Here is a 72,089-nt window from a genome sequence, read left to right as displayed (position 1 = left end):
AGTGACCTCTTCCAATGAAATGGTGTTGCTAAGTTTGCTTCATTTAGTTAGCTATAGACTCACAATTGCCTTTTCACCTAGGTACACGCGCTTAGAATCGTTTCTTCCTTGGGTCACCAAACTAGTCTCTCTCTTCTTGATTACCTTGCCACATCAGACTTTATGCTTATGTGGCAAGCTTAAGCACCTGTAGGAGCAAGTAAAAGTAAGTAGAATAGTGCGCTTTACATGGCATTTTTGCATATGTGGTGGAATGAGAGGCAAGGAAAAAGTGGAGAAGTGGGCTCTCATGCAAGAGCCATCCTCTACTACATGGTGGAGCATTGGGAGAGGCACCTGTATGGAGGTGGTCAGGAATCTGGGAGACTCACGCCGGTCGTAGCGCCGCAGTTAAAATGATAATGGCAAGTCAAATCACGGGGCCCCACCTGTCCAGCAGTAACTCGCTATCAAATCACACAGCCCTACGTCTGCAGCAGCCTACTCCCTCGTCTTCTCGTGTCTCTGTCGAACCGACTAGGCGGAACTGCCCCGCCGCCTACTGCGTAGGAAAAGCCCCGCCCTCGACTTTTAAATAGTATACCGTATACTAATTTTGTATCCATGGATTGCGCCCGCGCCATGGAGCAAAGTGTCTAGAAAACGGAGGAGAGACGGTGATCTTGCAATAGAGAAGAGGGAGAGGCGAGACGGTGGTTTTGGAATGGAGATGATGGAGAGGAGAGGAGGTGGTTTTGCAATGGAGAAGAGGGAGAGGAGCGTGCGGCAGCGATTTAGGATTGGACGAGAGGGCCGACGTGCTCTAACTGGATCAAAATCAAAATCAATTTGGTGACATGCATTCACATTTTGCTTGTCAAATACAGTACGTGGTCAAACTTTGACCCAAAATACGCGAAACAACAAAAAATACTTCCAAGACCAGTGCTGCTCTTCCTCTCTTCTCCTCTTAAACCACCGCCGCTCCTCTCCTGTTCCAATCTAAATGCAGCGCCGCTCCTCTCCTCTTCCATTTCAAAACCACCGCCCCTCCTCTCCTGTTCCAGTCCAAAACCAGCGTCGCTCCTCTCCCGTTCTAATCCAAAACCAGCGCTGCTCCTCTCCTCTTCCAGTCAAAAACCACCGCCGGTGAGTGAAGGTGCTGTGGAGAAGTAGATCGATGGAGGAGTACAACCGATACATGAGGATCGCAGACGGCGACCCTGTGAAGCTAGCTAAGATGTTGGAGATATAGTCTTGGTTTGACAACAAGGACCAACTAGTGGCGACAGCGACATCCATGGCCAAATATCTGCAACAGAGCGAAAAGGCAGCGATACTCCTGGAGGGAGTCGCGCCGGAGTACATAGAGCTGCTCCTCTGGGCCATGGAGCAAACAGATTCACCGAATCCGATCGTGAGGGAGCGGTGGTGGGAGTATCGATCCCAGATGGAGCATCCACCAGAGATTGAAAGATCGAGCATCTACAGGGTGCCGTTTGTGAGGGTGTCCTGACAGAGTGAGCCGGTGGAGTCTTCGTCGACCGAACCCAACTGCAAGAGGAGAAAAGCAGTTGGCCCGATGACGCTTCCCCGCCATCGTCTCCCTCGCCGTTCACATCGTCTCACGGGGCGACTGTCTGTCGCTGAGGAATAGGAGGGGGCTGCCCCCCAGCCCAATAGTCAGGCATGTTGTGAATTGTCAGGAGGAGCTTAGGGTTGTCAGTATTTGCAGGTTTTGAATTGTGTTTTGTGTTGTGTATTTTGAGAGTACTTTTAGATATGAATCTATTTTGAATTTCAGATTTGCAGTATTGAGCATATGAAGTATTTTATGAATTCTAGATATCTATTTTTAGCACTTAAAAAAATGTAGTTTCATAGGAGTATAAAAGTGTAGACAATGTGATTCTCAGAGAAGAAACTACAAGTTCAGTTTCAGATAAGAAACTGCAACTTTCAGAGGCAGAGCATTTATATTAACACGGCCTTTTCAAACAGGGTTAACATCATGTTGGAAGTTTTATTCATGGTCGAAAATGGAACTACCAGCCAGTTAACATCATGCCGATCAACATTCATGCATAGCACATCTTCATATGATGCACAGTCAAAATGCCCACACAATGTCGAGTGTGCGAAACACAGAGAAAACGAGGGACAAATTTTTGACAAGTGTTGGACGTGGTTTTGGGCTGCCCTGTCTAGGCTTTCATTTTTAACATGCGCAGCCCACATCCTCGGATGGGAGGTCCATAGGCCTGTTTGTATTTTCTTAGGGCCGTCATGTATCGACCGGCCTATGGACCTCCCATTCGAGGTTTTATTTTTGGTAGCCCAATTTGTGTATTTTTTTGAAGAAAACGCAGAGGTCTGTTCTATTTTTATATAAGAATAGGAACGCCAGGTCCAACTTATGTTTCCCTTCTAACTATATTGTATATATTTAAATTATTTTATATGTTGACTGTTTAGTTCACATAATTGTCAAATAGATGACCGCTCTCGTGATCCCCTTCGCCCCCGCCACCGCCTCCACCCTCGCCGCCGCCCCCACCACTACCTCCACCCTCGCCGCCGCCATAGATCTCGCCGCCACCCCCCGCCTCCTGACTCCGGGTGCGCCTGCCCCCCTCAGCAAGTCCGCTTGCGCGCCCCATGGAGTCACCGGCCATATCCACGGGGGAATGGCTGGAAGACAGGCGGATGTACAAGATGCATCTCCCACATGTCTACAAAGCCTTCCCGTGGATGCTCCAGCTGCTCGACTCCATCGCGCCGGCGGTGCTGCGGGAGACTCGAGGGAGGAGATGGAGGGAGCGGGCGATGCGGATCTGCGACGACGCTCTCTCCTGGACCCAGTGCACGTGCGAATGGAGGGAAGCAGAGGAGGAAGCTGCGAGGGAGGAAGCCAAGGAGGGACCAAATCCGTTCTCTCACTCGCGCAGGTATGCTCGGATGTGCAAGGATCATGTGGATTGGGAGCTGCTGAATCTAGCCCTGCAGATCTACTTCGAAGGAGATTTCTCGGAGAAGCACAAGATGCCCCACCCCAGTGAGCCACCGATTGCATTCGTTCGATGGGCGAAAGGAGAAGTGAATTCAGGAGATCCACGCCGTGCTGTGAGATGGGAATGCTTGACTGGGCTCCTGCCCACCAGCACGCCACCGGAGCCGGAGCAGGTGGATCCCCTACCTTACCTCTCCCCCAAACCTGCAGAAGATTGAAATTAGGCTTGCAATCTGCTTCAATTGAGCTGTCTGGTGGTTATTTCTGCTTCCTGAGAGACAACATCTGGCTGGAGGATGAGAAGGAACCAGGAACTCCGATGAATTTCCCCTATCACAATGGGGGGGAGCGCCGGTTGGGCAGTGGTACGGCCCACCTCCGCCCCAAATGGGGGTACAATCTGGGCAGGCTCCTGTAATTGCCCAAGATCAATCTGCTGGTGGTTCTGACTCTCAGATCAGTGGGAAATCTCAAGGCAAGAATCAGCAAAAGAAGAGACAGGACATCCAGAAAACTGTTCCTGCCCCTGCTTCGGGCCTTATGGCATACTCTGAGGTGATTTGCTACAACTGTGGGGAACCAGGGAATCATTTGGATAAATGTGTCAAGCCCAAGAGTTGTTTTATCTGCAAAATGGTTACCCATAAAGTTGAGAATTGGCCTGTCAGAAGGAAAACCCACAGTTCTGCTAGATATGTTGGAAGTGCTGCTCCAGTATTATGTCCACCATTGACAGAATTTTCTGTGACACAGAATTAGATAGTTTTTTCCCCTTTCTAGTTGTAGAGCTCTGCCCAGATGTGGTAGTGACCACACTCCTTTGCTCTGGGACTCTGGTCTTAACCAAACTCCAAAGAGAAATAGTTTTAAATTTGAAAAGTGGTGGTTGCTTAGAGAAGATTTTACTAAGCTAGTCAGGAAAATCTGGAATGAGCCTACTGGGAGCAGCTGCCCCCTAGAAAATTGGCAGATCAAAATCAAAAGATTTAGAAGAACTACCAAAGGGTGGAACTCCAATGAGGAAGCTAATCTTAGAAGATACAAAAGGTTTCTCCTCCTTGAGTTTGATTCTCTAGAAATTAAGGCAGAAACCACTGACCTCTCTGAGGCTGAGACTAATAGATTAAACTTTGTCCATGGAGAGCTCAAGAAAATTTGGCTTCAAGAAGAAATCAAAGACAAACGAAGGTCTAGAGATAGGAACATTAAGGAGAGTGATAGAAATACTGCTTACTTCCATGCAGTAGCTAACCAGAGGAGGAGGAAAACCCTCATTCACTCCCTTGATGGCCCTAATGGCCTGTTACTGAGGTAGATGAGATGCTGAAAGTGGCTAGTGACTTGTACAAAGACCTTCTTAAGAAAGAAAACCCTTCTGGGTTCTCTCTACAAAACAATTTTTTCTCTGCTTCTGAAAAAGTCTCTCCTGCTGAAAATGAGCTGCTAGAAGCCCCTTTTTCAGAGACAGAGGTGAAGGAAGACATTTTTAGCTCTTATCCTGATGGGGCTCCTGGTCCTGATGGGATTCCCTTCTTGTTTTACCAGCATTTTTGGGACTTGGTGAAAAATGATCTCTTAGATCTTTTCCAAGCCTTTCATAGAGGAGAGTTGGATCCAACAACTTACTCATGGGGGGTCTGTTGGGGCCAAGTTAAATAACTGTGAAAGCGATTTTTTTCCTTGCTGGTAAAGGTCTTAGGCAAAGTGACCCCATCTCCCCGCTTTTGTTTAATTTAGTAGTCAACGTTCTTACTAAAATGTTGAGCAAAGCTGCTGATCATAGTCTGATTGCAGGGCTCTATCCTGAGGTCTGCCCTGGTGGCATCATCTGCCTTCAATATGCAGATGATACCATCCTTTTCTTAGATAATGACTCCACACATGCTAGCAATCTGAAAACTGTTCTAACCTGGTTTGAACAAGTCTCGGGCATGAGAATCAACTACTCTAAAAGTGAACTCATCCCTATCAACATGGATGATCAAGAGTTAGCTGACTTCCTCTCTATTCTAGTCTGTAATAAAGGTAACTTCCGCATTAAGTACCTAGGTATCCCTCTCCACTATGATAAACTGAGGAGAGAGGATATCCAACCCCTTCTGGATAAAATCATTAAAAGTATTGCTGGGTGGAGGGGCAAACTTCTCTCTTACAGAGGTAGATTGATCCTCATACAAGCTTGTTTGGCTAGCATTCCAGTGTATCTCCTCTCCTTCTTCAAGTTCCCTAAATGGGCAGTGAACCTCATCAATTCTCAGATGTCTCATTGCTTGTGGAATGATTTTGAGGGAAATAGGAAGCTACACCTTGCTAATTGGTCCCTAGTCTCTATGAAAAACGATTTTGGAGGCCTAGGCATACCTAACCTCCAAGAAATTAACATCTGTCTTCTAGGGTCTTGGATTAAAAGATTCTATGAGGAAGACCTGAAACCCTGGAAGCTTCTTATTGCCCATAAATACCTAGGAAATAAACCTAATATTTTTGTCCCTTCCTCCAACCCTAAAACCTCTAGATTCTGGAAAGGATTAAAATCTATTATGCATGCTGTGAAATTTGGCTACAGATGGAACATAGGGAATGGGAGCAAAACCAGGTTCTGGGAAGATACTTGGTTTGGCACATCCCCCCTAGCAGTCCAATTTTGGCCTATTTACTCTGTCCGCAATGAGCTTAACAAAAGTGTCAATGAAGTTTGGGATGGTCAATGCCTAAAACTCTCTTTTAGAAGGAACTTTAGTGATAGTCCCATGGAACAATGGTTCCAGTTGGAGGAAATTGCCAAAAGCATTACCTTTACTGCCGAGCCGAATGCCCTGATTTGGCAGCTGGACAATAAGGGGAAGTATTCCTCCAGCTCCCTCTATCATGTTATCAACTTTAGAGGGGTTCAACCCGTGTTTATCCCCGTTGTCTGGAAATTGAGAGTTCCCCCCTAAAATTCATGTATTTCTCTGGCTTCTCTCCAAAAACAAATTGATGACTAGGGATAACCTTAGGAAGAGACACATCATCAAACCCCTGGATTGTGTTTACTGCTTGGAACAAGAGTCTTGTTCTCACCTATTTTTTGAATGTATAGTTGCTAAACATCTCTGGGCCCACATTGAGGAATATTTCTCTAGTCAGATTGGCTCATCCTTCGAATCTGTCGCCAGATTCTGGATTGCTACCAAAAAGTGCTCAGTTTTGAACACTGTCAGCCCAGCTGTCCTTTGGTGCCTCTGGAAATATAGAAATGCTATGATTTTCAGTAACACCTCCTGGATTTCCATTCCGCAGGTCTTGAGGTTGATCAAGAACATGGTGAGGAACTGGGCGATTCTCTCCTCCGGATCGGACAAGGACAAGTTGATGAGCTTCATGGAAACCCTAACAAGATCCCTCCAGAAACCGTTGGCGACCACTTGTGGCTGAACAAGGCTCGACCTGCTCTGGGGCTGGACCCGTGGGCTCGTCTCAAGATCTCTGATGAAGATGATGGGCACCTGGCGCCGAAAAAGAGGGACATCCACCATGCTACGCCTTCCAGCCCGGTGTCTCCGCTTGCTTACTGGTCGCCGCAGGCTGACACAGCCCCTCGGCTGAAGACCATGAAGGCTTCGCTGGACCCTCGTTGTGTCATTTGAGTGCTCTATCTGCTTTGCCTTTGGCACCGCTCGGGTGATTTGTGTTATTCAGAGAACTTGTTCATCCACCCCCTAGTTTGTAGCTTTTCTACCTGTGCTTTCGAACTGCTCTTTGAGCTGCTGTATCAGAATATGTTGTGGTTTTGTTCTCAGCAATGGAACCGGGGAGATGCTCCCTGTTTTTATATAAAGCTTGGTAAGACTATAAATTTAAGGACGAATGTAATAATATCACTTATTATTTAAATATATTTATAACAAAATGCTCAGCCCCTTTTTATTTTTTGATAACATTGCTGGACCAACCCAACATTATAACTAGAATCAGCCTAGCAAAATCGTGTATTTCGAGAAAGTGCAAATGGGCTGTAATTTTTTAGGAAATAAAATAGACGGGCCGCATGGACGCTACATTATTTGTTCACCCAGCCCAGCTAATGGTTGTAATTCAAAAAAAGAAGATCAAATTGACTGTAAATTCTACCGCGCAAAAAAAGACTATAAATTCTGAAAAAAATGGGTTGAATACATGCCACATTTTTGGAGGCTGAAATGTGGGCCAATAGGTCGAAGCCAATGCAAGTCGTTGTCAATTTAGTCAACAAATGATTCTGACATGTTAGCCGTTGGATTTACATCCAACGACCGGCATCCATCTTCAATCTCTCGTCTTCTTCCTCCAGCGCCGCCGGGACCACCTCCCGCCTCCTGCTGCTAGCAGCTCTGCTTAGCATGCTTCTCTATGAAGCGCTACTCCACCGTTGGCCAGGCCATCCCTCCACCCCTCCACACCTCCTGTTCTTCTCCACCGACTGCCGAACCACACCGCACTAGAACCAGTTAACCCTCGTACACCTCTTTGTCTGCGACTCTACTCCCGCGTCTTCGCATCTCCGGCTCATTGCTGTCTGGGGCCTCGCCGTCGTCCACCACCTTGGATGCGCTCGGCGCGGCGTGGTCAACGTGGTCAACGAACGACACCATCGAAAGTAGACTGTGCGTGGAGAGGCTGACATCTGGGTCCACGGCCGCACATAAGGAAATGCCTCCTTATTACGTGCAAAATAATGATTCCTCCACCTGACATCTGGGACCCACCGGAAGGGCCTTTGTATTTCGCGAAATAAAGTGCCCCCCGCTGACATGTCGGACCCACCAACTATCTTCGCACGCAAGGAAGTGGCTCCTTATTACGCACAAAAAATGAATATTCCCCTGCCAGCTGGAACCCAGCATAGTGGGAGGCTGACTTGTGGGCCTACCAAGTTGACAGGGACGGAGGGCTTTGTCAACTTAGTCAATATGAACGATTCTAGCTCCTGTTACCATACAATATTCATCCAACGGCTGTAGTGCTTCTTCAACCTATGGTCTTCTTGCTCTAGCCGCCCAAACCAACACCGGTCGTGCCGCGTGCTCCTGCCTCCCATGGCCGGCTGTGATGCCGCGGAGGCCTCACCACCCCCTACTACTCCCACCGCTGGCCAGGCCATCCCTCTACTCACCCACACCCCGTATTATTCTGCGGCGACAGTAGCCTCACACCGCAGCCGAACCAATGAACCCTCGTACTCCTCTTCGCGTGGGCATCCACTGCTGCGTCTTCCCCAGCTCCGAGTCGTCCCCTTCCTAGTCCTCGCCGTTGTCCACCGCCCTGGTGCTCTCGGCGTGGCGTGGTCAACATGGTCAATGACTGACTTCCATCGGAAGAGTACTGTACGTGGAGAGGCTGACAGCTGGGTCCACGGCAGCTGCAAGGAAGTGCCTCCTTATTACGCAGAAAATAATTATTCCTCCACCTGACAGCGGGGACCCACCAGATGGGCCACCAGTATTTTGCGAAAAAATCGTTTCCCCCTGACTGCTGGGACCCACCGGACGGGCCATCGTATTTCACAAAAAAACGTTCACCCCGCTGTCAGCTCGGACCCACCGGAAGTGCCTCCTTATTACGCACAAAAAAATGAATACTCCCCCGGCTAGCTGGGACCCACCTTGCTGGGAGACTGACTTGTGGGCCTACTAAGTTGACGGGGACGAAGGGCTTTGTCAACTTAGTCAATATGAATGATTCTAGCTCCAGTGACAGTACGATGTCCATCCAACGACCGTAGTGCTTCTTCAACCTCTGGTCTTCTTGCTCCAGCCGCCCAAAGCAGCGCCGGTCGTGCCGCATGCTCCTGCCTCCCGTGGTCGGCTGTGCTGCCGCAGAGGCCTCACCGCCCCTACTATTCCCACCGCTGGCCAGGCCCTGCGGCGACGGCAGCCTCACACCGCAGCCGAACCAGTGAACCCTCGTAGTCCTCTCCGCGCGGGCTTCCACTACCGCGTCGTCCCCTTCCTTGGCCTCGCCATCGTCCACCGCCATGGTGCTCTCCGCGTGGCGTGGTCAACGTGGTCAAGGAACGACTTCCGTCGAAAGAGTACTGGACATGGAGAGGCTGACAGCTGGGTCCACGGCCACAGCCCAGTTTTTTTGTGATTTACCAAGTAAGTCGCTTTGTCAGGCCTGTTGGGCTGCAAATCTTTCAAGACGAGGAGAGCTTTCGTTCGGCTGGCCGAGAGAATGGCCCATCAGTAATGAGCGATGGGTTGTACATTTTTAAAACACATCAAACCGGCAATTAGTTTCAAATATATTTTTTTTCATTTCAAGATTTTAAATTACATTAATTCTTATGCGTGGAGAATTTGTTGGATTTTATATTGATATACATTTATTTTTAAAATCAGTTTGAATGTGAGTCGAAATTTTGGGATTAAAAACGGTTCGGACCGCACCGAAATATGCAAAATTTCGTATAATTTTTTAACCGTTGCCACAATATGGGCTGTAATGCTAACAAAAAGAATATGGGATCCAAAAAAAACCTTAAGAATTAGCAAATGGGCTGTAAATTATTAGAAATAATGGCAGATGGGTTGTATGCTGTTTTCCACAGATTTGAGGCTTTCCTAAAATAAGGTTGATGCACAAGCACTGACTGTTGGATGTCCATCCAACGGCCGGCGTGCTTCTTCAATCTCTGCTCTTCCTGCTCCAGCCGCTCAAACAAGCGTCGGCGGGACTGCCTGCTCCCTCCTCCTCGCGGCCGGCTGTGCTGCCGCGCTGGCCTCACCGCCCGACCGTACTCCCATCGCTAGCCTAGCCATCCCTCTACTCACCCACACCTACTGTTATTCTCCGGCGACGGCAGACGAACCAGTAAACACTCGTACAGTCGTACTCCCCTCCGCGTGGGCATCCACTTCCGAGTCTCCCCTGCCTCCGTGTCGTCCCCTTCCTAGGCCTCGCCGTTGTCCACCGCCCTGGTGCTCTCGGCGCGGCGTGGCCAACATGGTCAAGGAACGACTTCCATCGGACGTGGACTATACGTGGAGAGGCTGACAGTTGGGTCAACGGCCGCAGCAAAGAAGTGCCTCCTTATTACGTGCAAAATAATTATTCCTCCACCTGACAGCGGGACCCACCGGACGGGCCACCGTATTTCACAAAAAAACGTTTCTCCCTGACTGCTGGGACCCACCAGCTACATCTTCGCACGCAAGGAAGTGCGTCCCGGCAAAAAAAAACAATTCGCCCCTTGACTGCTGGGACCCACCAGCTACATCTTCGCAGGCAAGGAAGTGCCTGACAGTCGGGACCCACCTGGTCGAAGCGTACGTAGCATTGTCATTCTGGTCGCGAACGTGTACGTACATACTGGTCAATGTAGAGGCGCGCACGTGTCGTAGTAGAGGTGCGCACGTAGCATTTACACATCGTACAGCGGCCAGGGTGCAAGAAAGAAAATACAGCCACGTATGTGTACATACGGGCGGGGTCTCGAACGCCTACTCGCGCATACGTACGGCCAGGGCTCGTGTACATGGCTGGGTTGGAACGAAGAAACAGTGTCGTCGTCGTGTTCATGGGGAGGCAACAAAATGCGCTGTGTTCATGGGGAGGCAACAGAATGCGTCGTGTTCATCGGGAGGGCTTGGACAGAACATGCGATGGAAACGAGGCCTGGCGTACCGCAGAATGGAGGAAACGGCCTTGTGTTCGACCGGCCACGTTTGAAACGGGATCCTGTTCATCGGGAGGGGTCTGGTGTACCGTAAAACGGAGGAAACGGACCTCCTATGGTCGAAACGGGGGTCCTGTTGATCGGGAGGGGTGTGGCGTACCACAAAACGGAGGAAACGGACTTGTGTTGGAGGGCTACGATCGAAACGGGGGTCCTGTTCATCGGGAGGGGTGTGGCGTACCGCAAAACGGGACTCCACGGGATACTGTTCATCTCCACCGTCGACCCCCTCCAACCTCCACGAGCTACTGTTCATCCACCGTCGACCTCCTCCAGCCTCCACCTGCGACTGTTCATCCACGGGCTCCTGTTCATCCAGCCTCCACCGCGCGCTACTCCACCGGCTACTGTTCAACCACCCCTCCACTGTCTACTGTTCATCCAGCCCTCCACACCACGGGGTCCTGTTCAACCACCCCTCCACCGTCTACTGTTCATCCAGCCCTCCACACCACGGGGTCCTGTTCATCCACCCCTCCACGGGCACCCCTCCACCATCTACTGTTCATCCAGCCCTCCACCACACCACGGGGTCCTGTTCATCCAGAGGCAACGCCACCGCTCACTGCTCATCCAGAGGCAACGCCACCGCTCACTGTTCATCCAAACCCCCCCGCAACGCTCACTGTTCATCCCATCGATTGGCTTCAGTTAGCGGCAGTAGCAAAGGAATTGCTCGATTGGGTTCAGTTAACAGCCATCGATCGATCGCTCGGGTTCAGTAACGCGTAGCCTGCAGTGCAATCGCTCGGGTTCAGTTAGAGACCAACGCCTCGCTTGGGTTCAGTTAGAGCCAACGCCTCGCACACACGCGCGTACGTGTATGAGAGAAACGCACATCGCTCGGCCCCCGACCTCCCACCGTAACCGGGAACTCCCCCAAATTTTCCTCCCCCTTGCTTCTACCATCGTTTTTTCCGTCATGGACGGCCCAAAGAATGTCATGCAACTGCGTCTCCGGCCCGCCCAGGACGAAAAGCCCATTTTCTATCATGATTTTTTGTCATAGAAGTAGGAGCCCACCACATCTATGATGATACCGGGTTTTGTCACAATTATCGTCATAGAAGTGCCATATGTATGACAGAATTTTTTTTCATTCGGCCCAAAATGTCACGGATGTGTCTTTTTTTTGTAGTGAATCCAGTGGCTAGTGCAACAATAGAGTAGTTATTTTATTATAGGGTACAATACAATGGTTTTACTGAACAGATTTCCATAAGCTCTAGCACTGGAAGATTTCTATAAGAATTAACAATACAAAATGTAAAGGTAACAAGTTTCAGCATTGGTATACTAACTGTGCAAGAGCATTAAACCAAATACAAAAGTCTGAAGGTAACTAGCATTATTAACTACTGACGGTATAAAAAAATTACAAACCATGTACCTTCAAGGTAAATATCATTTCGAACTCGAGGGGACCTAAAAATTGCTATCCCAATCTTGATAATCGATCAAATATAAAAACTTGATCGAACGAATCAAGAGAACAGCCGGAGGAGGAGGTTCCCACTCTTGACCTTTCCTCTTAACACTGTAAAAAATGAGTTATCTCATGAAAGTGAGGTATGTAATCTATAAGAACTAACAGTGCAAAAATCTGAAGGTAGTAACAAGATTCATCGTTGGTATACTGGCTGTGCAACAACATTAGAATGACTTAGCTGAAAAATCTTTAATACATCCACAATCAATAGCTAACCTTGAAATAATCCAGTGACATTAAATGGCATTGCTTAAATTTATCGGTGGCATTACACTGAGTGCGGCATTAGTTAAATGTGGCATCACTTTAGCAGTAGCATTGCTTGACTTGACCGATGGCGTTATACTAACAGCAAAAAAGTGGCAATAAGAGCATGGGAGGCCCATTCAGACAGTGGGCGCACCAGTACGATGTACCTCCACAGATGCATAGAGTGGTGAGGGAGATGTGGTTTCCCAAAGCAACAAATATCCAGGCATCATATGTGGATTACATCCCATTTTTGTTCTCTTTAGCTACTGATTTCCCCCTTTTCAACCTAGATGCAGGTTCGATGCCTAGTATCTTGGACAGTACAGTCTCCCTTCCTTTTCTTATTCAACCCAGACATGGATTAGTCTGCATGAAGTAGGGTTTCCTTTAATAGTGCAAGTTAAGGTTTTCGTCTGCGTGACTAGCAGAGCAGAGGATAGCAAATTGGGAAGATGGTGGAGTGGAAAAAGATCCACATGCAGCAATGTGGCAGATGGGGCAATAGAACAAGGGTATGTTTGAAAAGAGGTAGCATACCTGAGGGTCGGCAGGAAGTGGCTTCGCTCGTGGTCATGGTCCTCCGCACACACTACGGCAGCGATCTTGGGGACGGAGGCCATCCCGCGCGGGCGCTAGGTCTGAGAGGACGGCCTTGTCATCAGTGCGTGACCTCGCTCGCCGATGACGAGTGCGTCAATGCTGCACGTCCTTTTCTTCCCCGGCGGATCTGTGACCACCGGTGAGGAGGGAGAGAGAGGCCGTCTTTTTAGATCTAGAGAGAGGGTGATAGTGTGAGAAGCAAGTGGGCAGCCCTTAGCAAGAAAGCGCTGAAGCTCCAGCCTATATATCTTTTTTATACTACTAGTACTAGAGGTGGAGTAGTGGTAGAGTAGTTTATATTTTCTCTGCATACAGTACCAGTTAGTCGTGCTTCAAAACTGAATGGCATGCCATTAAAAAATAAAGGTCGATAACTAATGCGGCACCGCGGGGCAACACGGCCAGATCGCATTTTGCATGAGAAATTAAACACCATATTTCATTGACATGTGGTCCCATTCCCACATGTCTGTGAGACTACGGCGAGTCCTTTTGTACAATTTCCAAATGGACGTCTATGTAGGCCGGGGCGCCTCTTCGTGTACCGTGGCAACCGTCCACCGACTCTTTGCCTTTCCCTCTCGATTTGGAACTGATGTCGCACGCTCTTCCTCCCTCCTCCATTTGCCTTCACCCTTCCTTCTGCCATTGTTCGATCGTCTTCTCCATGGAGGGAACATGCCAGAAACAACCCCGTTATTCTTGCCCCGGTCTGAATGATGACGCGGTGGAGGAACTCATTGATCGGTGCGACATCATCACCTCAGCTAGCATGGCAGGTTCGTTCAAGACCATTCTCGACTCAACTAATAACATCACTACAAGCAACCCAAGGGTCCAAGAGCGGGTTGATCTCCACTATCTTGTTCGCCGTGACACTGCTGACTGGCGCGGGGACGATGGAAGCCTCGCCTTGTGCAAGTTGATGCCGCTTGATAATGATACGTGTGATTTTAAGATGCCATCACTTGAGGGCAAGGCTTGGGAAGGCACAAATGAAGATTGGGTTGTTTATATTGGGTACAACTGCGAGTGGGAACTTGTGAATGTGTACACTCATCACCAGGTTCCACTTCCAAAAATCTCAGACTGCCCAGAGATTGCACACACAGATGATCTACATGAGTTCCAATATGATCATGGTAACCGTCGTCTACGGAAGATAGCAATTTGTTGAGTTCCCAACCGCTCCTGGGATTACATGAACTATGAAGTTGTTGCTATCTTTGACAAGCTTGTTGCCTTCCTTACTTCCATGCCTCGATGGATATTGCTCAAAAATCAATTTCTATACACGGACAAGTACTATGATGCAATTCAATACGAGGGTCTTGTGTTTGCTGCCACTACTCGTGGCACTGTTTTTGCATGGAATCATCATGCTTTTGGTACGTTTGTCTTCCACCATAATTATAATTGTTTCATCCACATTCATGCGGGTTAGCTAGTTTCCCTTTACTAATTAATTAACCTTCTTGTGTTTCCAAGGTCCTGTGAACATTCCACCACCTATACTTGAAATTTTTTATAACCAAGGGGGAGATGACGATGCTAATGATCACGAGCATGAGGACCAGCAGGACCCATATACTCAGTGGCGCCTGGCAACTTATTCCAATGGATCACCTCTTCTTGTCTGTATACATGGCACTACTGATGTTACTAAGGAAGCAGGTGTTGTCTCTCATGGTCGCACTCTCCGGACCTATTCCAACATCCGTTGCAGGGTATTCGGGATGGATACTAGTGTACTAGCGCCAACACCTTCTCCCTGGTTTAGTATTGAAAGTCTTGGAGGAAACTCGCTCTTCCTTGGACAAAACTATCCAATGATGGTGAAAGGTGATCTAGCTGCTATTGATACAACGTTTCTACCATTTATGAGAAGCAACTACATCTATACCTTGGTCATTGCTATGCTTCCCTACCATCGCACTATGGGTCCTGACATAGCCCGCTTCATCCTGGATGATCAGTCCTGCATTGGTCTCGAGATTGACAGTAGCTGGCCCTTCCCAGAGAATCACTTCTGGTTCAAAGGAAGCATTTCCAACACCAAGGATTGGTTGAGCTGAAGTTCATTTCATTGCTTGTTATTTGTTGTGTGATGAAAACTTTAGTATTTACTAGAATGTATCGTCGTTGACGTTGTGGGTTCATGACCTGTTGTATGTAATAAAATGATATGCATGTGATAAACTTACTAAATTTATGAATGGCTTTCGAGTGGCTTCTCTGAGTGGGTGCTGCGATGAGGCAAAAAAATATTTTTCGAATACATAATTGTACGTGCATTGCAACAGGTTATCGGATGAGTCCAATCAACAATAGTACTACTGCTATTTGTACTAGCTTCACATGCTTCGCGTGTCAGGCGGGTGTTTTTACTATAGCTGTGAATCCCATCATCCTAGGTCCTTGGATGAGTCTAGTAGAAATTGCATTCTGATGTTTGGGTTCAAACTTTCAAAACCGATGCACTATCTCTACGTCTACGTATACGTAATACAACAAGTTTTAAACTTGAGACCAGCCACCCACCCTCACAAAGAACACTTTTTAACCTAGCACAGACTCCAGGAAATTTGGCCACAGTGTGAGGTGGGCCATATGTTAATGTGTCCGCTGTACGTAACCAGCACCTTGAATCCTCGATATATAGTAAAGTAGGGTGGCATGGGCCAGAACAAGCATTCATGTCTAGGAGTATGGCACACGCCACCAGCACGACTTCCATCTAACACCATATTTCTTGGGGTCCATGCTACAGCTATCTCTTCAACCTCGTCATTTCTCTAACTCAGCCATCGCGCGGTGGGTGAGGTGGGGGTTTGTCGATACTCAGTTTCCTCAACTGCGGTCCCACTTGTTAGGCCAACTCCAACTCACGACCCCAAACGGACCTCCATTTTGCCCGGATTCTGTTTGTTTGAGTAGGGCAATGGGGTCGTGTTCGGGCCATTTATCGGATGCGGTGGCCGTGCGCCCAATGCGCGGACGCATTCCGGCCATGTACATTTTTCTTTGCAAACACGTATCTTTTTTTCATCATTGGCCCTGTTTGGATCCATGGGTTAGAGTTAGTTTGGGTTAGTTTGGACTTAACTAACCCAAAAATACCCAAACAGGAGGGTTAGTTTGGGTTAGTTGCATCTAACCCACCCCAAAAAACTAACCCACCCAAGATATGCTTATTTGGGTTAGTTCTTCTTGGGACCACTAAAAACATCCTTTTCTCTCGCTCTTCCCACAGCAGATCCCTCCCCACTTCCTCAAAGCTTCTCGTCCTCTCCCTCCCTCCCTCTCGCACCGCCCGTGAAGGCACCTTGCCGTATCCGCGCTCCATCTAACCCTGCCATCCAAACACCTCTTTGGTTAGAGTTAGTTCAGGGTTAGAATCTAACTCTAACTGAGTTAGAGTATCCAAACAGGGCCATAGATTTTTGGTACATGGAAATACATCAGCAAAATTTGACTAGAAAAGCAAGACCAAACAAAACAAGAACCACAATAATACATTTTAGAAGATATCCAACTTCCATAACTGCTCCTGTAAGTTGGAGTAGTGCCTTCTCAATGCATTCATTGTTGATCTGCGGATGCTCGATCTTGCGTGCTTCTTTCTTCTTCGAGTGTAAAGAAGTAGACGTTGCTTCCTCGCATCTAGTCTCATGTCTAGCCCCTATTCTATCAACAAGTGCACTAGTCTCATCTCTAGCCTCTATGCTATCTAAAAGTGCTAGAACATCTACGAAATTGCGCTCTATCAATATATCGATGTACTCTTCTTCCGAATACCAAAACTTGCATCCATTCTACACAATAAAATTTTAAGTTAGCACAACTAGTCTAATTCGAGAGCACAACCGAAGCTAAAGTAGCACATACCCCATTGGTTGAGCACTTGATGAACACCCATCCGGGATGTTCCGGTGTTGTAGACACACGACACAAGACCTTCTTTGGGTAGTCGTCGCACGTAATGAGTGGCAACAGTGCAGCGACGAGTTTTGGGCCAGCACCGAGCCCGACCGACCGCCATTCATGTATCTGTGGGTGGACCACCGACGGTGTAGATCCGAGCAGCTAGAGGAGTCAGTACCTGCATGCAGCCTTGTGGCCTTGCCTGGGCCTTCCGGCCCGGTGCCCGACTAGTCCATGGCGCGGCGCAGCCTCCCACAGCCGGGCGAGCTCAAGCCTGACTGGATCCACTCCAAATCCAGCCACCGGGTGCGCAAAACACGTAGCCATGGTTGGGTAGCTCCGGGGCATGGAGGAAAAGGGGGCTGAGCGAGCACGGGTCTGAGCTGCACGCGCTGGAGTTGGCCTAGCGGCATGGCGGACCAACCGTGTGGGGGTGCGAAGTGGCTTCGCTCATGTGGGGGACGGAAGCCATCCCGCACGGGCGCTAGGTCTGATAGGACGGCCTTGTCGTCAGTGTGTGACCTCTGTGGCAACCGTCCGCTCCCCACTAGCCTCTTCGTTGACATGTGATCCCGTTCCAACATGTTAGTGAAATGATGGTGAGTCCTTTTGTACAATTTCCGAACCAAAACTGCTCCATGGACGATACTGGTGCCCGATGTGTGCATGATATGTAAATCCAGCGTCCTGTGTTGTTTCACTCATATGCATGTACGGCCTGATTTAACCATCGTTTGTGAATCGTCCTGATTTTATCGTGTGCATAGCATAGCTCTTTCCGAATGGACGTCTATGTAGGCCGGGGCGCCTCTTCGTGTACCATGGCAACTGTCCACCGACTCTTAGCCTTTCCCTCTCGATTTGGAACTACTATCGCACGCTCTTCCTCCCTCCTCCATTTTCCTTCACCCTTCCTTCTGCCATTGTTCGATCGTCTTCTCCATGGAGGGAACAGACCAGAAACGACCCCGTTATTTCTTGCCCCACTGAATGATGATGTGGTGGAGGAACTCATTGATCGGTGCAACGTCATCACCTCGGCTAGCATGGCAGGTTCGTTTAAGACCATTCTCGACTCAACTAATAACATCATTACAAGCAACCCAAGGGTCCAGGAGCGGTTTGATCTCCCGTATCTTCTTCGCCGTGACCCTGCTGACTGGCGCGCGGATGACGGAGGCCTCGCATTGTGCAAGTTGATGCCGCTTGATAATGATACGTGTGATGTTAAGATGCCATCGCTTGAGGGTAAGGCTTGGGCAGGCACAAATGGAGATTGGGTTGTTTATATTGGGTACAACTGCGAGTGGGAACTTGTGAATGTGTACACTCATCATTGGGTTCCACTTCCAAAAATCTCAGACTTCCCAGAGGTTGAGCACACCGGTGTTCTATGTACGTTCAACTATGATCATGGTGACTGTCGTCTACAGAAGCTAGCAATTTGCCGAGTTCCCAACCGCTCTTGGGGTTATAGGAATGCTTCTATTGTCGCTACCTTCGACAAGCTTGTTGCCATCCTTCATGGTTCGACTTGATGGATATTGCTCAAAAATCAGTTTCTATACATGGATGAGTACTGTGATGCAATTCAATACGAGGGTCTTGTGTTTGCTGCCACCACTCGTGGCACTATTTTTGCATGGAATCCTTATGCTTTCGGTTCGTTTGTCTTCCACCGTAATTATAATTGTTTCATCCACATGCATGCGGGTTAGCTAGTTTCCCTTTACTAATTAACCTTCTTGTCTTTCCAAGGTCCTATGAACATTCCACCACCTATATTTGAAATTTTTTATAACCAAGGGGGAGATGACAATGATGATGATCACGAGCATGGGGACCCATATACTAAGTGGCGCCTGGCAACTTATTCTGATGGATCACCTCTTGTTGTTTGTATACAGGGCACTGCTGATGTTACTAAGGAAGTAGGTGTTGTCTCCCATGGTCGCACTCTCTGGACCTATTCCAACATCCATTGCAGGGTATTCGGGATGGATACTACTATGCTAGTGCCAACACCTTCTTCCTGATTTAGTATTGATACTCTTGGAGGAAACTCGCTCTTCCTTGGACAAAACTATCCAATGATGGTGAAAGGCAATCCAACTGCTGTTGACACAATGTTACTACCATTTATGAGAAGCAACTGTATCTATACCTCGGACGTTGCTATGGTTCCCTACCGTGGCTATCACAATATGCGTCCTGACAGAGGCCGCTTCAGCCTGGATGATTAGTCCTGCATTGGTCTCGAGATTGATAGTAGATGCCCCTTCCCAGAGAATCACTTCTGGTTCAAAGCAAGCGTTTCCAACGCCGAGGATTGGTTGAGCTGAAGTTCATTTCATTGCTTGTTATTTGTTGTGCGATGAAAACTTTAGTATTTACTAGAATGTTTTGTTGGAACTAAACTATAATCCAACATGTATCCTCATTTTCATTGTGTGTTGATGACTTGTTATATGTAATGAATGGTAGATTTGCATATGCATGTCATAAACTCAATTTATAAATGGTTTTCAACTCACTTCTTGGAGTGTTAGTGCCGTAGTAGTATAGCCAGGATCCGTAGTAGTATGACGTTGCCACATCACATAGAGCCAACCAATAGTTAGTTTTAGTTAGATCAACTAGAGCTAGGTGTCGCACAGAGGCCGAGAAATATGGTGATAGCGTGACTACGTCAGGTGGGCTTGTACGTAGTATGATGTAGGCACAGGGCTTGCCATGTTTCCTACTCCTCCGGTCTAAATATGGAGAATATTTGGTCGAGTTCTTCCTCCTTTTGCCGACACGTGGGACATCCACCATATAGGTCGTGTCATGCAAGAAAATGGAGTGGTAGTTGAAGCCACGTGATGTGCATCTTGGGTTAAACTGTAAATAGAATCTTACTACCCTTAAGTAACTCCAAAAGCGGCCATCGAAGATCTTTATTGGATTTGTTTTTCATCACCAGCACATCAAGGTGAAAGATGTGTAGGTTCAGTGGGTCCTCTTGCATTTTCACTTACATGTGGGACCACATGTGAGCAAACAGACGATGGGCTCCGCGCATCTGCTGGCTGGCTGAGAAGAGAGATAGAGGAGGGCTGAGTACGGACTGCAGAAAATTTGTTCTACGTAACCAACACCTCGATATAGGCTCGATATAGTGGGGTGGCATCGGCCATAAGTAGCATTCACGTCTAGCAGTACGGCACACGCCACCCACACGAGTTCCGTCTGACACCAATTTTCTTGGAGTCCGTGCTACAACCATCTCTTCTCCCTCCTGTTTTCTCAGCCATCGCGCGGTGGGAGGGGTGGGGGTTTGCCGATAGTCAGTTTGCTCAACTGCAGTCCCACTTGGAAGTGAAAATGCAACACAACACACATTCCCCCTTGAGCGGCGTGCCGGACCAACCATGTGGGGGTGCGACGCGAACATGACATGCTTTTGCTTTGGAACTTGTAACTTGTAAAATTTGGTTCTGCTCCATGGCGGGACCGATAGATAGAAATAACGATTTTCCCTAGAGTAATGAGAAGTTTGGTTCTGGCGTTGTTCATGCATGGAGTGCGTATGAAAATTATGAACTTGATGCGAAAGGTAAGGTAATTACTAGTAGTACCATATACTACTACATGGATCTCATGGAAAGATAAAGATACATACAGATCCATCAACGACATCCTCATGCCCTAGTGAGCCGGGTCACCAACCGATGTGTGAGGAGCAGCGGCGTTGGCGGCGAGCTCAACGTGCTTCTGAACAATGCTGTCCAAGGTTGCCCTGCGGGTCAAGAAGGCCAGCAACCTATCGTCCTCCTCTGGCACGTAGTAGTCCTTGTGGACGATTTGCGCGTAGACATGGGTGATTATGTCGACGGTGTCTTGCCGCGCCAGGCGCTGCGCGGCGAGCGCGACCTCGAGGTGGACATTCTCTAGCGTGACGGCGGGCAGTCGCAGGGCCACCAGTGCATCGAAGAGGTTGTCACCATAGAGGCCATTGAGGGTGGCGGGCATGGCAGAACCTGGGCGCGTGGGCTGGAGGCGTACATCAAGGTCGTCCGCGAGCTTCTTGACGACGGTGAACTTGTTGAGGAAGTCGACGGGGACCTTGTCGAACAAGGAGACGAAGCTGTCGTCCAAGAGGCCTCTCACCCTGGCGGCCTCAAGCATGACCTGGAGACGTTCCTTAGTGTCGGGCCGCAGGCCAGCGTCGTGGACCATCTGGCATAGCCGGCTGATGCTCTCGCTCATCGCCTCCATGGGTCTAGCTTCTAGTCAACTGATCTTGCGATTGGAGTGATCACTCTTGCCCTTGGTTAGGGTGTGTCGGTGCGTACGATTTTGTAGATTGGACTGGCAGGGAGTCTTTATATGAGAAGTGCAGACTGCGTTGCATGCATGTGTGTGTTGGCCATCTACTCCTTGGCCCTCTACTGCACCTGCCTTTGGCTGCATGACAGGTGGGCCAGCCACCTATTTTGCCCACGAGTCATTCATCCAAACGCAGGTGCAGTAAGTCAATGAAGCTGCACCCCCTTCATCCCAAAACACTTAGGCACGGTACATTAACTCCCTCCTCGTTTCTTATTTCGTGACATATCAACCAATGAGAGATGTGGGCTGTGCATGCTTTCAATGACTTGAGACTACCAAACATGACATGCAGTGGTTAGTTCATTGCATGTAATCCTATTAATTAGCAAAAAGACATTAAGTTCTCTCGCTTTCCCCTTCGTCTTGGTCGCGGTGCACAAGAGCATGGTTAATAGTATAGCCAGCTGCTGGCTATATGATGTTGCCATGTCATATAGAGCCATCACTTGTAGCCACTCATACAATAAGGTTAGCTATAAGGCTGGCTATAAGAGTACTACTTTTTCTCATCTTCTCTCTCTCTCTCTCTTCATATTTATTGTATATCGGCCTAGGAATCCGCATATAGCAGCTCTTGCATGAGAGCCCACTCCTCTTTTTCACTTGCTCTAAGATGACTTAGACTAGCCACAATGGGAGTAACTTCAGCAGTAACATCGAGTCCAACTCAACAAATTTTCTTATGTGGCAATGAGTTAATGAGGAGAGAGGTAGTTTGAGTAACTTAGCTAGTTACTGTAACATCACATGTCCCAATGCAATATGAGTCTATAACCTAATAAATGAGGCTTTGCATGTTATCACACTTATGTTACTACCCACTATGAAAGGTAGTAACATAGTTTAGGGATATGTGTATGTTACTCTTCATTGTGGCTAGTCATACACCTAGACGGAGGGAGTAGTCTCAAGTCATTGGATGCATACGCACCCCACATCTCGTATTGGGTGATTTCTTTTTTCGTGGCAAAAAACAAGGAACGAGGTTGGTAGTAAATGCACCGTGCCTAAAAGTTTTGGGATTACTATTTGGTTTTCATAAAGTGACTAATGCACCAGTGCGGAGGGAGTACAATAGTAGTCTTTGATTGCAATTTTTTGTTGGTAGCTTACAAAGCTGAGCGCTCGGTGAGTACAATAGTAGTCTAATTGACGAGACTTCATATTTGAGCCATCTACTGGAAGGAATAAAACAATACACATGTATTTATTTACAGAGGGAGTAGTACATTTTTTGTGTAGTTTGTCTAATTCACATCTAGATGTTTTCCAAGGATGTCACATCTAATCTCCCACAAATAACGTAGCAACAAGGAACAAAAAAAATGAGACAAGAAAAAAAAACAGGCCACAAACATAGTGGACATCAGGATGTCACATCTAGATGTGTCCTACACAGACCAATTTTTGTGACATGCATTACTAGATATTGCTAGTCAAATACTAAATCCAGATGGACGTGGTAGTACTACTAAATCCAGACGGTGGTGCTAGTACTAGTAGTAGTACTACCAATGTAGTAGCACTGTACTACCCATTGGTCAAATTATCACGTGCTGCTCCTCGCAGTGAAGTGACAAGACCCTACACCAGAAATGACACCTGAGTATAGGTGTCGTGTTCGGCATAACATAGTCAGCCTCACTATCTGGAGTCACTATCATCATGGCTGTAGAGCTAATCTGCTTACAATTAGCCGTGTTCGACATAATTTCCCGGTGCATAGATGCCCGTGCATTGCACGGAACACCAAGATTGGGGGTGGACGGCACCGGCAGCGGCCATCGTGCCAGATTTTTCCATGGCCTTCTAGATGTGGTGGGGAGAAGATAAGGCTGATTGTGAGAGACAAGGAGTTGTTTGTAAATAGGGAACAAGTGCGGGCATCTTTTTGCAAAACTGGAGAAGTTTGGTTTGTATGCGTTAGATCTAGATCCGACGGCTATTGGTGAAAGATGGCAGGTACAACATCATAACCAACTCAGGACCTCTTTGATTCGCAGGATTTTCAAAACAGAGGAATAGGACATGGCAATATTACAAGTTTCAAACTAATATTACAAATGTTAGGAGTAATGTTGCACCTACGAAGAGGGAATCTAGGAAGTTTACGTAAGAACTTTTGTTACTTTAGGTGGATGCAGCATTATCGTACAAACTAAAATCCAACGCCCTGACAATTCACTAATGGGCAAATCAATTTTCTACTCTCTGGCCACTTGATGTTTCAAAATCAAATTCAGCTTCTGCGAAGACTTTGTCATTTAGGCTTAGACGCTTGCGGTGATCAGCACACCATTCATTATTGTGCCAGAGAACGCCAAACCTCATTACCTTGCGCACACTTGCCTCTAGAACAAAGAACATGGCCAATTTAATCTCAGATGTGCTGCCTCGGTAGTCGATCAAATCAATTTCTGTAAGATGGAGATCAAGGCATTCGACGAGATTGTTATAGTGCAACATATTTTTCACTTTCGGGTCTTTTTTATCTGCAAAAGAAGAGAACATATTAGAGCAGCTGGCTGTATAAGATTGCCATGTCATCAAGAGGTACCAATATGATTCTCTCATACGATAGGGTTGGCTGGCTAGTGATATTTTTTCACTCTCTATCTCTCTCTCTCTCTGTTTCTCTTTCCTCTCATTTACCTAGGAGGACGTGAAGAGGTTGGGCACTTGTTGCCTTCCACTATGTGGCCGATGCCACATTTCTCAAAAGTATGCCACATAATACGCATTGATGTCAAATCAAAAGATTTTGGCACCGCTCTCGCGATGTGAGAGAGTTGGCATCGCTGTGCACACAGACCCACATGTATAAACAAATCAATCAAACCAACTACACCAACCTCTCACTCTCCCAAACAAGTGTTTTTATTGCCTCAGTCCTCTCTCTCTCTCTCTCCCACGCAAGTGTTTTTCATTGCGTGAGTTAATTTGGCACCAGAGCAAAGTAGGTGATCCAGATTGGGGCACCAGGTGAGCAATGGAGAGGCATCGATTCCAAATGCATCACAAGTGAATTTGGCACGTATTTTGGCCTACATAGTGGAGGGCCGTTATAGCCCACTTTTGTACTACATTGTATTTAGTGTAAAATTTTGACCATAGATTCCCCTAAGAAAATGCCAATGCATGTCACCAAAAATTATACCATTTGAAATTATGTTCAAATATGAATCCAATGATATAATTTTTAGTGACATGCATTAACATTTTGTCAGTTAAATCTATGGTCAAATTTTGATACTACAAAATAGGAAGAGTAAACCAGGACAGAGGTAGTACTTGCTCTTAGCGTAACCATAGAGTTACTAGTGTAAGTTACTTTCCACTATGACTAGCCTAGGCTACTATAGTAGTACAACAAAAAATGATGCAGGTGATCACGTGAGAAAAAATACTAAAACATTTCTTTCGTTGCACTGCGTAGATGCAGTTTTGAACACTACACTTTTCATCGTAATTTGGGAAAATTACGAAAAAATTGAGCTATGTTGTGATTACCGTTTACTAATAGCAAAGAAGTTTCACCTCGATGAGTAGCTTCTTGATGCACAGAAAGCATGTAAGGAATCTAACAACTTGATCCAGATTGGGGCCGATAGATTTTATTGCCAAGATCTTCACTGTGTGCTTAGACTGGGTCAAGCTTGTGGGAATCATTTTCTGGAAGATGGTCATAAATACATCAAGAAGAAATTTAAAAATGTGAATTTCAAGAAGATGGAGAAGAAGATGAGTGATGTACCTGAACGATTACAAATCCAATAAAGAGTTCAGAGAATTTGGCAGACGAGTGCACCAACGCTGTCAGTTTTGGCGCGTTAATGACCCTGATTTTTGTTGGACCTTCTAGATCCGATACAAGCAATCTCTCAAGGAAAGGCGCATTCTCAATGACCATAACGTGGAACAGCTGGAGTGATCTCTTCCCAATTGATGTCTTGTTGCGGGGCCAGCAAGACACATAAATCCATCGGAGATTCGTCGAGGAGATGTGGAGGCTAATGAACCTGTGGATCTGCTCAAGACGAAGGTACTCGAGCGCAGTACAGCTGGGGAGCAGGTGCTCCATAGCCTTCTTCGAGATGACAACATCAAAGAGGTCAAGCTGCTTGAGTTGAGGGAGAAGAAGGGCGGGCGCAACATTAATTTGGGGAAGATAGCAGCAGCTGAAGCTGGCGCGGCGCAGCGTTGGCGCGAGGTGGAGCGCGGACGGCGGCAGAGAGTGACATCGTCCAGCTTCAAAGCTGAGCTCCTCGAGCTGATCTAGGGCGGGGGACAAGAACCACTCGTCGAACTTGGCTTGGACCTTGCAGTTGGTACTGAACATGCGGATGTCAAGGCGTCTAACTGGCCCAGGGTGCGATGAAAGGATCTTGGAGACTGCGGCCATGCGTTTGCAATCCCGTTGTAGAGGCATCTGTCGATGGTGAGGTTGAGGGGGACGCGGCACCAGAGGTGGCGCCACCGCTGGGAGAGCAGGGCGGTCCGCACGGCAGCTTTGGTGGGGAGGAGGCCAATGATGACGAGTAGCATGTCGTATGGAGGCTGTTGATGAAGTCCGTGCTCGCCGGATGCGGTTTTGGCTCGAGCCGCCTCCGCTTGTTGGCTGCCTCGCCGTCCATCTCAACCGGCGGCGACGTCGGTGTACACATGTGCTGGTGTGTGTTGTGTGCTGGCCTGCTGGGTGTGCGCGAGTGCGTCCTTCTGTGCGTGCCGCCGCACAGTGGTGAATTGTGCGCGAGTGCGTCCTTCACGCGGAAGAACTGTGTCCTCAATGCGCCCTCAATTTACTAGCGTGCAGGGTGCTACCCCGAGTGGTTTCAACTTTGTTTACTTCACCGCGTGTCAGATGGGCCTCTAGTTTACTTATTTTCACCCACTGCTACATGGGCTAGCACACGAAGATAGAGAACATGAGCTGACAAGGCAGCATGTGGACTGGTTGACCGGTCAACTAAACAATATACGGAGCTATACGCTGACACAGTGAGCGTATAATCCGTCGGTATAGAGAGTTCGAGTGAGAGGGGAGGCCCGTGAGAGATAGCAGAGAGAGAGAGAAAGAGCTACTCCCTCCGTTCGATAATGTAGTGCCAACATTTTTTTAAAGTCAAACTATTGAAACTTTGACCAAGTTTATAAACAAATTACTTATATCTACAATGCCAAAGATAAATGATAGTATGAAGTAAGTACATGTTGTGATGAATCTAATGATCATTTCAGATGTAAATGTTTTTCTCCGCATATACCTGGTCAAACTTTTCTGAGGTTTGACTTTTCAAAACATCCATATGCTTATGGACGTGAGAGAGTCCCTAACTAGAGAGAGAGAGAGTGTGTGTGTGAAATAGAAAGCATGAGTGAAAAAGTGTGTGTGCGTGTGTGAAAGAGACATGGACAACACATGATAAAAGTAGAGAAAAGGCGTGTGTGTGTGTCTTATGCAAAACACACATGCATCTTCGACAACGGAAGCAAGGTGAGGAGATAGTGTGTGGTTGTTTGCAACCGAGAGAGAAAGACCCCTAGTACGTGGCCAAGAGGGGTCTGACAAACAAGGGAGAGAGGTCGAGAGAGACGTATGAAGAAAATGCAGACATGGGGAGGAGAGAGTGTGTGTTTGTCATAGAGAGATCCCCTGGAGATCGTGATGGGACTACATGGGTGGGAGACCGAGTGGCAAGGTGTGTGCGCTATAGAAGATACCCCGAGAGATATCGAGATAGACGTATGGATGGAAGGAGACAATACGCGTGTTCCTGATGGCTAGTGAGAGATAATCATACTTAGGGGGGAGTGTGTGCACCTATGATGGAGTGAGGGATTATGGTACTTAGGGGGGTGCGTGTCACATAGAGAGAGAACAAGGGCGGAGACTGTTGGATGGGTCTATATGTAGCGCGAGTGAGACATGTGTATGTGTGAACCAGGGAGATATAAAGTTTGAGAGAGATAGAGGAGCCCCGATAAGGCTGAGTGGTGCGTCAGATAGCTGAGAGGGGGAAAGAGATATTCCATCCGCTCGATAATGCAGTGCATGTAAATTTTTTAGAAGTCGAACTTTGGAAACTTTTATCAGATTTACGCAAATGTTATTTATATCTACAATACCAAATATACATCATACGAAACTACATCTCATGATGAATCTAATGGTATATGTTTGCCATTATAGATGTAAATGTTTTTCTCCACGTACATGGTCAAACTTTGTGATGTTTGACTTTTCAATAAATCTATATGCTATGGACCGAAGAGAGTGCCTAACTCGAGAGAGATCAAGTGCATGTGAAGGAGAATGAGTGAGTGTGCAAAAAGAGTATGTGTGTGAAAGAGAAAGGGACAACAAACGATAAATTAGAGAGAGTGTGTTTTTTGTTTCTTTATGCAAACATATCACGCATGCATCTCCGAGATAGAAAAGCGAGGTGAGGAGATACACGAAGATAGCTAGTGCGTGATTGTTTGGAAGGGAGAGAGACACCCCTATAGCACATGTCCAATAGAGGTCTGGCCAACAAGGAACAAAGGTCGAGAGGGACACATGGAGAACATGGACGCATGGGGAGGGAGAGAGGATGTGTTTGTGATAGAGAGATCCCCTCGAGATCATGAGGGGACTATATGTGTGGGAGATCGAGGGAGGTGCATGCGTGATAGAAAGATGCCCCGAGAGAAATGGAGATAGACCATGCACATGTTTGTGATGGAGACTAAGATTAGCTAGTCATATACATATAGGGGGGACTGCCTGTGCCTAAATTTGAGTGAGAGACCATCATACTTGGCTAGGCATGAGATTGTGTTTGTGCATGTGAGATGGAGAGAGAACGAGGGAGAGAGATATAGTTTTAGATGGGTCTATCGAGTGCGAGTGAGATATGCATGTGTATGTGTGACCCAGGTAGATGGGGAGTTTGAGAGAGAGAGAGAGAGGGAAGAGCTCCGAGACGACAGAGTGGTGCGTGAGAGAGTTATGGGCAATGAGGTAAGGAATTTGTGTGCGTACGATGAGTGCACCCAAGATATTTAGATTGGACTAGAGAACCATACATAGTGTGCGAGAGAGACCTATAGATGGAGTATATATGCATACGAACTAGAAAGACCCCCCCCCACACACACACAAAGAGAGAGAGAGAGACGACGAGGGAGGGACCAACAAGGTTTGTGTGTTGGATGCGTGCGACAGAATTGAAGATTGTCGGCGAGAGAGAGAGAGCAGGAGTCCGGGAGAGGGGGAGGTCATGTTTTATGCATCAAAGACTAATATAAACCATGTTTCGATATAAACATGCATTCAAATATTAAAATTGGAGAACATGTTGTCTGCAATACACACATGAACGGAGATGTGCGTATATCAAACAAGTTCATTAATTTGACTTTCAACATGTTCATGGAGTGCCATAGTACTGTACAACATGCTACTCGATTGAGGTGTTCAATCTTGGATTTAGTTCACTATTTTAACCTGGTGAACGAGCTATTTCATTGAATCGAGATATTTCATTTTGGGTTTGATTCCTATTTTTGAGTGGGTCAACTATTTGTCATATAGTAAATCACTAGCAACGAGCATGTAAAAACACATTACTCCCGAGCATCATGTCTCCATCTAAGAAAGAAGTGGCAAGCTAATATTTCAAAATTTTATTCGAATGGACTTGTTAAGGTAGACGTGTATGCTCGTTCTCCCAAAATTTGAATGAACTGTTAAACACTCTCTGCTCAGTGGAATTCGCCCGAGCAAATAAATGGGAGATGCAAAATTACCGGCCTATGTGGGACACACATCAATTGACCCGTTGTACATCAAGGGTAGGTCCGTAACTTCATCCAAGCGCACCTTCTCCTCGACCGAAATGACATGTGCCGAATAATTCATAAACCATGGCCGGAAAAACACCCTCTCCTTGCCCGAAATAGCCCGCGCCCACTATTTCAAAACACGCTCTCCTCGCCCGAAATCTCTCGCGCCCACTATATTTCAAAACACGCCCTCCTCGCCCGAAATCCTCGCGCCCACTATATTTCAAAACATGCCATCCTCGCTCGAAATCGCTCGCTCCCACTATTTGGGAGAAGCAAAGTTACTCTACTATCCCTGACCCTCAGTACACAGACCCAAGACGAGAATCCTAAAGGCAGGGGTAGAACTATAACTCCCCCCACATTTTAGACAAATGCGTCCGTAAGACATGGTTCCCCCTCCCAATTCCCCATTCATACCTCGTGGGCGCCAAATCACAAGACGGCCATCAAGCCATCCGACGTAGATCAGACAGTACCAAAATAAAATAAAATCGTGTGACCCCAATTTAGTCTTCAGTCAACAGACATGTGACCACTCTCGTACCTTGCTGTTGATCTCTTAGGGTATTTCTTTAGATCAGAGAGATGTGTCATTCTTAACATTATGCGTTTTCTGCATCTTCAGCCACACCATCTTCCGACTCACCGCAGCTGCTCCAACAAGGGAAGCATACACCAGAAGGGAGCTATAGTCCCCACTCAACAGTTCACTGCATCGAATGTGTGTGCCCGACATGGACAACCACAACAACTGCGGGGCCATCGAAAAGTCAGCACATGATGCTCACTCCTACGGATGGCGTCCAGATAGGTTGTACCCTCATATTACTTGTGTGCAACATTTATGGCTTTGTTATTCATCTAAGCATGGAAAATAGATTATCACATTTCACTATATATCCATGTTGATCTCTTACGGGTCTTGTTCAGGAGTTAACGTTGTTCCATAGTTCAGCTAAGGGACTTGTTCTTTAGGTAACGCTGTTCCATAGTTATCATCCATCAGCCAATGCTATCCCACAGGCTGGTGATTTTAGTATTATACCACTTCTAGTATAACCTATGTTGTTCCTTAATACTTTTGTGTGCCATCTAGTTAATCTCGAGTACAAAAGATACATATTCTGTAGCTTTCATCTGTGTTCTCCCTTTAGTTTTTGAGACCTGTTGCTGCTAGTTAACCCCAGTCCTACTATTTATGCCGTCTCCTACAGACACTCGTTACATAAATCTAACTACTAGTTGTCTTCCATGCATGTTAGATATAATTGCACACACTAATTTATCCACAAGAACCTCACGGAGCAATGTAACGGCCAACAAACTTGACGTCAATGATACCCAATACGATGGAACATGTAAAGGCGGTTCTTCACAAGACATGCAAAAAGATGATGAATCCTATTCACCCCATAAGGTCCTTGCTCTAACTTGGCCCTTGATATGGGTACAACATGCATATAATGTCCTAGAATGCATCTACTCTATTGCAATGCCTTGTGCTTCGCCGGCTGATCATGCATGTAAATATGGCATGCTTTCCTGTTTTTCAGTACCTATTCCATTAATTGTAACATGTTTTCAAATTCAAGTACTATCATTCTGCTCTATCGCAATGCCATCTGCTTAGTTTGGACATCATGCTTCTCAATATCTTATGCATTGTTATTCATCAGTATGTACTTCATCTGTCTACCATACCATGTTCTTTTTTTACATTGAAGTGATGTTCTAGTGGTCTTGCAATGCCATCTTAGTTTCCCAATCATACACGCATATGTTGCCCTAGTGTTTTTCTGTAATGTATTCCGCTAGCATACAGTTTTACATTCAAGTAGTGGTTTTTACACTATTGTCCTGTCGTATCCCTAGCTTTTACATCATACTCCCTCTGTCCGGATTACATGTCGCAGAAATGGATAAAACTGGATGTATCTAGAACTGAAATACGCCTAGACCCATCCATTTATTTCCGGATGGAGGGAATACATGTCAATATGTCATGCCTTTCTAAAATTCAATACCTATTCCATCTCTGCTGTAGCATGTTTTATAATTGAAGCACCATTCTTCTATATAAGGCATTCAAGGGGAAGACGGCTATGTTAGAATCTGAAGGGTTACAAACCAGGTCTTTGCAAAAGATCCAAAGGCCAAGAGATAATAAACCAACTCCAGTTTTCATAGATACTGCTCCAGCACAGAGAAACCCAACTCCCACTGACAATAAGCATATTCCAGTGGCCAAGAACTGGTCCGCTCCAGTCCAGCAAAAATATGTCAACTCCATTCTAAGAAGCGTGTGTGTATCCTCGGATCATGAAATTTTATAGCATTCTGATCATATTATCTACATGTTTCTTACCCATCTCTCTTTTAGAAAATAAGCTTAAAGGATAGAAGACTTTTTGTACTGGGATCGTATTCGATGAAAGTATCTTCCGGGAATTCTCTATGCTCCAATGCTGATGTAAGTACCTGTTGTATATCACTATATTTTTACATCAACATGTATTTTGTTAATCGGTGTGAATCCAACCTTTGTCTGATCTAAATTCAGTTGTAGCAAAATGTTAAAGGCGACAATGCTGATTTTTGTAAGGAAAACTGCCTGGTAGTTTTGCATACTGAGCTGCATGAGTGTACTATTTCATATCATGCACATTACTGAATTGTAGTGCTGCTCTGGTTGCCCATTCATTCATTGTGTCAATGGTACTTTCGTATTACCTTACCTGGCTGATGATAGATGTGCCATATTGTGTTAATTTGGTGTAGGCTGGTGTGGTCTAGTTGCCCAAACGTTCGTTGTGTCAATGTTGCTTTCCTATTATCTGACCTGGCCAATGATAGCAATGCTAGTGTGTTAATTTGGTGCGGGCTGCTGAAGATAAGAAGACAAACTCTGAAAACAGCAACGCAACCCCATTGTTTCTTTCCAATAATTCTAGGCTAGATAATATGGCAATAACTCATGATTAATCTGTTCGATTCCCCTGTAACACCCACGATGCGGCTATATCTCCCATGTGTCGGAGCACGACTTAGAGGCATAACCGCATTGTAGGCATGTCGCAAGAGGAGTAATCTTTACACATCCCATGTACTGAATAAGAAAGAGGTACAGAGTTGGCTTACAATCGCCACTTCACACATACATCATCCAGATACAATCAAGGTCCGACTACGGAACCAAAATAAAGACAACCCCAAATGCATAAGATCCCCGATCGCCCCAACTGGGCTCCACTACTGGTCGTCTGGAAAACAAATGTAGTAACGTCCTGAGTCCTCGTCGAACTCCCACTTGAGTTCAGTCACATCTCCTAGAATGGCATCATCGACACCTGCATCTGGTTTTGGAAGTAATCTGTGAGTCATGGGGACTCAGCAATCTCACACCCTCGCGATCAAGACTATTTAAGCTTATGGGTAGGTAAAAGTTATGTGAGGTGGAGCTGCAGCAAGCACTAGCATATATGGTGGCTACCTTACACAAATGAGAGCGAGAAGAGAAGGCAAAACACGTTCTAGAATCTATGATCAAGAAGTGATCCTAGAAATGCTTAAGTTCAAGCATAACACGAGACCGTGTTCTCTTCCTGGACTCCGCCGAAAAGAGACCATCACGGCTACACACGTTGTTGATCCATTTTAAATAAGTTAAGTGACAAGTTTTCTACAACCGGACATTAATAAATTCCCATATGCCCATAACCGCGGGCACGGCTTTCGAAAGTTCAAATCCCTGCAGGGGTGTCCCAACTTAGCCCATCACAAGCTCTCACGGTCAACAAAGGATATTCCTTCTCCCAGGACGGGCCGATCAGACTCGGAATCCCGGTTACAAGACATCTTGACAATGGTAAAACAAGACCAGCAAAGCCACCCGATGTGCCGACAAATCCCGATAGGAGTCGCACGTATCTCGTTCTCAGGGCAACATCGGATGAGACTAGCTACGAGTAAAACCAACCTTTGAGTTTCCCCGAGGTGGACCCGCAGGCAGCTCGGTTCGGACCACCACTCAGAGGAGCACTGGCCCGGGGGGGGGGGGGGTTAAAATAAAGATGACCCTTGAGTCCGCAGAACCCAAGGGAAAAAAGGCTAGGTGGCAAATGGTAAAAGCAAGGTTGGGCCTTGCTGGAGGAGTTTTATTCAAGGCGAACTGTCAAGGGGTTCCCATTATAACCCAACCATGTAAGGAACGCAAAATCAAGGAACAGAACACCGGTATGACGGAAACTAGGGCGGCAAGAGTGGAACAAAACACCAGGCATAAGGCCGAGCCTTCCACCCTTTACCAAGTATATAGGTGCATTAAAGTAAACAAGATATAATAATGATATCCCAACAATAAACATGTTCCAACAAGGAACGAACTCCAATCTTCACCTGCAACTAGCAACGGTATAAGAGGGGCTGAGCAAAGCGGCAACATAGACAAACAACGGTTCGGTAGGACAAGGTGGGTTAGAGGTTTGACATGGCAATATGGGAGGCATGATGAAGCATGTGGTAGGTATCGCGGCATAGGCATAGCAATAGAGCGAGCAACTAGCAAGCAAAGATAGAAGTGATTTCGAGGGTATGGTCATCTTGCCTGCAAAGTTCTCCGAGTTGACATAAGCTTGATCCTCGTAAGCATACTCAACGGGTTCCTCGATCACGTACTCGTCTCTCGGCTCTACCCAAAGCAAGAACACAAGCAAAGGGAACCACAATCAACCATGGTGCAATGCGCAAGCAACATGATGCAAAACATGGCATGCTATGCGGGATGTAAAATGCAATGCATATGCATGCTCCAGAAGGAAAAGATTGAACCAGGCCTCAACTTGGAAAACCAAGAGTGCCGCTGTAAAGATGATTTGATTTCGGTTGAAATCGATATAAAGATCACCGGAATCAGATGCACGGTTTGCAAATGGCAAGCAAAACAATAAAGGCACTATTTTGCGATTAACAGCACGATGCCATCTAGAATGCAACAAGAAACTAAGCTACTGCACTCCAACATAGCAACAAAGCACATGGCAGTGATCCACTCAAGATGCTTGACAAAAGATGAGCAATGATCTATGGCTAATTCACACAATAGCAGGCTCAAACAAGCATGGCAAAAGTGCAAAAGATATCAGGTTCACAGACTTAGTGAAAATAACATGTCAGGATTTAACATCAGGAAGCAATTAATGTTTAGAGCAAGATAACAACATACTACAGGAACATATTGTGGCAAAGCAAGGCATGGCATGGAACTACTCAAAGCATATAACAAAAGTCCCTTACTGACCATAAGCCAAAAGGGCACATAAAACATGATGCACCCACGTAAACATAGCAAGTTTCGTTAACAGATTCAGACTTAGCAGAAAACTGGACATGGCAAAAACAGAGTTACGCAAGCATGTTTGCGAGCTCGATGCACTCACCACAAGGCATTGCATGACAAACTAAGCATACACCCAGCAAGAAGACATGTTCAAGTAGCTAACCATGGCAAGAACAATCTCATAGCATGCAAGGATCAACTACAACAACCTCGGCAAAATTTATTAACACGTAAACAATCTGCCAAGAACATTTTATAGAAAAATTAGAACAAGATTGAGTCATGCTAGGGTACTCCATAATTTCAAACAAAGACATGGATGGATAGAGCATAACAATATCTCAAAATCATCCTTACTGAACATGCTCAAAAGAGGCATGGATCACTCTGTAGCAACATGAATACATGGCATAAAAATAACATCAGGGAAATGACTTGGAAGAATTCTAAGTCCCTGAAATCAGCAACATCACGAGAGCTACTTTGCATGCTTGTGCTAGTCACCACATTGATCACAAAAATACATGGCATACACCCCTGTAAAGATGGCATGGCATAGCCCAAAACACATGTAGGGCTCAAGTTCATAGGAGGCACACAACAATCATGGCAAAAATGACAAATGCTCATAATCTGTTAAGAAATAGAAACTAACATTTTGTAGCACTCTTGCAACAGCATTTTAGGCATCAAGATGGACTCAAACAAGCATGGTGCAATGGAACAAAATGAAGATCACAACCAAGCGAACAATTTAATATATCACACGCGCAAAACGGAGCTACAGATGATGAGATATGGTATGATGAACATGCCTAGAAAATATTAGGGACTTAGGGGAAAAGAGAGGTCAATCCTAGATATTTTGGATCGGGATCTGGCGCACGGAAACCGAGGCACGTCTGAGCTCTCGCCGGAGCTCGGGGAGAAGGCAGTGGCCGGCGTGGAGCTCGCCGGAGAGGAAGGGACGCGGTGGCCGGAGCGGGCGCGGCCGGGGAACGCGCGGGCGGCGGCGGCCACGGGTGCGGCCGACGTGCTGCGGCAGCGGACGGCCGCGGTCGCCGGCGGCGTGGAGGGGAGCGGCGAGGCGAATCGGCACCGGCAGGAGGTCGGCGGCAGGCGGCGAAAGGCGGACGGCGGCGGGGACGCGAGCCGAGCGGCGGAGGGCGCGGTGCTCGGGCGGCGACGCGGTGCGGGCCGCGGGGGCCGGTGGCGGGCCCGAGCGGGCCGCGGCGGGGCACGGGCGGCTCTGCCACGTGGCGTCAATTTATTGGTCGGGCGGTGGTGAGCGGATGTGTTCGGCCCGATCCGGACGCGTTCGGCGGCGGGAGGAGGAAGAGGCTAGGGTTAGGGGTGGTTTTGGCCGAAATTTCGGGGGAGACGGGGTTTATATAGGTAGAGGGAGCTAGGAGAGTCCAAATGAGGTGCGTATTTTGGCCACGCGATCATGATCGAACGACCGAGAGGATGGAGGGGGTTTAGGTGGGTTTTGGGACACTTTGGAGAGGTGTTGGGCTGCAATACACAAGAGGCCTCTACGGTTCCTCGGTTAACTGTTGGAGTATCAAACGAAGTCCAAATGGCACGAAACTTGACAGGCCGCTTGGCAAGTCTCGGTCCAATCCGAGAACGTTTAACACCCGCACATGAAAAGAGGCAAAAGGGAACACCGGAGGACGTAGGAGCAACGGAATGCAAAACGGACAACGGGGAAAATTCTCGGATGCATGAGACGAACACGTATGCAAATGCGATGCACATGATGACATGATATGAAATGCATGACATGGACAAAAAGCCGAACGGAGGCAAAACTCAACCACGAGGGAAAATCATAACTTATTGCCGAAAATGGCAAGAGTTGGAATACAAATATGGCAAGTTACATACGGGGCATTACATCCCCTCCTAATTTATGTTATGATGCAGTGGTCGAGACACTCTCCACTATCAATAATACAAGCCTGCCAAAATTGTCAACTGAATCTGTTCAGTTTCCTCTATCTCGAATGCAACGAAAAAATGTATGTTTGTGAACCAATTAATGGCTGAAGCAATGATGGAAATGATGGAGGAATTAGAGCTGCTCATTCGTGCGCAACAACAACTGACGGAGTAAATGACCATGGGTAGCCTAACCGGCTCCCCCTGGCACTTCAGAAAAATTGTAGGCCGATCGAGCCTTCAAGCTTCCAAGACGTGGGGCCGCCTTCCTCCAGCCGACTGCCCCTCAGGCCGGCTGTGCAAAGGCGGCCTAGGCCTAAAAATCTCCATGAAGAAAGCCCCAAGAGGGCCGGCTCCACGAAGCCGGCCACAAGAAGGCCGACTCCAAGAAGCTGCGCCCCCCCTCAGCAGGCGGCCCAAATCGTGCCCTCAAAATCTGCACCCACATAACGGCGATGAGACGGGGCGTGGCTACAGCGAAACCTTCCACCCCCGAATCCTGGAGCACGCCTGGCCACAGTACGCCGTACGGGCGGCCATCACCCGTTCGGCACGGCACTGTTGCCATATTGACCATGATGTCACCCACGGCGAGCCATCAGTACGACCCGTGGGCTGCGGGTCCCATCCGTCATGGAGACACCCGAAGGTGGCTGGGCCACCCCCAGTCGGCCTGGGGTACGGCCGATTCCCAGTAGCCGGCCAGTCCACTCCCTCGAAGGAGGCGCCCCATTAAGGAGATAAGACGAGGTAAGGCTATAGTGACAAGCCGCCCGGCGGCGGCACTATAGCCATGCTTGCCAGGACGAATCCCTCACCACTAAGGGCGGGGCCACAGTAACCAGTCATCGACAGAGCCCCCGAGCGGTGGGGCCGGCTTGTCGACCAGCGAACCGGCAGCCGGCGGGGCCCACCAGTCGGCGGGCCCCACCAGTTGGCGAACAAGCCGGTGGGCATAGACACAGACGGCTAGGGCCCATGCCCAGTCAGATTACCATTGTACCCCTGGGGGTAGGCCTATATAAACCCCCCAGGGCTCCCATGCAGAGGGAGATCTCTTTGGATAGTTTTAGACACCACAAGGAGAAGAGGAGCGGGCTGGCCTTGCCCTCCTTCATCCTTTCACCGAACAGCTCAAGGAGCATCCTCTAGCTACCTGTCGGGATAGTGATCATGCGGAGGCCCCGCCGAGCAGCATTAGGGGTGTTATCTCCACGGAGAGCCCTGAAGCTGGGTAAGATTCGCCGACGTGCATGTCTTCGCCTTATCCCGTTTCCAGGCACTGGCGATGTTTTATTAGCTCCCACAATGATAAGCCATCCATTGGCATATGTCGCACCAACCACCCGACATTTGGCGCCCACCGTGGGGCCAGGTGCACCGTCATCCGGAGACCTGCTCTGGACGGGAACCCTCTTCCTCCCCAGCGTGTGTAGCCAGCCCGGCTCGCCCAATGGCGCTTGCCCCGACGCGCTGCAAGACGTCGCTGACGCCTGCGCGGTGAGCTGCCTCGCCGATCTTCTTGGAGAGGCTCGCATCTCCGACGAGCCCGCATCCGACGCGGGCACAGACTGCCCCGAGAGCCACCTCGTCAGCCTCCTCGACCAACTCCACGTCTCCGGCGAGCTTGCAGCGGCCTTGGAGTCGGTTGGCTCCACCGACCCGATGCTTGTCGACTCTGACACGGCATCCCTTGACGCCTTCCCCACGAACGTGGTAATCATCAACGACCCTCTTCCTCAAGCCGACAGCAGTGGCAGTGCCATCACCGAGGTACTGGTCATCAGCCACGGCGCCGCCTCAGGCGAAAACGCCCACAACGCCCTGCAGACAGCGCTGCACGACTTGTCCGCCCCTGTCCCGGCTGACAAGGACGCCAAGACATTGGAGGCGCGCCGCCTCGCCCTAGTTGCGGAGGGCCAGAAGCTAGCCACCATGAGACGCCTCACTGAGGCTCACCAGCGCGAGGTCAACCGTGCCGCCTTCGGCACACCGCCTCCCGACGGGCCGAGCCGCGTCGGCATCGTCAAGAAACACGGCGCGGCTATCGCCGACATGCTGGGAGCAGACCGCCCAGTCTATGCCACGCCTCTCGAGAACTTGCGCGCCGCCCAGGCGGCCGTAGACGAGTTGAATGGGCTGGGGCCTGACGAGCTCTCCTACATGACCAGACGCATCCAGCAACTTATCGACGCGGCCACAGAGCGGCATGAAGCCGACGTCCGCGCTGAGAGCACGACGCGACGTCCCGAACACCGACTGCGGGCAACACCCGCGCGAGAAAAGAAAAGGAGCCGGCTGCCAGCCGCAGCCGGACTCGAATCTCCATCGAGCGTGACGCAGAGGGCCGCCCTCGAGGCGTGGAGTGGCGGGGCAACCCCCCTCCTCCTCCGCCTCGTGGGGAGAGATACCCTACCCCGCCGCCTGTCACGCATCCGACTCTCAGCGGCCGGCTGGGTCGCCGCGAAGGAGTCGGCGAGAATGATGCCCGCCACAGGATCGACCACCTTGCCCGATCCCTGGCCCTGGAAGAAGAAGATGATGTTGGCCCCCCTTGCTTCGGCCCCCGCATCCGCGACGAGCCCTTCCCCGAAGGGTTCTCGCTCCCAAGAGACACGCCCAAGTACAACGGCTCTGTGAAGCCGAAAGATTGGTTGATCGACTACTCCACCGTGGTTAGCATCGCGAACGGCAACAGGCGTGTTGCCGTAAAATATGTGCCCCTCATGATCCAAGGCACGGCGCGCACCTGGCTAAACAGCCGCAAGCCTTACAGCGTCAACAGCTGGCTACACTTCACTAAAGCCTTCATCCGTAACTTCACCAGCACCTACAAGCGGGCTCCCAAGCCCCGACAGCTCTCCTTGTGTGTCCAAGGGCCCAACGAATCGACTCGCGACTACCTCACGCGTTGGACCGAGCTCCGCAATTCCTGCGAGGGAGTGCAGGAGGTTCAAGCTATAGAGTACTTCACCGCCGGGTGCCGAGAAGGCACCCTCCTCAAGCACTGACTCCTCTGCGACGGGCCGACTACACTTGACGAGCTGCTGATCATAGTTGATAAATACGCCACGGCCGATTCCTCAATGAAGACCGAGCTCCGAGTAGACGCCTCCGGGAAGGTGCTCACTCCAAGTCCTAAGACGCCGGCTGGAGAGTCCAGCCGACGCCCGTACCAGAGCGACCACAAGTGCAAGGCTCCCCTGCCGCCTTCCACCAGTCGGCAGGTGGCCACCGTCGAAGACGAACAACCCGAAGGGTGGCCCGCACCCAAGAAGCAGAAGGGCGGCAAGCCGGCTTGGCAGCCGGCTTTCTCCTACGAGCAAGCACTTGATGCCCCCTGCAAGTTTCACAGCGGCGCAAAGCCTTCAAACCACACAACCAGAAAATGCCACTGGCTCACACGGATCTCGAAGGGTGAGGGGATGGCGCCACCTCCGCCTGCTGGTCAGCCGCCTCCGGCTCCTCCGCAGCCGGCTACTCGACCAGCGGTCGGGGCAGTTCAAGACGAGTACCCCGACGAGCATGCCGCCTACGTCGTCTTTACAAGACAGCCAGAAGATCGGCGTAGCCGGCGCCGACAACACCAAGAAGTCAACGCAGTCGCCACCAACAACCCAGAGTTCATGCACTGGTCAGAAAGGCCTATTAGCTGGAGCCGGACAGATCACCCAAAGGTGATGCCGTCTCCCGGCTCTTACGCATTGGTTCTGGATGCCACCCTCGCTACAGAAAGGCGAGCCGCCCGTTTCTCCTGCGTGCTGATAGATGGTGGGAGTAGTATCAACATACTATACCGTGACACCATGGAGAAGCTAAGCATCAAGACGAAGCAGCTCATGCCCAGTTGGACCGTGTTCCATGGCATTGTTCCCGGCCTATCCTACTCCCCAATCGGCAAGATCAAGATAGACGTCCTCTTCGGGGACAAGGATCATTTCCACCGAGAGGCGGTGTGGTTTGAAGTGGTGGATCTAGAGAGCCCTTACCACGCGTTGCTTGGCCGACCTGCCCTGGCCAAGTTCATGGTTGTACCCCATTATGCCTACCTCAAGATGAAGATACCAAGTTCCAAGGGCATCATCACCATAGCCGGAGACTACAAGAAATCCTCCGAGTGTGCGGCTGCCAGCAGCCGGCTGGCCGAGTCCCTTGTAGTTGCTGAGGAGAAGAAGATACTGGACCGAGTCATGGCCATGGCCGGCAAGCAGCCGGCCCTATCCCCCGACCCCAATGAGTGTGATGCCCAAGGTTCTTTTCAGCCGGCCAAAGAAACAAAGAGGGTACCTCTGGACTCGGATCACCCAGAAAGGTTTGCCACCATCGGGGCAAACCTGGATAGCAAATAGGAAGGCGAGCTCGCCGATTTCCTCCATGAGAATCGGGACATTTTCGCATGGTCCCCCAAGGACATGCCGGGTGTGCTGAAGGAATTCGCCGAGCACAAGCTACACGTCCGAGAAGGTGCAAAACCAGTCAAACAACCCCTCCGCCGACTATCGGAAGAGAAGAGAAGGATTGTAGGAGAAGAAATAGCCCGGCTTCTAGCAGCCGGCTTCATTATGGAAGTTTTTTTCCCAGAGTGGCTCACCAACCCGGTCCTTGTGCTGAAGAAAAATAACAAATGGCACATGTGTATAGACTACACCAGTCTCAACAAGGCTTGCCCCAAAGATCCTTTCGCCCTGCCAAGGATTGATCAAGTAATAGACTCCACAGTCGAATGCGAGCTGTTGAGTTTCTTGGATGCCTACTCAGGCTACCACCAGATAAAGTTGGATCCAGCTGATCGCCTAAAAACCGCCTTCATCACACCATTCGAAGCCTTTTGCTACCTGACTATGACATTCGGCTTGAGAAATGCCAGTGCCACTTTTCAGCGTTGCATGCAGAAATGCCTCCTCAAGCAGCTCGGCAGAAATGCCCACGTCTACGTAGACGATATTGTGGTGAAGACGGAGAAGCGCGGCACCTTGCTGGAAGACCTCAGAGAGACATTTGAAAACTTGCGCCGATTTCAAATCAAGCTCAACCCCGAGAAATGCGTGTTCGGAGTACCAACCGGCCAGCTCCTAGGCTTCCTGGTCTCCGAACGCGGCATCGAGTGCAACCCGATGAAGATCAAGGCCATAGAGAGAATGGAGATTCCCACCAAGCTGTGGGATGTCCAGAAGTTCACCGGATGCTTGGCTTCCCTGAACCGCTTCATCAGCCGGCTTGGAGAGAAAGCCCTCCCCCTCTATTGACTCATGAAGAAGTCCACTCATTTCGAGTGGAACGATCAGGCGGACCAAGCCTTCCACGAGCTAAAGAAGATGTTGACCACGCCGCCTGTCTTGGCGGCACCGGCTGAAAAGGAGCCCATGCTCCTTTACATTGCCGCTACTACCCGGGTGGTCAGCACAGTCATCGTAGTCCAGCGCCCAGAAGAAGGCCGGGCTCAACCGGTCCAGAGGCCGGTGTATTATTTAAGCGAAGTCTTATCCACCTTGAAGCAGAACTACCCACACTACCAGAAGATGTGCTACGGTGTGTACTTCGCTGCCAAGAAGCTCAAGCCCTATTTTCAAGAGCACCCCATCACGGTCGTGTGTACTGCCCCGCTCGCCGAGATCATAGGTAGCCGGGATGCATCCGGCCGGGTGGCCAAATGGGCCATTGAGCTGGCCCCCTACGCGATCTTCTACCAGCCCCGCACCGCTATTAAGTCCCAGGCACTGGCCGACTTCCTCGTCGATTGGGCCAAAGCCCAATACCTGCCACCGGCCCCCGACTCCACTCACTGGCGCATGCACTTCGATGGGTCGCACACCGGCTTGGGAACCGGCATCGTCCTCACCTCTCCCAAGGGCGACAAGCTCAAGTATACATTACAAATTCATTTTGCCGCCTCCAACAATGTGGCCGAGTACGAGGCGCTCATACACGGGCTCCGGCTAGCCAAAGAGCTCGGCATCCGTCGGATCCTGTGCTATGGCGACTCGGATTTGGTGGTCCAACAGTCATCTGGCGACTGGGACGCCAAGGACACAAACATGGCGAGCTATCGTTTCCTCGTCCAGCAAATCAGTGGATATTTTGAAGGATGTTAGTTCCTTCATGTACCACGTGCCGACAACATGCAAGCAGATACCCTGGCACGAGTAGGATCCACCCGGCAAGCTATACCAGTCGGCGTTTCTCTCCACCGCCTCCTCAAGCCGTCTATCAAGCCGTCTCCAGAATCTGATTCCATCTTCGTGCCGCCTGACCCCGACGCAGTCGGATCCGACTTGGGAAATCAAGCATGCGGCGCGGGGACTCCAATAGGCGGCCCGGGGACTGCCATAGTCGCACCCGGCCTGGGGAATTCGGAACTCGGCCCGGGGGCCCAGGGACTGCATCAACACAACAGGCGGTGGCCGACTCCGGCTCCAACTCTTCACCACCCAGCCCACCCGCCCTATCACAGTGGCAGTCCTGACAATAGAAGAAGTCATAGCTCCATCATGGGCCCAGCCCATCCTCAACTTCTTAGTAAACAGAGAGCCGCCAACCGACGAGATCTCGGCAAGAAAGGTTCAACGCCGAGCAGGAGCCTACACAATCATCAGCCGAGAGCTTGTTAGGCGCAGCGTCACTGGAGTCTTCCAGCGCTGCATCGAACCAGAGAAGAGCATAGCAATCCTTAGGGACATCCACCAAGGTGAATGCGGCCACCACGCAGCCTCAAGATCACTCGTCGCCAAAGCTTTTCGCCATGGATTCTTCTAGCCGACTACTTTGGAAGACGCCAAGGAACTAGTCAAACACAGCAAAGGGTGCCAAGTTTTCAGCTCCAAGCAACACCTGCCGGCTTCTGCACTCAAGACCACCCCCCTCACCTGGCCCTTCGCCGTCTGGGGGCTGGACATGGTGGGCCTGTTCAAGACGGCACGCGGCGGCATGACACATCTTCTCGTCGTTGTGGACAAATTTACCAAGTGGATTGAGGCAAAGCCGATCAAGAAGCTGAATGGGTCGACTGCCGTTACTTTCATCGCAGATATTACAACCCGGTATGGCGTGCCGCATAGCATCATCACCGACAACGGCACAAATTTTGCAAAGGGAGCACTGGCACGTTTCTGCGCAACACACGGCATCCGGCTGGACCCAGCATCCGTTGCCCACCCGCAGTAAAACGGCCAGGTCGAGCGAGCAAACGGCCTCATCCTCTCCGGCATCAAGCCCCGACTGGTCGTGCCACTGGAGCGTTCGGCCGGCTGTTGGCTTGACGAGCTGCCGGCCCTCCTCTGGAGTTTGCGCACTAGCCCAAACAAGTCAACCGGCTTCACCCCTTTCTTCCTTGTATATGGTGCCGAGGATGTCATCCCAACTGACATCGAGTTCAACTCGCCTCGAGTCACCATGTACATGGAGGCGGAAGCCAAGGAAGCACGAGAAGACGGCTTTGACCTGCTGGAAGAAAGCCGGCTGTTAGCCCTCAGTTGGTCCGCCATCTATCAGCAGGGTCTGCGGCGCTACCACAGCCAGAAGGTCAAGCCAAGATCTTTCCAAGAGGACGATTTCGTGCTCCGGCTGATCCAGCGAACAGCCGGCCAGCACAAACTCTTGGCCCCTTGGGAGGGCCCCTTCATCATCAGCAGAGCTTTAGGCAATGACTCCTACTACCTAATCGATGCGCAGAAGCCGAAGGCACGCAAGAGAGATGATTCCGGCAAGGAGTCGGAACGACCGTGGAACGCCAATCTCCTCCGAAGATTTTACAGTTAAAAAACAGTACGTAGCACGCTACCTTTTGTACTAAGTACGAGACAAGGGGTGCCCCGAGGAGCGCTCGGGGACTACCCTCTTTTATCTATGAATGATGAGTATCATGCATACGATTATGTTACTACACTTGCTTTCTTCGTCCGGCACCGGGTTCGACCAGTCGACCCGGGGACTCGCCGCCTCAAGTTATATCTGAAGTTCCACCTGCAGTCAGACAAGTAGTGTGCCGACATCCAAGCCCCCTCTTGCCAAAAGTCGTAGCTCGAAGAAACGACTGTCCGACTGGCAAGAGCCAAGGGCAGGAAAGGATGCCCACGCGAAAAATGGCTAAGGACCAACGAACTTATATAACGCGAGCCGGCCTCCCACCCCGCCAGCCGGCTACCAAAGCAGTCGGCTGGCCGGCTTCCCGTTCACCTTGCTGCAATCTGAGAAAGCTCGAGTACTTGCCTTCCCAAAACAACCAAGTCCTTCTCCGGCCATAGACTGCAGAGCAGCTGTCCAGCTGGGAAGGCGGCGACCAAGGGAAGGCGGCAAAGGAAAAAGCCAAAGGATAAAAAGCAAACATAAACGGAAGCCAAACACATGCATAATATTTACACAAAAGACCTTCGAAAGGCCAACATTCAACATAGTCTGAATACACCCCCAGTGGGTGGAACTGCACGAATTTAAAGATTGTTCAAAAGAGTAACAAGCAGGAAAGCAAGGACGGCGGATCAAGCCAGGGGAACAACGGGCGAGTTGGGCAGGTTGGCGGAGTCGGCGGTGCTGGCTGGAGGAGTGACCGGCTGGCGAGTCTCGGCATCATTGCTAGAGGCATGATCGGGCTGAGCCGGGCTGGTCGCTTCACCATCCGGCGCAGCGTCTTCATCATCCTCTCCCCTTCCCCTTCGCCGTCATCACTGGAGCCAATCTCCTCCGCCGAGTCCTCACCTTCGGCCGGCTGAGTGACGCCAGCGTCATCCACCTCAGGGGCAAAGGCGCTGGTGTCTCTGTACTCGGTGTTCGCCGAGGCGCGCTAGATGACAGCCGGCCGCACCGCCTCCAGCTCCTCGTCAGCCTCCTGCCGCCAGGTGCTCAGCTGGTCTAAGTTCAGCCCTGGATACCAGGCTCGGACGAACTCCAGTGCCCGCCCTGCGCCAGACCGGGCCACTGACGCCTTCCAAGCCTCGAAACGGCCGACTGCGACCTCCAGCCAGTCGGCAGTCCGACTTGGGGTGCGCGGAATCACCTCGCCAGGCCAGAGGGCGGCCATCACTTGCGCCTCGGCGCGCTAAAGACAGCGAAGCATGCGGTGGGCCAGCTGCAGGCGGGCTTGAAGCCCCAGAAGCTGCTCCTCAAGTGACCGGCTGGCAGCCGGCGCGATCTCGGCCCCCGCCTGCCATCGTGCGTCGCGGTAGGCCCCGATGGCTTGGGTGGCGGTGGCAGAGTAGCCGGGAAAGTAATCTGCACAAAGAGGAAAGCAGTGGCACAAAGTCAAAAAATGAATCAGATAGTAGGAGGCAGGCAAGGAAGCAAAGAAGAAGGCGGCCTGCCGTTAATCAAGTCTTCCACCCGGCTATAGCCTTGGCTCAGTGCCTGCCTCGTCTCAGCCTAGTTTGCCACCTCGGTCTCATATTCGGCTTTGAGGGCGGCCTCGCTGTCCTGTGCCGCCTTCAGGGCCGCCTTGTGGCTCTCCTCCTGGCCGGCCAACTTCTTGGCCAGGCGATCGCGCTCCTGGGCCAGGGCGGCGCACTCGTCTTCCTTGGCGCGAAGGGAGTACCGGGATCGGCTTAGCTGGCTCCTCAAGTCAGCATTGTCCCCTGCAAATATAAAGAAAGAAGTCGTCAGGAAAAGATCCGACCCGACTACTCGGTAGTCGGCCCGAATCTCGGGGACTACACCCAGTGGGTGCGCTGACGCGCCCCCACTTAAAAGAAAAACGAAGCACTTACTCCGGCTCTTGGTTAGACCAGTGGCCTTCTAATTCGACTCCTGGGCCTGGGAGTTGAAAGCGGCCGCGTGGAGGTTGTGGTACTCCTGCAGATAAGACAAGGGATGCGGGTAAGAACAAGATGGCAATCAAGCTTTCCAAGAAGTTCCAAGCCGCCTGCTCAGCAGCCGGCTCAGAACTCGGGGACTACACCCAATGGGTGCGCTGACGCGCCCCCACGGAAGAAATCAAAAGCAATCGACAAAGAGCAGGAGGACTCACTCGAATAACCAATCGCGTCGTGAGAAACTCCTGGGTGTACTGCTTCAGCGCGGTGGCTTGGGCCTGAAGCCGGTTCCGGACATCCTACGCCGCCACATTTAGCACGGCTGTCCCGCTGCCCGGCGTCCACCTGGATGAGCTATTGCTGGCCGCTTCTAGGTCCTGGCCCGACGAGCCGGCGTCCATGGTTTTCTGCGCGTCCGGCGCTGAAGTCGCCTTCCCCGCGCACCGGCGAGGCGGCGACAAGATCACAAGATCCCCTTCCACGGCCGGCTCGCCTCCAGCCGGCACTTCAGGCCGGCTTCCTCGGCCCGCTCCAGTCAGCGGCGATGGCGCCACCTCCCTCTCCATCTCCGGCTGGCCGCGGCCGGCCTCCTCCAACGGGGGCACAGGGGTGTCGGGAGCCGCGGCACGGAGTGGAATGACGAACTGCGGAGGCTGGTTCTGCTGGGCCTCTGCCTCCCTCTCCGCGTCTGCGGCCTCCGCCTGGGCCTTGGCGGCCGCGACGGCTCGCGCCTCCACTGACTTCTGCTTCGCTCTCGAGCCGTCCTCCGCTCCTCCGCCTCCCGCTCCTCCCACACTTCTCGCGCGTTCCGCTCCGTCGCCTCTGGGAGGTTGGCATGGGGATCCACCCGGCGGGAGCTTGAAGACCCTCCCACGGCTCCGACTATGGAGGCGGCCGGGACCCGCCCAAGGGAAAGAGGGGCCCTATTTGATAAATTGAGAAAAAAGGTTTGGAATAACATCAACCGAAGAAGAAGAAAAAAGAAAGGCATGAGAACAGCGACACTTACGCTGAGACCGCCTGCGGCTGCTTCACCACCTTGCGGAAGCGGGCCGCCTTCGCGGCCGCCTCATCCCGCTTGGTCGCCGCCGCGGTACTCTTGGGCTTCTTGGGCCGACTGCCGAAGTAGGTCGACGCGGCCCGGCGTTTCTGCGCGCCGCCATGAAGAGCCGGCGTGGCGGATGGGCCCGCGCTTTGGTGATCGGGTGCCGACTGACAGCGCGGAACAACTTTGGCCTCGACATCATCCGGCCAATCCTCGAAGGAGGCCCCGAGCCTAGAGCTGCCTGCCTTGCCGCCCTCCCCTGCGACGTCTTCTTCCATGGCGGCCGCCCCCAAGTCCGGGTCATCAACGTCGTCCATCGTGCGGTCAGGGAGGAACTGGCGTTCCACCCCCGCAGCCCCGGTTGCCGGCGGAAGCGCGGGGTTCTACCAAAGAAAAGCCGGCTGGTCAGGAGTCGGCCACCATGAACTCGGCAACAAGCAAAGAAAAAAGAAGAGAAACTTACTAGCGACGGAGGATTGGCGTGAGAGTACAACACCTTGCCGTACTGCCACTCCTCGGTGAGCTTGAAGTTGGAAATATAATTCACCATATAAGACACCTCGGCGTGAGGCATCTCCTTGGTGCTTAGCCGGCATGGGTCGAAGCGGCCGTTCATCTGGCCGATCATGTGAGGTCGGCCCTGGAGCGGAAGCACCCGGCGCTCCACGAAGGCGGCCACCTGGTCGGCCCCGGACAGACCCTCCGACTGGATCATCACCAGGAGCCGGGCAATGGAGGCGACCCCGCCTGGAGACAACGACCTGGACCGGAAGGACCATGAAGGCTGCCTCCCAGCCGGCGGGCTGGCTACGTGAGCCGGCAGGTTGACGAAGTCGCCTTGCAAAGCGATATTCTTCATGTAGAAGTAGGACTTCTGCCAAAGCTTCACCGACTAGATCAGTTGGGATGGACGGAAATGGGTTGTTGTCGCCCGCCCTCCGCACGGTGATGAAGGCGCTGCATGGGGCGGGCACGCCTGCAACAACAGTGCCAAGCTTGCACTGGAAGAACTCTCCCCACAGTTCAAGGGTGGGGAGGACGCCAAGAAATCCCTCGCACAGGGTGACGAAGGCCGACGGCAGCATCACCATGTTGGAAGTGAGGTGATGCGGCTGGAGATGATAGAATTCGAGGAAGGACCGGAAGAACCTGCTCGCCGGCAGGCCAAAGCCGCGTAGGCAATGCGAGCGGAAGATTACCCGCTCGTCCTCTTACGGTGCCGGCGAGATCTCCCTCTCCGGCGCGAGACGGACCCGCACGTAGTCCGCGCCCGGCAGCCGCCACGTCCGGCGGAGAAAGTCGATGTGGTCATCGTGGACATTGGAGCCATCCCAGGAGCTCGACAGCGCCATGAGAATGGCGCGGCGATGAGAAAGATGCGGCGACGGAGAGACACGCGACCCTGCCACGGCAAAGCAACGGTAAGCCAAGGAGGTTGGCGGAAGAGCCGGGCGGCGGCGAGGAGTTGTGGCGATAGAGAAGAAGAAATGGAAGGGACGGGGCGAGGGCGAGCGTGCGAGCGTTTGCCGCTCCCCCTCCTCCCCCCTACTTATAAGCCTCGTATGGCGAAGTCGAGGAGGCGACGCGTGGGGGAACGTGGGATTAACTGCACCCACTCCCCCCACATCCTGCGCTTGTTGCGCTTCCATGGCGTGTGGCAACTACCGCAGGGAGGTGCGCAGTCCGCCCGGGCCGCAGAAGATCCTAGCGTGGGCTGTGGCCCAGTAGTGGCGGGCCCCGGACTGCGGCGACGTCCCGTCGCGCGCGTGGGCTGGCAGGCCCGTCCAGCCACTGGGTGCCACATGGTGCGCGGGCGGCGGGCGGTCAGCCCGCAGCCTAACTCGCGCACCGCTTGGTCCCCGCCCACGAACTTCGACGCCCTCCAGAAGACGGCACACCTAATCAAAGCCGGCTCCGGCTCCTCAAGACATGAAGCTGTTTGAGCTTCTCGACTCCTTTCTTTGCCTCGGAGCCCAACCAGCTTCGGGGACTACTGACGGAGTAAATGACCATGGGTAGCCTAGCCGGCTCCCCTTGGCACTTCAGAAAAATTATAGGCCAATCGTGCCTTCAAGCTTCCAAGACGTCGGGCCGCCTTCCTCCAGCCGACTGCCCCTCAGGCCGGCTGTGCGAAGGTGGCCTAGGCCTAAAAAGCTCCAAGAAGAAAGCCCCGAGAGGTCCGGCTCCATGAAGCCGGCCACAAGAAGGCCGACTCCAAGAAGCCCCCCCTCAGCAGGCGGCCCAGATCGTGCCCTCAAAATCTGCACCCACATAACGGCGATGAGACGGGGCGTGGCTACAGCGAAACCTGCCACCCCCGAATCCCGGAGCACGCCTGGCCACAGTACACCGTACGGGCAGCCATCACCCGTTCGGCGTGGCACTGTTGCAATATTGACCATGATGTCACCCACGGCAAGCCATCAGTACGACCCGTGGGCGGTGGGTCCCATCCGTCATGGAGACACCCGAAGGTGGCCGGGCCACCCCCAGTCGGCCTGGGGTACGGCCGATTCCCAGTAGCCGGCCAGTCCACTCCCTCGAAGGAGGCGCCCCATTAAGGAGATAAGACGAGGTAAGGCTACAGTGACAAGCTGCCCGGTGGCGGCACTGTAGCCATGCTTTCCAAGACGAAGCCCTCGCCACTAAGGGCGGGGCCACAGTAACCAACCCCCGACAGAGCCCTTGAGCGGTGGGGCCGGCCTGTCGACCAAAGGACCAGCAGCCGGCGGGGACCACCAGTCGGCGGGCCCCACCAGTCGGCGAAGAAGCCGGTGGGCATAGACACAGACGGCTAGGGCCCATGCCCAGTCGGATTACCATGTACCCCTGGGGGGTAGGCCTATATAACCCCCCAGGGCTCCCATGCAGAGGGAGATCTCATTGGATAGTTTTAGACACCACAAGGAGAAGAGGAGCGGGCTGGCCTTGCCCTCCTTCATCCTTTCACCGAACAGCTCAAGGAGCATCCTGTAGCTACCCGTCGGGATAGTGATCATGCAGAGACCCCGCAGAGCAGCATTAGGGGTGTTATCTCCATAGAGAGCCCTGAAGCTGGGTAAGATTCGCCGGCGCGCATGTCTTCGCCTTATCCCGTTTCTAGGCACCGGCGATGTTTTATTGGCTCCCACAATGATAAGCCATCCATTGGCATATGTCGCACCAACCACCCGACAACAACTGATCAATGTTTTCAGAGACAGTATAGCAAAGCAGCAAGAACTTGCTGCTACCTCTTAAGCATGCATTGGTTTTCCCTTGAAGAGGAAAGGGTGATGCAGCAAAGTAGCATAAGTATTTCCCTCAGTTTTTGAGAACCAAGGTATCAATCCAGTAGGAGACTACACGCAAATCACCTAGTACCTGCACAAGCAATCAAGAACCTTGCAACCAATGCGATAAAGGGGTTGTCAATCCCTTCACGGCCACTTGCAAAAGTGAGATCTTATATAGATAATAAGATAAATATTTTTGGTATTTTTGTTGTATAGATTGGAAAGTAAAGATTGCAAAATAAACGGTGACAGGAATTGGCAAGTTGACGGGAAACTAATATGATGTAAAATAGACCTGGGGGCCATAGGTTTCACTAGTGGCTTCTCTCATGATAGCATATATTACGGTGGGTGAACAAATTACTGCCGAGCAATTGATAGAAAAGCGCATAGTTATGAGAATATCTAGGCATGATCATGAACATAGGCATCACGGCCGTGTCAAGTAGACCGAAACGATTCTGCATCTACTACTATTACTCCACACATCAACCGCTATCCAGCATGCATCTAGAGTATTAAGTTCGTAAGAACAGAGTGATGCTTTAGGCAAGATGACATGATGTAGAGGGATAAACTCAAGCAATATGATGTAAACCCCATATTTTTATCCTCGATGGCAACAATACAATAGGTGCCTTGCTGCCCCTACTGTCACTAGGAAAGGACATCGCAAGATTGAATCCAAAGCTAAGCACTTCTCCCATTGTGAGAAAGATCAATCTAGTAGGCCAAACTAAACTTATAATTCGAAGAAACTTGCAAAGATATCAAATTATGCATATAAGAATTCAGAGAAGAACCAAATATTGTTCATAGATAATCTTGATCATAAACCCACAATTCATCGGATCTCGGCAAACACACCGCAAAAAGTGTTACATCGAATAGATCTCCAAGAACATCGACGAGAACTTTGTATTGAGAACCAAAGAGAGAGAAGAAGCCATCTAGCTAATAATTATGGACCCGAAGGTCGGTGGTAAACTACTCACGCATCGTCGGAGAGGCTATGGTGTTGATGTAGAAGCCCTCCGTGATCGAATCCCCCTCCAGCAGATCGCCGAAAAAGGCCCCAAGATGGGATCTCACGGGTAAAGAAGGTTGCGGCGGTGGAAAAGTGGTTTCGTGGCTCCCCTGGATGTTTTCAGGATACACAGGCATATATAGGCAAAAGAAGTACGTCGGTGGAGCTCCGCGGGGCCCACGAGGGTGGGGGCGCGTGAGGGAGTCCTGGACTAAGGGGTCCTCGGGCATCCGGCCTGTTATCCATGGGTCGGACTGATGGGCTGTGAAGACATGAAGGCCGAAGACTATACCTGTGTCCGGATTGGAATCTCCATGGCGTGGAAGGCAAGCTTGGCGACCGACTATGAATATTCCTTCTCATGTAACTGACTCTATGTAAACCCTAGATCCCCTCGGTGTCTATATAAACCGAAGGGGTTAGTCCGAAAAGGATAGATTCATTACCATAGTCATACAGGCTAGGCTTCTAGTGTTTAGACATTACGATCTCGTGGTAGATCAACTCTTGTAACACTCATATTCATCAATATCAATCAAGCAGGACGTAGGGTATCACCTCCATAGAGAGGGCCCGAACCTGGGAAAACATTGTGTCCCCTGTCTCCTGTTACCATCGATCCTAGACGCAAAGTTCGGGACCCCCTACCCGAGATCCGCCGGTTTTGACACCGACATTGGTGCTTTCATTGAGAGTTCCACTATGCTGTCAACGAAAGGTTCGATGGCCCCTTCAATCGTATATAGTGACATTGTCCAAGGAGAAACCTTCCTCCCCGGACAGATTTTTGTGTTCGGCGGCTTCGTACTGCGGGCTAACTCGCTTGGCCATCTGGAGCAGATAGATAGCTACGCCCCTGGCCACCAGGTCAGATTTCGAAGCTTGAACTACGTCACAGATATCTGTGGAGACTTGATCTTCAATGGATTTGAGACCGCAGCGATCGCTCCCCCTCACCTCGATGAACATGACTTAAATCTGTCATCGGATCACATCCAGGAGATAGTCCCTGTTGCTGCAACGGCCTTAGAACCAGAGAAGATCATGCCATCCGAGGCAACAGAGTCCGCGGCATTGGAGCCGCACACGGACTCGGCACCCCGCAATATTCATGTCAATGGAACTCCGGACTCGTCTCCGGCTATAAGTCCCGGACCGGGTATGCCTGCGGACACCGAGCTGGATCAGTTATCGATTCTCAAATTTAGTGTCGCAGACATCTTCCAGCAATCACCTTTGGGTGATGTGTTAAACTCTTTAAAGAACTTGTCCTTGGAGGAGGACTCACGGCCGAACTATGTTCGGTTCGAGCCAGAGGCTGATGATGGGAAATTCCGCTTCCCACCCGCCACCCACTTCATAGCCACTGTCGATGACTTAACCGACGTGCTTGATTATGGCTCTAAAGACATCGACGGTATGGACGACGATGCCGACATGGAGCAAGACCCAACGTTCATTGGAAGTTGGACGGCCACCTCTTCGTACGATGTGTACATGGTCGACACACCTAAAAATGCTAGTGACGATGACAAAGGAGATCCAGTTGCCAATAAACCTTCTAAGACACAGTCCAAGAGCCGGCGCCGTAAACTCCGCTATAAGCCTCGTCGCTCAAATGACGGCAACACTGGCACTGGACAAAATAGTACTCCGGGCGACGCCGAAAACAATGAAGACCCTGTTGGAGCTGCATCCAAACAGGAGGAACAAGACAACGGGCAAGATGGCCCTGATAAACAGGTCACGCCCAATGACCCGGATGATGATAGTTATCGTCTAGACTCCGAAGATGAGGAGAGCCTCGGCAGCGAGGATTTTATCGTGCCTGAGGCACCCCTAGAGCAGGAATGCTTCAAGCGCCAGCTAATAGCTACTGCTAGAAGCCTGAAGAAGAAGCAGCAGCAGCTCCAGGATGATCAAGACCTGCTCATTGACAGGTGGACTGATGTCCTGGCAGCCAAAGAATACGGCCCGAGCGCCCAGCCAAGAGTTACCCAAAGCGCAGACTACTACCTCAGTTCGATGAGGAGGCACCAGATCCCATACCTCCCGCACGCAATGTGGACCGACCACCACGTGGTCGGGATAGTGCGGCGGACCGACCACCCCGCAGTCGGGATAAAACGACACCCCAGGCCAAACAATAGCCCGCCCCACCGCCTCGCAAAAACAGGGACAGAATAGCTCGGGACCATACATACAACCTTCGGCAGGAGCTGGACAGTAGAGCAGGACGCACAAGATCGATCTACGGATCGCGAGGATGCTTCCCGACTCGGGATGACGGCAACCTATTCGGACATTACAAACCTAGTCACACCTGGGCCGATAACCGCAGACGGACTTCATTGGAGGTGCGCCGTGACGCGGCCCGATATAGAGGCACCACACACCCTCTCTACTTTACAGATGAGGTGCTGGATCACGAATTCCCCGGGGGTTCAAGCCTGTCAATATTGAATCATATGATGGAACAACCAATCCCGAAGTATCGATTGAGGACTTTATTCTCCCCATCCACATGGCCCGTGGAGACAACCTCCACGCCATCAAATACCTCCCACTAAATCTCAAAGGGCCATCTTGACACTGGCTAAATAGCCTGCCCGAAAATTCCATCGGCAGCTGGGAAGAATTGGAAGAAGCCTTCCTTGACAACTTCCAAGGAACATATGTCCGGCCACTCGATGTCGATTACTTAAGCCACATAGTTCAACAACCTGGAGAATCAACCAGAAAATTCTGGACTAGGTTCCTAACCAAAAAGAACCAGATCGTTGATTGTCCGGATGCCGAAGCCCTAGCGGCCTGTAAACACATCATCCGTGATGAATGGCTAGCACGCCACCTTGGCCAAGAAAATCCGAAGTCCACGGCAGCCCTTACGGCACTCATGACCCGCTTTTATGTGGGTGAGGACAGCTGGCTAGATCATAGCAAAAACACAGCCAGCGAGACAGGCCCCTCCGAGGCCAAGAACAGCACCGGTAAGCTCCGGCGCAATAGACGCCAACGCCAAAGCAATGGCGACAACACCGATGACACCACCGTTAACGCATGATTCGGAGGCTCCAAGTCCGGACAGCGAAAGAATCCCTACAAAAGGAACAGTGAGGGACCATTCAACCTTGATCGCATACTCGATCGTCCGTGCTAGATACATGGTACCCCAGATAAACAAGCCAATCATACCAACAGGGATTGTTGGGTTTTCAAATAGGCTGGCAAGTTAAATGCCGAAAACAAGGAAAAGGGATCACAAAGTGAGGACAAGGACGAAGAGCCCCGACAACCGAACACCGGGGGGCAGAAGAAATTTCCCCCTCAAGTCAAAATGGTAAACATGATATATGCTACACACATCCCCAAAAGGGAGCGTAAGCGAGCACTTAGGGACGTCTACGAGGTAGAGCCAGTCTCCCCAAAATTTAATCCCTGATCATCATTCCCGATCACCTTCGATCGTCGAGATCACCCAACTAGTATCCAGCATGGTGGTTTAGCCGCACTAGTCCTCGACCCAATTATCGACGAGTTTCACCTAACACGAGTCCTGATGGACGGTGGTAGTAGCCTGAACCTGCTTTATCACGACACAGTGCGGAAGATGGGTGTTAACCCCTCACGAATAAAACCAACAAAGACTACCTTTAAAGGAGTCATACCAGGCGTAGAGGCCCGCTGTATGGGCTCAATCATGCTGGAGGTGGTCTTCAGTTCTCCAGACAACTTCTCAAGCGAAGAGTTAATCTTCGACATCGTCCCCTTTCGCAGCGGCTACCACGCACTGCTCCGGCGAACCGCGTTTGCTAGGTTCAACGCAGTGCCACACTATGCTTATCTCAAGCTCAAGATGCCCGGTCCGCATGGCATCATAACAGTCAATGGCAATACTGAACGCTCCCTCCAAACAGAGGAGCACACCGCCGCCCTAGCAGCAGAGGTACCAAGCGGCCATCTCAAGCAGCACCATAGTACGGCTGCCGAGCCCCTGGACATCATTAAGAGGTTCTGGACTACACTACAGCAGGACACCGCGGCTCGTCAAGAGCTCGATTAGCAATTTGGCCTCTGTTCCAGGCCCGATGAAGTAGTGGCATTCGTACCACACGTACATAATTACGCACTCAAAATTCCATGGACATCGATTGAGGCACAAGCCAGCCTGGGATCTACAGTTCGGATAGACTGATCCCGGACACACATATAGCTTTTTTATCTCCTTTTCCCTTTTTTCAGGTTTCTCTTATGCGGGCCTCCTTCGACGGCCTGATTAATGGTCCTGTCAAAGGATAAACACACCGGATTGACACGGAGCATAGGCATAGATGGGAAGCCCTAGAGGCTAACTAAACGATTATGTCGGATCACGGGTTCCGGCAAACACTTGAGGTTTGAACTCTGGGGTGCGCGCGAAGTTCTTTCCCTCCTACAGATCTACGCCATAGCTTGCCAAGGTCTCGCGGATGAACTCGACGCACTCGCAACACAAAGACACAAGGTTTATACTAGTTTAGGCCACCATTGTGGTGTAATACCCTACTCCAGTGTGGTGGTGGTGGATTGCCTCTTGGGCTGATGAAGAATAGTACAAGGGGAAGAACATCCTCTTGAGGTTGAGGTGCTCTTGTGCTTGGTGTGGCTAAGGGTCAGGGTGAGATGCCTCTGAATGAGCTCTCTCTCCTCAAGGTGGTGGCTAGTTCTACTTATATAGGCCTTGGTCCTCTCCCCCAAATATTGAGCGGGAAGTGAGCCAACAATGGAGGCCAATTTGAAAGGGGACAGCTAGTACAAGATATCCTGACAAAAGGTGGTCTTCGCCTGCTAAAGGTTCTGGTGGTGACGCCGTCCTGTTGGGCTCCGTGGTGACCTCCCTCCTGCCGTCCTTCCGGTCTTGGTCTCATTGCACCGATATGGAAACCTTTGCCTGATGCCTTGGTACTCCGCGCCCGCGCTTGCCCCCTTGGCACCAAAGAGGAAACAAGGACGATGCGCGCGCCGGCGCCCACCTAGCATCGATCGTCATGGCTCACGTCACGAGAGCCTCGTGAGGTTTGCCCCTCCTTGATATCTCCGCTCCTCGCGAGGCAGCCTAGTGAGGACGCTCCTGAGGGGGTCTTGTGTCGTCTGCCTCACGAGGCTTGGCCCCTCGCGAGGGTCTTGAATGCCTTGTTGATGGTGATGGGCCATACAGACCTGCCAGCACAGCCACGCCATGGGCTGCAGGAAGGCAAGTCTGGGGACCCCCGTTCCCAGAACGCCGACAGTAGCACCCGGGCCCAAGGCGCGCTCGGGCTTGGCTTCGAGGCGAAGCCAAAGGATCAAGCGCGGAGCACCACGGGCTCCAAAAGCCTGCGGCCTCGGTTGACGCGTGGCAGTTGATTGGACGTGGGCGTCTCCGCTTCCCCACGCCGCCTTTGAATCTGCCTGGCTTTGCGGCCCCCGCAACCTACACAGTTATTCTCCCATTGCCCACGCCTTGCCTCCCTAGTCCTTCTGCTTCCTCGAGACTCCGGTCCTCCTCTGCGATCTGCCCTGCACTCCGCCTGCTTCATCGTCATGGCACCGAAACAATCAGACAAGGGGAAGAAGCCTCTGTCGCTGAGTGCGCCTCCGTCCTTCGAGCCTGCGCTCGGCCGACCTATGGTGCTCAACAACGAGGCCATGGACAAGGTGCGCCCCATGGTTGCTTCCAGTTTCAACAAGTGGGGAGAGACGGCAGCTTGGCCCGCGTCTCGCGCCCGCATTGCCCGGGCAGCCACCGAGGTCCCAATCTTCATAGATGCCCTCTGGGCTGGCCTGATTCCCCCTTCTCCGCCTTCTTCAACGTGGTGCTCGAGCATTATCAGATCCACATGCTGCATCTCGACCCTCAATCTGTGAATCTTCTCACTGTCTTCGCCTTTGCGTGCGAAGCCATGGTGGGCATCACTCCTTCGGTGGCCCTCTTTCACCACTTCTTCTCACTGCATCTGACAGACCCTCGGTAGAGCTCGGGGTGCGTGAGCTTCCAGGCCGTGGCCGCAACGGCGGGCGAGGGGATCGACTTCGAGCTTCCTCCATCCACGAGCGAGTTTCGGACACGATGGGTGTTTGTCGATGCCGGTGTGCTCAGCCCTCTGCTCCATGCTCCATCGGGGCCTGCTGTTCCCAACTCCAGTTGGGGCCACCAGAGGCTCGCGAGCCCCCGTCTCGTTCCCGTCTGGCTCAGGCTGAGGAGGTTGAAGGACCACGGCGTGGCTGCGCCTATGGTGGTGAAGGAGTTCGTCAAGTGCCGAGTCACTCCGCTTCAGCGCCATTCCCGCCTGATGTGGGCCTTGCTCAACAGTCAGGACCATATGAGGTTTCAGGAGGAGGGGCTTCCTCTTAAGACGCGGCAAACGGTGCTTGTGGTCCTGACGGGTGCCCCCCTGCCGGATGACATGCCTAGGAAGAGCTGTCTGTTGTACCGCTGCGAGAACAATGTCAAATTCGCCGAGAGCATGCCCTCCTTTGATGAGCGGGGGCTGCGCCCGATCGGCCTAGTGGGGCCCCGCGAGAACCCCATCGATGTGGTTCCCTTCCTCACCGTCGGTGCCGAGCTCGCCCCAAGTAAGGGTGCAGGAGGGCGAGCTCCGACGGAGGCCGACGACCCAAGTGCTGAGGAGCACATGCCGCGTGGTGATCCTGGGGCGTCGTCCTCGGGAGCTCGCAATACCTCTCCTAGGGCATCGATTTCTGAGGTGACGCAACATGCGGTTCCCGAGGTCAAAGCCCCGGAGGCCTCGGGAGGTCATGGTGAGACGGCGCCTGACTGTTCACCGCAGCCGGGCACCCCTGAAGTTGTCCCTCCAAGCTCTTCCTCGGCCTCACTCCACGCCGGCCGCCACATCCAGCGCTTCGGTCGGCTTTGCATGGACTTCGAGGAGCTCCGCAAGAGGAAGGGATCCCCGAGCGGCAATAGCATATTCGGGCCGTTGAAGCAGCGAAAGTATATTGCCGTCGACGAGTAAGTACATTATCTCAATGATCTTCCGTGTGTCGCCTTCCTTTCCTGACGATTATCCCCTTAGGACCCCTTCTGCCAAGGCGGTGAAATCTCCTGAGAAGCAGCTCCCTCTCGTCCCATTGCACCCACCAAGCTCCAGTGCTGCATGCTCGGGTGCTGCCCACAGTGTGGGGTCAGCCGTGGGGGTTGGTCCGTCACCAGGGCGCCTCGATCTTGTGCCTTCGTCATCCTTCCCTCATGGCCTTGCTCGGAGCGCAACGGGCGTGCCACGAGCTCCTCCCCTAGTCATGAACAGCAGCTGGTTGGCTTCGATCTTCGACTCCTCCTCATGTAGCGGGCCCCGCCTGGTCGGGGCCCCTCGCGAGGTCGGGTTGGATCCCGGAGCAGCACCAGCCCATAGCCCCCTGTCAAGAGGGGGCGCCCCGCTCCGCGTTTTGCATGCAGCCCCCGTGGCGGAGGAAGAGGTGGGTCACGTGTTGGAGTTCGAGCGCAGGCAGAGCGTTGTTCGTCACGAGCTCTTCCAGCAGGCGATGGGCGCGATGAGCCGACTTGGTGAAGATCTCGTGGGCATCGACGCACGCCTCGAGGCCGAGGGTCTGCGGCTGGCGGAGGAGTGGCACAGGCTGAAAGTGGCCATCAACCTTGGGCACCACCAGCGCGAGCTAGAAAACACGAAGGCTGAGGCCTCTCTTGCGGCCTCCCGTGAGGCCTGCTCCCGAGCTCTAGAGGGGGCTCGGGAAGCTGACCGCCGTCGCGAGGCTACGGAGAAGCACGTGTGGGAGCTCAACGCTTGGGGCGTGTCCCTCGAGCAACAAGTGGAGGCGTGTAATGTTGGGGAACGTTGCAGAAAACAAAAAATTTCCTACGTTTCACCAAGATCGATCTATGGAGTCAACTAGCAACGAGAGGAGAGTGCATCTACATACCCTTGTAGATCGCGAGCGGAAGCGTTCAAGAGAACGGGGATGATGGAGTCGTACTCGCCGTGATCCAAATCACCGATGACCAAGTGCCGAATGGACGGCACCTCCGCGTTCAACACACGTACGGAGCGGATGACGTCTCCTCCTTCTTGATCCAGCAAGGGGGAAGGAGAGGTTGATGAAGATCCAGTAGCACGACGGCGTGGTGGTGGATGCAGCAGTGATCGCAGCAGGGCTTCGCCAAGCTTCTGCGAGAGGGAGAGGTGTAGCAGGGGAGAGGGAGGCGCCAAGACTTGAGGTGTTGCTGCCCTCCCTCCCCCCCTTTATATAGGCCCCCAAGGGGGGTGCGCCGGCCCTAGGAGATGGGATCTCCTAGGGGGGCGGCGGCCAAGGGGGTGGAGTACCCCCCAAGGCAAGTGGAGGCGCCCCCTCCCCTAGGGTTCCCAACCCTAGGCGCATGGGGGGGCCCAAGGGGGGGCGCACCAGCCCACCAGGGGCTGGTTCCCCTTCCCACTTCAGCCCATGGGGCCCTCCGGGATGGGTGGCCCCACCCGGTGGACCCCCGGGACCCTTCCGGTGGTCCCGGTACAATACTGGTGACCCCCGAAACTCTCCCGATGGCCGAAACTGCACTTCCTATATATAATTCTTCACCCCCGGACCATTCCGGAACTCCTTGTGCCGTCTGGGATCTCATCCGGGACTCCGAACAACTTTTGGGTTACTGCATACTCATATGTCTACAACCCTAGCGCCACCGAACCTTAAGTGTGTAGACCCTACGGGTTCGGGAGACATGTAGACATGACCGAGATGGCTCTCCGGCCAATAACCAACAGCGGGATCTGGATACCCATGTTGGCTCCCACATGCTCCTCGATGATCTCATCAGATGATTCACGATGTCGAGGATTCAAGCAACCCCGTATACAATTCCCTTTGTCAATCGATACGTTACTTGCCCGAGACTCGATCGTCGGTATCCCAATACCTTGTTCAGTCTCGTTACCGGCAAGTCACTTTACTCGTACCGTAATGCATGATCCCGTGATCAACCACTTGATCACTTTGAGCTCATTATGATGATGCATTACCGAGTGGGCCCAGAGATACCTCTCCGTCATTCGGAGTGACAAATCCCAGTCTCGATTCGTGCCAACCCAACAGACACTTTCGGAGAGACCTGTAATGTACCTTTATAGTAACCCAGTTATGTTGTGACGTTTGGTACACCCAAAGTACTCCTACGGTATCCGAGAGTTGCACAATCACATGGTTTAAGGAAATGATACTTGACATTCAGAAAAGCTACAGCAAACGAACTACACGATCTTTGAGCTAAGCTTAGGATTGGGTCTTGTCCATCACATCATTCTCCTAATGATGTGATCCCATTATCAATGACATCCCCATGTCCATAGCCAGGAAACCATGACTATCTGTTGATCAACGAGCTAGTCAACTAGAGGCTCACTAGGGACACATCGTGGTCTATGTATTCACACATGTATTACGATTTCCGGATAATACAATTATAGCATGAATAATAGACAATTATCATGAACAAGGAAATGTAATAATCATTTTATTATTGCCTCTAGGGCATATTTCCAACAGTCTCCCACTTGCACTAGAGTCAATCATCTAGTTACATTGTGATGAATCGAACACCCATGGAATTCTGGTGTTGATCATGTTTTGCTCTAGAGAGAGGTTTAGTCAACGGATCTGCGACATTCAGGTCCGTATGTACTTTACAAATTTCTATATCTCCATTTAGAACACTTTCACGAATGGAGTTGAAGCGATGCTTGATATGCCTGGTCTTCCTGTGAAACCTGTGCTCCTTGGCAAGGGTAATAGCTCCAGTGTTGTCACAGAAGAGAGTCATCGGCCCCAACACATTGGGTATGACTCCTAGGTCGGTAATGAACTCCTATACCCAGACTGCTTCGTGTGTTGCCTCCGAGGCTGCCATGTACTCCGCTTCACATGTAGATCCCGCCACAACGTTTTGCTTGCAACTGCACCAGCTTACTGCCCCACCATTCAAAATATACACGTATCCGGTTTGTGACTTAGAGTCATCCATATCTGTGTCGAAGCTAGCGTCGATGTAACCCTTTACGACGAGCTCTTCGTCACCTCCATAAACGAGAAACATGTCCTTAGTCCTTTTCAGGTACTTCAGGATATTCTTGACCGCTGTCCAGTGTTCCTTGCCGGGATTGCTTTGGTACCTTCCTACCAAACTCACGGCACGGTTTACATCAGGTCTGGTACATAGCATGGCATACATAATAGACCCTATGGCTTAGGCATAGGGGATGACACTCATCTCTTCTATATCTTCTGCCGTGGTCGGACATTGAGCTGAGCTCAATTTCACACCTTGCAACACAGGCAAGAACTCCTTCTTAGACTGATCCATATTGAACTTCTTCAATATCTTATCAAGGTATGTGCTTTGTGAAAGACCAACGAGGCGTCTTGATCTATCTCTATAGATCTTGATGCCTAATGTATAAGCAGCTTCTCCAAGGTCCTTCAGTGAAAAACTCTTATTCAAGTAGGCCTTAATGCTGTCCAAAAGTTCTATATCATTTCCCATCAAAAGTATGTCATCTACATATAATATGAGAAATGCTACAGAGCTCCCACTCACTTTCTTGTAAACGCAGGCTTCTCCATAAGTCTGCATAAACCCAAACGCCTTGATCATCTCATCAAAGCGAATGTTCCAACTCCGAGATGCTTGCACCAACCCATAAATCGAGCGTTGGAGCTTGCACACCTTGTCAGCCTTCTTAGGATCGACAAAACCTTCCGGCTGCATCATATACAATTCTTCCTTAAGGAAACCATTAAGGAATGCCGTTTTGACGTCCATTTGCCATATCTCATAATCATAGAATGCGGCAATTGCTAACATGATTCGGACGGACTTCAGCTTCGCTACGGCTGAGAAAGTCTCATCGTAGTCAACCCCTTGAACTTGTCGATAACCCTTAGCGACAAGCCGAGCTTTATAGATGGTCACATTACCATCCGCGTCTGTCTTCTACTTAAAGATCCATTTATTTTCTATGGCTCGCCGATCAACGGGCAAGTCAGTCAAAGTCCATACTTCGTTTTCATACATGGATCCTATCTTGGATTTCATGGCTTCTAGCCATTTGTCAGAATCCGGGCCCGCCATCGCTTCTTCATAGTTCGAAGGTTCACCGTTGTCTAACAACATGATTTCCAAGACAGGGTTACCGTACCACTCTGGTGCGGAACGTGTCCTTGTGGACCTACGAAGTTCAGTAGGAGCTTGATCCGAAGTATCTTGATCATCATCATTAACTTCCTCTCTAATTGGTGCAGGCACCACAGGAACATTTTCCTGAGCTGTGCTACTCTCTGCTTCAAGAGGCAGTACTTCATCAAGCTCTACTTTCCTCCCACTTACTTCTTTCGAGAGAAACTCCTTCTCTAGAAAGGATCCATTCTTGGCAACGAAGATCTTGCCTTCGAATCTGAGGTAGAAGGTATACCCACTGGTTTCCTTAGGGTATCCTATGAAGACGCATTTTTCCGACTTGGGTTCGAGCTTTTCAGGTTGAAGTTTCTTGACATAAGCATCGCATCCCCAAACTTTTAGAAACGACAGCTTAGGTTTCTTCCCAAACCATAATTCATACGGTGTCGTCTCAAAGGATTTCGACGGAGCCCTATTTAAAGTGAATGCGGCAGTCTCTAAAGCATAGCCCCAAAATGATAGCGGTAAATCGGTAAGAGACATCATAGATCGCACCATATCTAATAGTGTGCGATTACGACGTTCGGACACACCATTACGCTGAGGTGTTCCAGGCGGCATGAGTTGTGAAACTATTCCACATTTTCTTAAGTGTGTGCCAAATTCGTGACTCAAGTATTCTCCCCCACGATCTGATCGCAAGAACTTGATTTTCCTGTCACGTTGATTCTCAACCTCACTCTGAAATTCCTTGAACTTTTCAAAGGTCTCAGACTTGTGTTTCATCAAATAGACATACCCATATCTACTCAAGTCATCAGTGAGGGTGAGAACATAACGATAGCCACCGCGAGCCTCAACACTCATTGGACCGCACACATCAGTATGTATGATTTCCAATAAGTTGGTTGCTCGCTCCATTGTTCCTGAGAACGGGGTCTTGGTCATTTTACCCATGAGGCATGGTTCACACGTGTCAAATGATTCGTAATCAAGAGACTCTAAAAGTCCATCTGCATGGAGCTTCTTCATGCGTTTGACACCTATGTGACCAAGGCGGCAGTGCCACAAGTATGTGGGACTATCATTATCAATCTTACATCTTTTGGTATTCACACTATGAATATGTGTAGCATTACACTCGAGATTCATTAAGAATAAACCATTCACCATCGGAGCAGGACCATAAAACATATCTCTCATATAAATAGAACAACCATTATTCTCGGATTTAAATGAGTAGCCATCTCGAATTAAACGAGATCCTGATACAATGTTCATGCTCAAAGCTGGCACTAAATAACAATTATTGAGGTTTAAAACTAATCACGTAGGTAAATGTAGAGGTAGCGTGCCGACGGCGATCACATCGACCTTGGAACCATTCCCGACGCGCATCATCACCTCGTCCTTCGCCAGTCTCCGCTTATTCCGCAGCTCCTGCTTTGAGTTACAAATGTGAGCAACCGCACCGGTATCAAATACCCAGGAGCTACTACGAGTACTGGTAAGGTACACATCAATTACATGTATATCACATATACCTTTCGTGATGCCGGCCTTCTTATCCGCTAAGTATTTGGGGCAGTTCCGCTTCCAGTGACCACTTCCCTTGCAATAAAAACACTCAGTCTCGGGCTTGGGTCCATTCTTTGGCTTCTTCCCGACAGCTTGCTTACCGGGCGTGGCAACTCCCTTGTTGTCCTTATTGAAGTTCTTCTTACCCTTGCCTTTCTTGAACTTAGTGGTTTTATTCACCATCAACACTTGATGTTCCTTTTTGACTTCTACCTCTGCTGATTTCAGCATTGAATATACCTCAGGAATGGTCTTTTCCATCCCCTGCATATTGAAGTTCATCACAAAGCTCTTGTAGCTCGGTGGAAGCGACTGAAGGATTCTGTCAATGACCGCGTCATCCGGGAGATTAACTCCCAGCTGAGTCAAGAGGTCATGCAACCCAGATTTTCTGAGTATGTGCTCACTAATAGAACTATTTTCCTCCATCTTACAGCTGAAGAACTTGTCGGAGACTTCATATCTCTCGACCCGGGCATGAGCTTGGAAAACCATTTTCAGCTCTTCGAACATCTCATATGCTCCGTGTCGCTCAAAACGCTTTTGGAGCCCCGGTTCTAAGCTGTAAAGCATGCCGCACTGAACGAGGGAGTAATCATCAGCATATGTCTGCCAAGCGTTCATAACGTCTTGTTCTGCAGGGAAAGCAGGTGCTTCACCTAGCGGTGCTCGTAGGACATAATCTTTCTTGGCAGCTATGAGGACGATCCTCAGGTTCCGGACCCAGTCCGTATAGTTGGTGCCATCGTCTTTCAGCTTGGTTTTCTCTAGGAACGCGTTGAAGTTGAGGACAACGTTGGCCATTTGATCTACAAGACATATTGTAAAGATTTTTAGACTAAGTTCATGATAATTAAGTTCATCTAATCAAATTATTTAATGAACTCCCACTCAGATAGACATCCCTCCAGTCATCTAAGTATAACATGATCCGAGTTAACTAGGCCGTGTCCGATCATCACGTGAGACGGACTAGTCAACATCTGTGAACATCTTCATGTTGATCGTATCTTCTATACGACTCATGCTCGACCTTTCGGTCTTCTGTGTTCCGAGGCCATGTCTGTACATGCTAGGCTCGTCAAGTCAACCTAAGTGTTTGCATGTGTAAATCTGTCTTACACCCGTTGTATGTGAACGTTGGAATCTATCACACCCGATCATCACGTGGTGCTTCGAAACAACGAACTGTCGCAACGGTGCACAGTTAGGGGGAACACTTTCTTGAAATTATTATGAGGGATCATCTTATTTACTACCGTCGTTCTATGTAAAAAAGATGCAAAAACATGATAAACATCACATGCAATCAAATAATAGTGACATGATATGGCCAATATCATATAGCTCCTTTGATCTCCATCTTGGGGCTCCATGATCATCTTGTCACTGGCATGATACCATGATCTCCATCATCATGATCTCCGTCATCGTGTCTCCATGAAGTTGCTCGCCAACTATTACTTCTACTACTATGGCTAACACGTTTAGCAATAAAGTAAAGTAATTTATATGGCGTTTCTCAATGACACGCAGGTCATACAAAAATAAAGACAACTCCTATGGCTCCTGCCGGTTGTCATACTCATCGACATGCAAGTCGTGATTCCTATTACAAGAACATGATCTCATACATCACATATATATCATTCATCATTCATCACCACTTTGTCCATATCACATCACATGACACTTGCTGCAAAAACAAGTTAGACGTCCTCTAATTGTTGTTGCAAGTTTTACGTGGCTGCAATAGGGTTCTAGCAAGAACATTTTCTTACCTACGCCAAAACCAGAACGTGAATTGCCAATTTCTATTTACCCTTCATAAGGACCCTGTTCATCGAATCCGATCTGACTAAAGTGGGAGAGACAGACACCCGCCAGCCACCTTATGCAACTAGTGCATGTCAGTCGGTGGAACCGGTCTCACGTAAGCGTACGTGTAAGGTTGGTCCGGGCCGCTTCATCCCACGATGCCGCCGAATCAAGATAAGACTAGTAACGGCAAGCAAATTGACAATATAGACGCCCACAACTACTTTGTGTTCTACTCGTGCATAGTAACTACGCATAGACCTAGCTCATGATGCCACTGTTGGGGAACGTTGCAGAAAACAAAAATTTTCCTACGTTTCACCAAGATCGATCTATGGAGTCAACTAGCAACGAGAGGAGAGTGCATCTACATACCCTTGTAGATCGCGAGTGGAAGCGTTCAAGAGAACGGGGATGATGGAGTCGTACTCGCCGTGATCCAAATCACCGATGACCAAGTGCCGAACGGACGGCACCTCCGCGTTCAACACACATACGGAGCGGATGACGTCTCCTCCTTCTTGATCCAGCAAGGGGGAAGGAGAGGTTGATGAAGATCCAGCAGCACAACGGCGTGGTGGTGGATGCAGCAGTGATCGCAGCAGGGCTTCGCCGAGCTTCTGCGAGAGGGAGAGGTGTAGCAGGGGAGAGGGAGGCGCCAACACTTGAGGTGTTGCTTCCCTCCCTCCCCCCTTTATATAGGCCCCCTAGGGGGTGCGCCGGCCCTAGGAGATGGGATCTCCTGGGGGGTGGCGGCCAAGGGGGTGGAGTTCCCCCCAAGGCAAGTGGAGGCGCCCCCTCCCCTAGGGTTCCCAACCCTAGGCGCATGGGGGGCCCAAGGGGGGGCGCACCAGCCCACCAGGGGCTGGTTCCCCTCCCCACTTCAGCCCATGGGGCCCTCCGGGATGGGTGGCCCCACCCAGTGGACCCCCGGGACCCTTCCGGTGGTCCCGGTACAATACCAATGACCCCCGAAGCTCTCCCGATGGCCGAAAATTCACTTCCTATATATAATTCTTCACCTCCGGACCATTCCGGAACTCCACGTGACGTCCTGGATCTCATCCGAGACTCCGAATAACTTTCGGGTTACTGCATACTCATATCTCTACAACCCTAGCGTCACCGAACCTTAAGTGTGTAGACCCTACGGGTTCGGGAGACATGTAGACATGACCGAGACGGCTCTCCGGCCAATAACCAACAGCGGGATCTGGATACCCATGTTGGCTCCCACATGCTCCTCGATGATCTCATCGGATGAACCACGATGTCGAGGATTCAAGCAACCCTGTATACAATTCCCTTTGTTAATCGGTACGTTACTTGCCCGAGACTCGATTGTCGGTATCCCAATACCTGGTTCAGTCTCGTTACTGGCAAGTCACTTTACTCGTACTGTAATGCATGATCCCGTGATCAACCACTTGATCACTTTGAGCTCATTATGATGATGCATTACCGAATGGGCCTAGAGATACCTCTCCGTCATTCGGAGTGACAAATCCCAGTCTCGATTCGTGCCAACCCAACAGACACTTTCGGAGACACCTGTAATGTACCTTTATAGTCACCCAGTTATGTTGTGACGTTTGGTACACTCAAAGTACTCCTACGGTATCCGGGAGTTGCACAATCTCATGGTTTAAGGAAATGATACTTGACATTTAGAAAAGCTACAGCAAACGAACTACACGATCTTTGAGCTAAGCTTAGGATTGGGTCTTGTCCATCACATCATTCTCCTAATGATGTGATCCCGTTATCAATGACATTCCCATGTCCATAGCCAGGAAACCATGACTATCTGTTGATCAACGAGCTAGTCAACTAGAGGCTCACTAGGGACACATCGTGGTCTATGTATTCACGCATGTATTATGATTTCCGGATAATACAATTATAGCATGAATAATAGACAATTATCATGAACAAGGAAATATAATAATAATTTTATTATTGCCTCTAGGGCATATTTCCAACATGTAAAGCCGCTCTCACGTTGTTGAAGGGGATGCCTGCCAAGGAAGTCGAGGTCCGGAAGCGCGAGGAGGCGTTGGCTCTGGAAGCCGTGGAGCGTAGCCTCGAGATTGAGCAACTGGAGACGAGGGAACGTCAGGTTGCCCAAGCGGAAGATGCCGCCGGGGCTCGCGAGGCCAAGGTCCAGGAGGAAGTCGACCGCCAGGTGGCCGAGGTTCGCACGGATCTTGAAGGTCGGCACCCCCTGAGGCTGATGCTTGCGGGAACCGAGGCAGTGGGCAGGACCGCTGTTCTCAGACCCAGGTTAGACGAGGCGGAGAGGCATGAGGAGGCCACGGCCGCCGCCCTGATCTCGGCATAGGCGGACTTGGCCTCCCCCGCGCCAAGCTGCTTTCTCTTCAGAGACGGGTTGATGACGCCGAGGCCGTCGCGCGGCAAAACAGGGAGGAAGTGCTTCAACGGCGGACACTGGAGCGCGAGCATGCCCCCATGCTCCAGGGCCTTCGGAACAGGGTTAACAACGCCCTTGGCTTCATCTGCGACGAGAATACACCGCTCCCCCACTTGAATGACTACGCCAGTTACCTGACCTTCTTCACCAACGTGGTGACGTGCCTGGAAGCCCGGTCTAACAGGGCTCGCCAGCTTGTGGAAGAGATAAGTCACAGTCTTCTTAGGCGTGCTTTTCCCGTGTCTTCAGCCACCTCCGGAACATCGACCTCAACTTCGATTCCGATGCCGCTATTGCTCCCGTGCCGGAAGCCATCCGGGGCGACTTGGCGCGGTGGGTTGAAGACCACGTGGATGCGCTGGTCAGGGCCTTCATTTCTGACGATGACGGGGTTGTGGTTGCAGTGGACGAAGGTGACGTGTTCATGAAGGGGACATCGGCGCCGACGAAGTTGGAGGCAACGCATACGACGGTGACAGTGATGCCAGCGGCGCGTCTGAAGACGACATGGGGGACGCGGCGAGCGACATATCTGGCTAATTCCTGGTTCCTTTACTGCTCCACCCTGTATGCAAAAACTCGGGAGTGGCCCCTAAAGATTGTGAGAGCATTTTGGAGGGGGAGCCCCTCATGTAAGCAAATCATGATTTTTACTCCTTTATGCTGACCCGAGGGTGCGTTTTGGTCGGTCTTGAGTCTGACGGCAAGTCTTGCCGCTGCGGCTTACCTTAGCTGGAGCGGGCCCTGAATCGGGTTGTAAGGTCGAGAGTCGCCACGGGGCTCCCGAAGGGTCTGCTGACCCACCCGAGATGGCCTCGCGAGGTTCCTGCGCCGGTCGGCGCACGTGGCGCACATGCTGTGCTCAGCCCCGCTCGCGAGGGGCCCACGAGGGGGAGGCGGGGAGCGTGAGCTCCAGAACAAGGCAAGAACCAGATGGCAAGAAATCGCTTGAACGAGAAAATACACCCCCACACGCATCAACAAAAGCTCGACCTCAACTTAAATCCAAATCCAGAAAGCAAGGCTACAGAAGAAGAGATGCAAAGCAAATGGCCGTGTCCGGTGCCTAGTCTAGTCTTCTGGTCTTCGAGTCTTCTCACCAGCGCGGAGCTAAGTGCTGCCACTAGGCGTGGGAGGGAGCCCAGGGCCTGAGGCCAGCACCCCTGGGACTCCGGGGCATGTACAGCCCCACTCATTATTACATGAGAGTGTCACGGGCGGCGAGCTTCACAGGCACTGGGCATTCTTCACAGGAACTGGCCTTGCTTCATATCGCTGGACGAGGGCGCTGCCTTGCGCCACTCCCTGCCACTGCTGGGACGACCGGAAACCAGGACGGCCCAATGAGGGCAAAGGGGATGCCAGCGGTGCCCTCAGCGACCACGGGTCCTCTGTCGGGGGAAAGGTCGCGGTCGCCACCCCAGCAGAGGGCCTACCTCCGGACGTTGCCTTGCTCCGCGTGACTCGGGGAGGGCCCTGCTCCTGGCCCCTTACACGCAGCCCCGAGCGGGTCTCTCCTGTCATGCCGGAACCACCGTTCGATGCTGGGGCCTGGTTCATCTGTGACCCATGGTTAGCGTAAGCTTGCTCCTGAGGGATTAGTGGTACCATATATCTGTTGTCGACGGGGCAGTTGGCGGGGCTCTCCGGCGGCTCCTGGAAGACTTCAGCTCCTAATGCTTCCTCCTCCCAACCTGGCCCGAGAAATGAGCCAGGGTCGTCCTCCGGTGCGTACTCCTGATCCATCATGCGGGGCACATAGGCTTTTGGGGCTGTTACCCCAAACACCTCGCCGTAGTGCCCCACACTCCACGTTGCCCGACCCAGCGCAGCGTCCCGAGGATGATAATGAGACGCCATGCTGGGGCCATGGGGGCAACGCTCGTGCCCACGCTCACCAGAGGCGGCGCGGGGGCAACGGGGCCTCTGTCGCCGCCGGCCGTCCTGGGGCCGACGACGCCCCCAGGCGCACCCGAGGGCACTCGGTTGTAGCGTGGCCCGTCGTGAGGCCCAGTGGCGGCTCGGGAAGGAAGCAGATAGCAGAAAGGCGGCGCTCCCCGACGCCGCCGCATCCAGCAGCTCAGCGACACGTTCCAGCAGTGCGTCGCATCCGCTCTCCATCACCCGGCACCGTAGCAACTCCCGCGCCACCGTGAGCGCGGCCTGCATGTTCGCCTGCTCCCGCCGGGTGTGTGGTGCCGTTGCTGCGGCATGGCTTGCAGCCCTTGCAGCGGCTCGTGTTTGCCGTGGAGTGGGGGAAGATGACGCCTGGCCGCTCGTGTTTGCAGTGTTAGGCGGCGTCCGCGCCGCCTGGGGCGCGGGGTTGAGGTCTTCGTGGGCTACTGTCGCTACCCGGGCTGGCCAAGCTGCCCAGCGGTCGGAGTCAGCCCTTGGGTCGCCTGACATCGGGGTCACGGAGCGTCGGCGGGTTGATTGTCAAGGAAGAGACTTCGGCGCCCCCTACCTGGAGCGCCAAATGTCGGATCACGGGTTCCGGCAAACCCTTGAGGTTCGAACTCTGGGGTGTGCGCGAAGTTCTTTCCCTCCTACCGATCTATGCCCTAGCTTGCTAAGGTCTCGCGGACGAACTCGACGCACTCGCAACACAGAGACATAAGGTTTATACTGGTTCAGGCCACCGTTGTGGTGTAGTACCCTACTCCAGTGTGGTGGTGGTGGATTGCCTCTTGGGCTGATGAAGAACAGTACAAGGGGAAGAACAACCTCTTGAGGTTGAGGTGCTCTTGTGCTTGGTGTGGCTAAGGGTCAGGGTGAGATGCCTCTGAATGAGCTCTCTCTCCTCACGGTGGTGGCTAGTTCTACTTATATAGGCCCTAGTCCTCTCCCCCAAATATTGAGCAGGAAGGGAGCCAACAACGGCAGCCAATTTGAAAGGGGATAGCTAGTACAAGCTATCCTGACAAAAGGTGGTCTTCGCCTGCCAAAGGTTCTGGTGGTGATGCCGTCCTGGGCTCCGTGGTGTCCTCTGTCCTGCCGTCCTTCTGGTCTTGCTCTCGTTGCACCGATATGGAAACCTTTGCCTGATGCCTCGGTACTCTGTGCCTGCACTTGCCCCCTTGGCACCAAAGAGGAAACAAGGATGCTGCGCACGCTGGCGCCCGCCTGGCACCTGCCTGGTGTCGATCATCATGGCTCACGTCACGAGAGCCTCGCGAGGTTTGCCTCGCCTTGATATCTCCACTCCTCGCGAGGCAGCCTGGTGAGGCCGCTCCTGAGGGGGTCTTGCATCGTCCGCCTCGCGAGGCTTGGCCCCTCACAAGGGTCTTGAATGCCTTGTTGATGATGATGGGCCGTACAGACCTGCCAGCACAGCCACGCCATGGGCCGCAGGCAGGCAAGTCTGGGGACCCCCATTCCCAGAACACCGACAGATTACTCTATCCGTTTTGAGGACCCACACACAGCTCGCCTTTGGTCGCGGAATGTCAAACAGTCGGTTGCATATTGCATTATTTTGTATGAATGTGCTTGGACGCATTAACCCAACTATAGTGGAAACAGTTCATGATCCAAGTTCAAGGGCCCCAGATCCCATCTCTGTTCTCCCTCTGTTTTCCTTTAAA

The 72,089-nt window shown here is 51.1% G+C and overlaps 1 protein-coding gene across 1 annotated transcript; it reads left to right on the top strand.

The window, feature by feature from the left end:
• Positions 1 to 37,069: 37,069 nt before the first annotated feature.
• On the top strand, positions 37,070 to 45,141 carry LOC147986037 (uncharacterized). The gene is made up of 3 exons (XM_087541843.1): positions 37,070 to 37,085; positions 37,659 to 38,656; positions 44,893 to 45,141. Exons 1-3 carry the CDS (start codon positions 37,070 to 37,072, stop codon positions 45,139 to 45,141), a joined length of 1,263 nt encoding a protein of 420 aa, XP_087397969.1.
• Positions 45,142 to 72,089: the final 26,948 nt, after the last annotated feature.

The sequence above is a fragment of the Triticum urartu genome, chromosome 2A (genome assembly GCF_056163025.1).
Source record: "Triticum urartu cultivar PI428250 chromosome 2A, HENAU_Tu73, whole genome shotgun sequence".
Taxonomy (NCBI): domain Eukaryota; kingdom Viridiplantae; phylum Streptophyta; class Magnoliopsida; order Poales; family Poaceae; genus Triticum; species Triticum urartu.
The sequence above is the reverse complement of the archived record's forward strand: the minus strand, read 5'-3'. Positions and strand labels throughout refer to the sequence as shown.

Excerpts from the sequence above, each read along its gene's own strand:
- LOC147986037 (XM_087541843.1), top strand. Across the intron at positions 38,657-44,892 it reads CAGAGCGGCATGAAGCCGAC|GAAAGCAAGGACGGCGGATC; the intron begins GTCCGCGCTGAG and ends AGTAACAAGCAG.